Source organism: Numenius arquata, chromosome 1, assembly GCF_964106895.1.
Source record: "Numenius arquata chromosome 1, bNumArq3.hap1.1, whole genome shotgun sequence".
In the NCBI taxonomy this organism is placed as follows: domain Eukaryota; kingdom Metazoa; phylum Chordata; class Aves; order Charadriiformes; family Scolopacidae; genus Numenius; species Numenius arquata.
In genome coordinates, this window is record NC_133576.1 from 6,852,430 (window position 1) to 6,924,038 (window position 71,609).

Consider the following 71,609-nt stretch of genomic DNA (forward strand, 5'->3'; position numbering starts at 1 on the left):
AATCAACTAAGGATTCTTCAGCCTAGAAAAGGGGAAGGTTAAACAGTGATGTGTCAGAGGTCTAAAAAGCTGTAAAGAATACAGGGAACAGCTGTTCACCTTTTTAAAAATATTTTCATAAAAAGATTAACATGCACCAAAGGAAGCTTGAAGATGCCAAGGTTCAAAAACAAAGAAACAATGGAGTCTGCAACAATATATCCTGGATGCTAAATTTATGTGGATTCAAAACGTTTAGGACTTTTCTATCACAGCTACTGCATATAATAACAACCGCCTATAGCTCTAGAAGTCCCTGAGACAGTTTGCTAAAAACCAATATTCCTCCATCAAAGAGAGGACGATGACTTAGTTAGATACTTATTCTGTCGCATTTCTTAGTCCCTCTTTAGGGAAAGGAATGGAAGAAGGGTAACCATATAAAGAATTTCAAACTCTTTTGCTCACACCAGGTGCTATCATTTGAAATACTTAACTGTGCACTTTGCACTAGGTCACAAATAGACTGAAAAAATACATTTACATATATAATAAGGTAGTTCACATCCCAATGAAACACAAAAAGATTTATACCAAACCAATCCAAAGAACTACAAACATATCCAATACCACTGATTGCCAAAAAGAATCTTTTACGCTAACTAAGAACTTCCTTGGGTCAGACCTTCGCTCCAGATTTAAGATGGAAAAACTCCTCACAGCAGGGAGCAAGGTCACTTAACATACACTGATGGCTTCTACAACAGCCAGAGTAATTTTGGATTTTCTTTCCCTGAATGTAATCACCATTGTCCTGCTCAACATCATCATGGACTTTTTTCTAAGGTGCATGTAAATTCTATCAATACCACTTTCACTCTTCACCCCTTTCCCTACTGGTTTATGTTCATCTGTAGATCCAATCTTCTTTTTTGCTACATGAATCTTGCTTACAGCAAAACTAAAAGTAAATACAATTATATGAGTGAAATTTTATTATCAGGTATAGACAGTGACCTGCTTATGAAGGTTAGTATTTGCCTTTTCACTTTAGAAATAATACCACTGATGTTTAATACATGATGTTTAATATGCAATGTTATAGAACTATAAACTTTGAAAATTAAAAGCAAATATATATTATTAAAATGACATCCCAGATGTAACTCAGGAAGTACACAGCAACATTAGATTAAAGCAGATGACAGAATGAATAGACCAGGCAGGGAATAATTAATCATTAGCCTTGGGAGTACCAGATAGGCAAATTTTGCTGTCATTAACATCCATGGATTTAATAGTATTAGAAACTGTATTTTTTTAATGTCTCTATAAAATGATCAATCTCATGCTAGCCTCTCTTCAGAGGAGGAAATAAAAGTTCAGCTATTACTTAATATACAGTATTTCAAGAAATGTAGCTTAACATGAAAAAGCCTCTAACATGAAATTACTTACTCTTTAGTAGTCTTAGGAATAAGTGAAAAGCTTTTGTGCATACACTGTATGAAATCATTAAAAATACGAGTGCAAAAAATCCCAAGAAAAAGAATACTGGACTCAGTTCAACTATTGTAACTTCTTTTTTAAACTGTAAATACATACCTTTTCCCAGATTATTAATCCAAGATAAGTGTCAGGGCAGAAAACTATGATACAAGCAAAATTTAAAACACAAATTTAAACATGATAGGTACCAGTCATTGTTTTCCTTCCTGAAATCAGATCCTACCACATACATTTTACCCAATTACTTCAACGATGCTCCAGTGAAGACCATTTAACATGTCGACAATTTTGTAGTAGCTGCATCTAATTAATTAGGCTAATTGTAAAGACAGTAATAGGAACTGATCAGTTAGGAATTTTTTATTCAGTACTCACAGTTTTTCAAAAAGTTTTTCTTAAGAAGTGGAAAAGAAACATTTTTTTAAATACAGAAATAGTTGCTAGCCCTCTACTTCCAACAGTTGTGATTTGTACTTATTCCAATTAGCTGTCCATACCCTCATATGGAAAATACCATCTCTTTCACTGCCGTAATTATTAGAATTATCTACAAATATCACAAAGAAAAGATGACCTCAGTAATGGAAACGAACAAACATTTTCAAACAGCACCTACAATTAGTTAATGCTCTTTTAATAGAACTTGCCTACTTATTTCAATATTGAGCAGGAAAAGTTAAGAGAGTGACATTTCAAAAGCTGAAGATACCAGCCCACATCTTGTAGTAGAGCCATACAGGTTTAAGAAGTTCCTGCATCTCAACCCTTTATTATCACCTACTCAACTGAGATATGCCTACTGAAAACATGGCTTGTTTCAGTGCAAAATAAAATAAGTTGGTATAAAATATCAATGACAATTAATCAGACCTTTTTCACATGACATTAAGAATGTTCCCTACAATGTGGTTGTTCTGCTTTTTTAACATCTAAATTTCAGGTTTTGTATTCTGAAACAACAGGTAGAATATAACACAGCCATTTTTGCAACTGTGATTGATGATGCTGAAAGTTTTCCAGGGAATTTAGTGATGCCTGATCCTAGCCAATTATTGAATTGTCAGAGTCTTCTTATTTGAATTTTTTAATTTGTAGTATAACTGAGAAACTTATCCTTTTTGTAACTTCATACAAAAAGTTTTTTTTATATATACCTACTCACTTGCTTGAAAACTTTAATCACACAGTCCTTCCTGACTAGGTCCAGCATATTTTAGTTAAACTGTACAACTGCCATAAAGTCTGTAGACACCTACTCACACGAGTTGGACAAATGAAGACAACTTCATGAACTTTTCAACACTTTCTTTATTCTTTTTTTCAGTCGGGTAACTAAAACTTTAGGTTAAAGAAAAAAAAAAAAGTCTCAGAGCCTGAGATATTCAACACAGATCAAATGCAATTTTAGTTAAATGAAAACTACTATAGATAGACTATTGTTTTATCCTCCCACCCCATTTGACAGCCCTTCTATTCTAAGACGAGTACCTACACTTCTGAGACTGTCAATTTAGTACAGTATTTGGTAATACTACAGAGACATCCAGCCACGTGTGAATCCCAGCCTGACAGATAAATGGATCTCCAAATACTATCTCATTAGACTCTCTTAAATACCATCCCTTCTTACTTCTTTGTAGTCCAGCTCATCATTAACGGTACAAGCAAGTTTCCCTCTCAGCTCTGTTTTCCAACTTTTCTGAATAGCACAGTTTTCAGTTCCTGTATTCCAGCCACACTTCTTTACTCCCTAGTTTCTATCTATACTGCAATTAGTTCCAGTTGTATTAATATGCTAAAATAGGGACATATCTTTTTGTTCAGGGTTATCCTATCCCAAGACACTTGTTTACCTATTTTTATATTCTCCTTACTTGATTTTCTTCCTCCTCTCCATCCAGAGGGATTAACACGATGGTCTGTTCCAAACTCCTGTTGTTATTACCTGGTTCAAAATTTTAATTAGTCATATCGGCCTGATTCCCCAGGGCCACTATTTCAGCTGAGCAAACAGACCTATTTGAAAAGAGTCCCCTTTCAAGGAATGCAAACAGATCTGTTTGAACAGTCCCCCTTTCAAGGAATGCTTCCTTCAAACATCTCAAAATCCTCCTAATAGCATCTATCTCGAGTACCATGCATTTTTCATTATTTTCACAAAGATGAGAATAACTCAGTAGAGTTTACCTCATCCTCAGTTTCTTTAAACATCTTTCCTACTTAGCTTGGTGTAGTCATCTTCAACTTGTTTCACCAGAATTCAAAGTTGTCGCTAACCCTGCTACAAAGAACAATCAGCAGACTCCATGCCAATATAATGAGGATGCTTTTACCCCACATTCAGATTCTGGCAAGCTACACATACTTACTTCAAGATCTATTCCCATAAATGGCCTCTCTATTTTTTTAAGGGCTCACTATATTAAAGGTCTTGGATGTTTAGCTGAATCTCTCATTCTTTCTTCTGTTTTAGATCATGAAGACTTCTAACCCTTTTTCCTGTCCTCTGTATGTCATCTCTTTCCCTTCTGGATTATCTCCATCATCCATTTCTCTTGTGCATTTAGTTTCTAACATTGCTTCTTCATATTTTCTTCCCATGTGTTTCACTTGCCCATTTTTCAAATATCATTGACTGGCTAACCATAAAGACAGGAAGCAAACTGTTTCCCTGAATTACCCTGCACAAGCTGACATTTTTCTCCTTGATTTTGTTCGGTGCATGCCTGCTTTTTCCCCCCCCTCTTCCATAACATCTGTAAACTCTCCCTATACTCTTCTTTAGAGGCACACTACCCTTAAATCTTCTGTTATTTCTAATGAGTGACGGTTTATGTATGAATATTTTCCCCACTTACAATAACACACATTCCATTTCTGTCATGAATGGATGCTAAAATCATCTCGGTATATATTGAAATCTTCTCTTCTCATTCTTACTATTCAGGAAATAAAGGCAGTATTTCTGACCAACTTGTCCATTTCTTCCCCTTTGCTTCCTTTTGTGTCTGGCTGCATTTTTGCTTTAAAAAAAACAACCAAACAAAACAAACCACGAAAACCAAACAAAAACAAACACAAACAAACAAAACCAAAACTTTCTACCCAGGTCATCTTTATTCCCTCCCATAGAATCTGCCAAGTTTGCATCACTTGTGATCTATGTCAGGCAGCATTCCCCTCTGACCAAGTTGCATAAAGTACCATTATATTTTAAATTGTGATTCCTTCCCAGAAATTGATTTCTAAAGCCATGGATAATGTAAATATTACGACTAAGCCTGAGACACAACAGTCAAACAACTACTACTGAATCTACTAGTACCTTTTAGAAAAACAATCAAGTTTAAAAATTATTACAATGTTTTTCTCTTCTTAGAGCAGGTATGGCCTAGAAGACCGTCCTTTACTTTGAGTGCACTGTTTGAACAGGGTAGGGAACAGATAAAAATAATAAAACATGGGATTACTCAATTAAAAATTTTAATATGTCTACATACTTCTGTATATTTCAGGCTGATTATCCAGAATGTCACCGGCTGGTTGTATTAAACTGTGCGTAATACTGGCTTGTTGGAACATTTGAATATTCTTCTTCTTTGAGATAAATGTTCCTAGCAATAAATTTAAAAAATGCAGTTAGTAAATGTTTTCTCATTATAATATAGAAGTAACCTGGGAACCCTGAAGATGTAATGCATAAACATTCATAAATGCTCATAAAATTCAGAATTATTAGAAATGGAATTTCATTTCCCTAGATATCTTTTTCTCCAAAGTGTCTCAATATAGCAAACGTTTTTTTCATTCTAAAATAACCTTTCAAAAATCTCATAGTGAAAAACTAAATTAACACAATTCTGAATTTTTGCTTTCATAATAGGAAAGCATCATGTACTGGAAATTCTTTTGCAAAATGTATGTATGCATGCATGGTGAAAAAAAAAAAGGAAAAAAAAAAAAAAAAAAGACTGGAAGAATAGAACACCAAATCATTTAGTTTGAATTTTTTTCCCCTTCACATGTTATCTTTGTCCTTTCCCATGAGAGCAGACATAAGACCTGTCCACCAAGACATGTCCAGTGGTTAGTTAAAGAATCATCTTGTTTTGTCATGCATAATGGAAAAGCTCCACTTGTGCCATTAGCTTAACCCTGAGCTATAAGAAACTGGCAGTTCTACTGATACCCATCCTTTTTGTTTCAGAAAACTAAGGTATATTAAAGAAACATGTACTGTTGTACACCTGATAGCAAAATAGACAGCAAATTATATTATCTATATAAACTATCTGCTGTCAGCGGAAAACTTTTAAGAATTTCGGCTACTAATTCATACACGTGAGTCAGTAACAATCATAACTTACTCTTTGAAGATTGTTTAAACAGTACTGAAAAAACACATTTAAGCTGAATTGTTGATTTTTTAAAAAGTATAAAATTGTAACAAGTGTATTAAAAAAAATAATAAACAATACAAGTAAAAAAGCTCTTTGAAAGCCAACCTATTGTGTTAAAGATTTTTATTTGAGAAGAAGAAAACTCTTTTGGCACTTACTTTGATTTCTGCTCCAGAGATAGCTCTGTGTTTACACTATCTAAAGCTTGGCGGCGTTCCCGATTTTGTCGTTGTTGATGCCGCTCTAAAACCAACTGTGCTCTTGCAGCCTGTATTCTTTGCCTGTCCCATTCAGCATCTCTTTGGCGTTCTTCCTCTTTTAGTCTCTACAGGAGCAAAAAACCACTTCATTTTCTCTTTGTTCAAAGATGAAACAGTCTATATAAAGTCTGATTGGTAAATTCATCCAAACAAACTTGATTGCCTTTACTGAACACTAGGGGTAGCATTTGAAATAGGCAGAAAAAGTAAGCACTTCCAAAGTAGGCAGGAGCCTATGTGTTAGGCAGAAGTAAGATACTGCAGATGAGAAAGCTATCCTCTTCCAGGTAGCAAAAGAGACTCCTAACTCTGCACAAGGTAAAAAATTAGTATCTGCTGCCTGGCAGAAATTAATCAGTAGCTTACTATTTCTCTCTGACATATTAGCTCTCTAAAAAGCCAGAGGGGCAAAACAGATTTTTTTTTTTTTTTTTTTTAGAGTTCTTGTTAGCAGTTGTAACCTCTTGAGGTCGGAAGTTAGTAGTCATCATTATGACTTAAAACATGGCTAACTGAGTGTAATAACTGAGCCACCAACACCTGATGAGTAAACCCAAACTGTTTTTTCCTCTGCCCTGTTATATTATCCCTTCCTCACTTCTTGTCTGACATCACATTTAACTGATTCAAGAAACCAGGTCTGAAAAAACCTCACTTTTCTTGGTGGGGCTCATTTTCTGCCAACTTAACTACTCGATGTGTTTGCTTCAGGGTCATAGGAGAGACAGGAAAATGACAATTCTATCTTCAGCTTTAATAACAGCAGTAGGTAAGAGATAGTGTAGCATAAGGTATTGTAGGGATTAAAAAATAAAATTGAACAGCTATTCATTGGTGTCTATGAATCCAGTCTCTGCATTGAATGAGGTAAGTAGCTTCCTACTTCAGAATACCTGGGCCTGTATACTCGTGACTGCATAGGAAGGGTAGATTTCTTCATTTTGACTGCCTGCTTCCATCCACCCTTAGAGCAGCAATTATTATCAACATTTAGGTTTTCTACTGTAATTTCATCCCAGAGCATGGCTCATAGCTGTGTGGTATGGTAGAAAGGAAATTCTGTTGTATTCATGAACAATTTAATTTAAGACTATGAAATATGCATGAGCAGAATCACCAGACCTGCTCTATTTGTCTTGCTTGAGTACCCTTGAACATAAGAACACTACTCCTGCCTGCCCCGCTCTCACCCTCAGCTCCTGGCTTTTCTTCCCCTGTGGAGCAGCCCACTCCTGCTCATCCTTTGCAGGGACAGCTCATGCAGTCTTAAGTCCTGAACTGCACCATGAAGCCGGGCTCTCAGGCAGTGCAGGACCTTGCTCCTCAGCTGGGCCATCCCCTTGGCTCCACAGCAAATCTTCCTCTCAGCCTAGCTCCAGGGCTCTGGCCCACTCCTGCTGCTCCACAACATTTCCCAGCTGCTTCAGAGACACTGTGTTCAGTTTGATTAATTCAAGTTTGGGTAAAATTCAGGTCAATAGAAAACAGTCTCATAATGGGACATGCAAGGCAAACAATATTTTCTTCTACAAACTTGGTCTATAATATTATTAAAACCAGGAATACAGAATATGCACATAAGCTGAAATACCAGTTTCTCCAGAACTTGTTGCTGTTGAGAGTAACGGATTGCCATCAGCTGATCCTGATTCATTCCCTTCCATCGATCTGTGATTACACGATGGCTACCAAAGGAACTGACAGCTTGTTCAGGGTTTTCGGAAAGGAAGTCTCCTTGAAGAAGGCTGGAAATTTCAGCCATGTCATCCTTCATTTTTTGATACTTTTCCGACTTCTTTCTCTCAACTACTTCAGCAGCCTAAATTCAGTGAAAGGAAAGAACCGATAGTTTTTCCAAGAGAAAATATTAACTAAGGGATGCAATAAAGTTAGCATATCATAATAGATTTCTTTCCAACTTGCATACAATTGTCAACAGCATGACATATGAATACTATGATCATGGTCATATTGGCTAAGATTAAAGAAATGCATACTATTAGATTTTCAATGTTGTCATATCACATACAGCAAGTAGTTTGGAGAAAAAAAAAATTTGTTTTATAAGAAAAGCCAGAATTAAATAAAAAATAATTTTACATTTATCCACAAGCAAATACCAGTTGATATTTGGAGGCCAGACACAACAGAGAAGAAATTTATGATACAAATTTACAATCTTGAATCACTAGCCTTGGTATATATTACATATTAAATCTATGTGGAGAGCATTGTTAGCACTCTAAACAAACAGACAGGAGATGCCTATGTTAAGCCTGAAGATGCAGCCTTGAATTTGTTCCCTTTGCCTATACAAAATGCAAACTTGAATTGTATTATATGAATATATCTGTAGTATTAGAAATGATAATTTGCATTTGCTATGGAATCACTGTTCCTAATGTCTACTATAAGGTCATAGTCTCCTATTTAGAGAAAATTTTCTTCTTACAAAACTCCCGAAAGCAAATATTATGATTTTATTTTAAAAGTAATTACCTTCCAAAGAAGAATTAGACTACATAAACTAATTTGGAGTAAAACAATAATGCTATGTATGATCCAGTTCTAATCCTGTCTCATTCTTCTGTAATGCGTAAACTGAACCATCTGGAACAATGCACAGTGCCAGCTTCCATCTGGACAGAAGCCAGGTAATCTCCTTCTTGCTAGGGCACAAAGAGCACGGGTTGCCAGACCTGCTCCTTGCATATGTAGCTTTACGCATATACCTTTACCGCAACAGATCAGTGGATACCCATCCCTCCAGTTCGTCCAAGATTGTCTCATGCTCTGTTCAAAAATCACTGGCTCGAGAATACTCACTTTGCAAGTTAAGTAGAACAGCTCTGTACTTTTCTTGCCGATTTTCTTAAATCTAACAAGTCTATAAATATGAGGGCAGTAAATAAGAGATCCTCTATAATCATATGCTCTTGTTTACTTAGCGTTATTTACAAAGTGTCTTGGGAAGGATTCAAGTCCTGTGCTATATAAAATAAGAAGAAACTTAACTTTCTGATTTCAAGAACACAATCAGTATACCTACCACCGTACTACTAAACTGGGCATTCCCAAGTGTTACTATCCTTACTGAGGAACCTCTTTCTGCAACAGTAATATTCTGCTATGGAATCACAATCACATCAAAAGAAGCAAAAAATATATATTCTGGTCAGTCTTCATTTCTGTTACCTCGCTGCCAAATTAAAATGTTTGCTACTTATGTGCGAATGATTTCAGAAGGTATAAATGACAGTTTAAGCTAGTAGTAAAAGTCTTCTCATACCAAAGACAAAAGCAATGTTGGTAACACATACTTAGGTGAGAGAAAATCTGAATGTTTATTTTTAAAAGCATTAGTTTTCTAGACACTACACACACTTAAAATGCTTAGAGTAAAGGATCCTTCACCACTGGAAAATACGGTACCATATAATCAATTCATTGTCCTGCTAATTAATTGCAGAAGAACAAAAAAACCCCATTAGCAATAAGCTTGTCAGCAATAAAGTCATTGGTAAGTGGAGGAAGTTGAATCACTGTCACAGGGAGAGGCAACATCAAATCCTGTAATGAGGGCAGGCTGTGATGAACTGAGATATCCTACTCTCAGTCATCTGCTGGGATTCTTTACCAATTGACTAGCAGATTGACCAAAAAAAAAAAAAAAAAAAAAAAAAAAAAAAAAAAAAAAAAAAAATCTTTCTCCAGGAGTACATGACTTACCGGTTTTTGTGTTTGCAGTTTCTTGTTTGGATTGTTTTTTTAAAAAAAAATAATTTTTTTTACCCTAATTATTTTTTTCCCTAAAGATACTGGCAACTTTAAGGACTACAGATGATAGCCATGGAGATAATTATTGATCTGAAGCCAAATTCTAGGAAAAGTCTTCCTCTCTGAAGATGTATTCCCATGTTATACTTTATCCAAACTATAATAACTGCGGGTTGCCTTAGGAAGGGTGGGGTTGCTTTCTCCCTTCGTTTACTGCCACCTCAGACTCTGCATTCACTCCTCTCTGAGTCAGATCTAGCAGTCACTCATTCTAGACCAGGGTTCATTTTCTTTTGGATTTGAGAAACTATCTAACATACTGAAGCTTCATGATCATTAGATCCACTGCAAGAGACACAGCAGGAAAAAAAATGAATGAAACTTAGGGAACAAGAAAAAGGAGTTCTTTTGGCAGTCACTGACAGGTGGATGTGGGTAGAGAAAAACACAGTGTCAGACTGCACCCTCAAGCGGTTAAGGTCTTCAAACTGGCTAGCTTCAGAATGCTGAAACTGCTAGAGACTTCTCTTTGATGCATCTGAGGTCAGATACAGAGATTTCTTCTGTGAAGTTCATTCTTAGGCTGAATGCCCTAGTTTTCTCTCTTAGGAAAAAGACGTATAGAAAATCCCTCTGTAACATAGCTTCCTCTTATAGACAACATCACTGAAAGGCCTGGCAACCTGAAACCTCTGGCTGCCATGTTTAATGAAGAAAAGCAGCAACTGTGCTAGCACATCATTTCAGGGTTAAAAAAAAAGAGCTTTTCTCAACCATCAGCAAATTAAGGAAATGCTGAAAACAGGATTGTGGTCTTAATTAACTACCTTAGAAAGAAAGGAAAAGAGCTGCAAGCCGTAACTCCAATCTATACAACATAGCAAGGGACAGTAAGACCTAAGAAAAGACTGTTGTCCCAACCTCATTATCATGGCCTTATGTTAGAACAAAGAGCATATTTAATATGCACACAAGGCAAGTAGAATGCATATGCCCAAACATTAAAAACCACACCAAACACAAACCTCCCACCCCACCCCATCCCATCCCATCCCATCCCCAAACCCTGTCACAAAATCAGGATTTTTTACATGGCATCAATTGGTATGACAACAATTATTTGGGATACTACTGCTACTCCAAGTGTACCAGCCACTTAGGGTACTTTTGTGGCTATTTGCATAAAATGCTGTTCAGTAGCCATGACTTCAAGCAGTAAAAGCCTTTTCAATTACTTTGGGCTATGTATAAACAAAATTACATGCCAAATGTGTAAGTGTTGCTTGAGCCTTTCAGGGCACAAAGACTTACATGCTTATAGACTTAAAGCAAAAGATACCATACTTACTTAATGTAGGTAATTTAAATGTGGCTTATTTTTATAGGACTAAGTAATTATAAGCTAATTCAAAGCAAACGTAGTTTAATCAAACTAACAGCGTCCATGTAGCCATTTGAGCTCAAAGTACAAGCTGGATGGGAAAAAAAATCTGTGCAGTAAGATAAAGAACTGGAGCATGACAGATGATGGTACTAAGACAGATAAAGATTCATGTTGTGTTTCAATAGGTTCCAAAGCATGCTTGGTAAACAACCAAGAGACACGTGCAAAAATACCAATGAAGTAGCCAAAGTGCCAAAACCAGTGGTTCTGGGCAATTAACGTAAGCAATAAAGACAAAAAAGCTACTGGTAGTAATGTTTCCACACAAGCAAAAAGAAAGGCAGGCAGACACAATTAAGATTATCCAGTGGCCGACATGAAAACAGAGGGAAGCGTGGCAGGCTTTTGCTGTACCCCAGCTGACAGACTAAAAGTCCCTGAGAGACTGGGGAGTTGTTGCTGCCCTCTGGTCAGCAAGCTGAGAACCAGGAGGGAGAATTTTGACAGAGGGTAACTAGATAGAGGATAGCTATATCCTTGCAGAGGACAAAGTGAATAAATTCTATCTTCCAGTAACTGAAACAACCTTGGAAGTTACCTGCTAAGAAAACTCTGTGAAAACATCATTACTCATTGTACTTTTGCTCATCTTATTTTCCTTCTGTATCTCCACTTTTTAAAAAACAACATTAATTTACCTGTGTTCTATTGAAATCTTTAGTAGCTGCACAAACAGCACGCTTGTTTTCTTCTTCTTTTCGTTGCTGCTCCATAGCCTTTTGGTCAAGTGCAATCCTATTCTTATCATAAAGATCATCTAAAATAGATTAAAATGAAATTTAGTCAATATTCATGGACATGATGTGCCATTTGAGTAAGCCACTGTAAGAAAGAGAGAGAGAGAATAGCTACAGATAGAGTAGACTGAATTACACAATTATTTCCAAATCCTACCACCAAAGCTTCCGATCTAGGAATATCAGGTGACTCATGAAATCAGTTTATTACGTAACCAACCTTATCTTAACAGTTACAGTTAAAATGAAAGAGTATGTTAAAGTCTGTTATGCAGAAAAAGTGTTTCAAGACAAGTTAGAGAAGAAAATTCAGTATTATTTTGTCTGCTACCGAATAGTAAAGATTGGACAATTTGGTCTGATGAATCATAGAATGGTTAGAGTTGGAAGGGACCTTAAAGATCATCGAGTTCCAACCCCCCTGCCATGGGCAGGGACACCTCCCACTAGAGCAGGTTGCTCAAAGCCCCATCCAGCCTGGCCTTGAACACTTCCAGGGATGGGGCATCCACAACTTCCCTGGGGAACCTGTTCCAGTGCCTCTCCACCCTCACAGTAAAGAACTTCTTTCTGGTAGCCAATCTAAATCTCCCCTCTTTCAGTTTAAAACTGTTACCCCTTGTCCTGTCACTACATCTCCTGACAAAGAGTCCCTCTCCGGCTCTCCTGTAGGCTCCCTTCAGATATTGGAAGGCTGCTATGAGGTCTCCCTGGAGCCTTCTCTTCTCCAGGCTGAACAACCCCAACTGCCTCAGCCTGTCTTCAAAGGAGAGGTGCTACATCCCTCTGATCATCTTCATGGCCCTCCACTGGAAGTAAACATACCATCTAGCATGCAAAACAGATGGTTTTTCAGAATGCTCTGATACTTCGAGGTGTAAAACAGAAATTAAATCATCACGTTATTAAATATAGATTTCTTAAGTGAGAAATTGAATAGATCAGAGCTTGTAAAGTAAGAACTGCTTCAGTATTTCCAAAAGCTGAATATTGAATATATTAAAATACCACTATGTCAGACTCTGACACAATAGGCTATACCATAGTTTTGTCAGATACACCAGAATTTCAGAAAAAGCAGATTAAAACCTAATTATCTTTTCTCGTTACCTGCAAATTTTTGATCAGCTAATGCATTCTTCCAGTCCCTCTGTTGCTGAAGAGACCACTCTCTTAACTGCTCCTTTTGAAATTTCATTCTCTGATCATAGTTTAAGTCTTCACCCATAAACTTCTGCAAGCCAGATACAGTACATCGAGGATCATCATCTGAAAGTCGAGCAGGTTTATCCTTCTTTAGGGCTTGTGGATCAGACAGGTCAAATTCACGTCTTGTTTCTGGCTTCTGAAAGTTCTTCTGAAATTCAGTGATAGCCTTATTTATGTTTCTGATATCATTTTTCTGTCGTTCTTCTAACATACACATTATCTTGTCATTTTGCTTCATTTCATTAGCTAGAGAAAAATGAACACAATGAAAATACAGTTCTTAGAAGTGCATGTGTATTGTGGAAGTGCATATGTAAGATAGAAAATAAAATTTTGAAGAGGAATAAATAGAATATAAGTCTTCAAACTTCTATACCCTAGGAAAGAGTATTTTATCTATGAGTACCAGCCCAGCAAACACTCTAATGTTAGTAATATTTACTTCTAAAATACTTTCAGTTTTTTTAGGAATCAATTCTCTTATTAATGTTACAATGAAATATATGGATGTGAAACAAAGACAATAATAAAAATTTGTAGAATTATGAGGTTTCATTTAATTAAAACTTGCAGTAACACATGAAACGTACCGTATACTAATTCTTCCCATTTACTTTTAGTTTACAGTTATAACTGAAATACATTAAGTTGCTTATGTAGAAAAAAAAATTTGGTCTCCCAATGAAAGGAATATAGTTTTTTCATAGTTCCAATAATTTTTCTAACCATACCACTGAAAGAATTGACTGTGACTAACAGTTTGTTTAGAGCTTAATAGTTCTTGTCCATTTAATCAAAATGCTCCAATTGATTTAGTTTTAAAGAGAAATAAACAATCAACAACAAAAAAACCCAAAAACCAAACACCCAGAACTAGCCATTCTAGCCATTTAAATATAATTCTCAAGAAAAGATAAATTCCTCTGCTGCCAGACTACACATTGCTTCTGGCAGTTTCCTAGGAGTCAAAGTCTGACAGGTATTCTGCCAGGAAAATCACAAGCAGCCATAGAAGCACAGCATGGAAGTTGGCAGCTCCATTCTAGCTCTTCTTGAAACCCACAGAGAGCTCAGTCTGTGGGACCTTTTCACATGATACCACAGGAAAACATTCCAAACACAGAGGGCCACAAAGGGTTTTGAGGTCAGGGGACATGGCTGAAATATTTGTGTGGCTACGTGTTCTGACTCAGCAATGGCTCTTACTTACTGCCCTGTTGTAGAGGACTCATGCTTCGAGCAATAATAATCCATAAAGGATTCTAAAGAATCTATATACTCTGTTGAAGAATCACTGGACAGAATATGGGTTTACTCTACAAGAAAGCAATCAAACAAATTTGCAACTACTATTCTGAAAAGAACAGCATTAAGTAATTAAGTTTTTGTAAACACTCCCTTATCTTCAGGTCTCTAAACAATGCTATTTGTCAACATTTAGTAAAAGAAAACACTGACAATTCTGGCCTATTAGGAAATGTATACCAGTTTAGTCATGTCAATATGAATCTTCAGATACTGAGGAAAACAGATACTGTACCAATGCAAATGTACGAACATAAATAGGACTACACATTATAGTATTCAGTTTGTATGAATCTAGAGAATAAGCCTATAACGGTGCTTATATATATATATATCTTGATTGATAGATTTATATAGCTAGAGATACATAGCAAGATTCAAGGAGATAGGCTCCATTTGGAAATAAATATGGCAGTTTGAAATACGTGAAGGGAAAAAGCAGGAAACAGATGGCAAATTACATTTAACTCTTCACAGTAATATCAGAGTATCTATGAATATACCAAGTTCTTCATGTCGTGCTTTTTCAGCTGCTTCTTGAATTTTCCTCTCCTTGACCTGGGCATCCAGTGCATCTTTATCAACCTATTTAAATGGAGAAAAAAAAAAAAAGCAGCTCTTTAAAAGATACTATGTTTGAATGATTAAAAACAGGCATTGTCCAGCTACATTGATTCACAGTTGTACAAGACAGATATAAAACCACTACCAATAGAATAAATATACATCTCTATTTAATGTAGGCAATATAAAACAAAAATCCAGAAACAGCAAAATTCTTGTTTCCTTTGTTTTACTAATTATAGGTATATTCTTCCACTGAATCAGAACCAAGACATTTACATGATATATAGAGCTATAAATACAAACATTTTACACAGAACATGTGTTCCCCATCCTAGATGGCATTTTTACTTAGTTTTTCTTATTTTTCTGCTTTCATTTACATAGTGGGTAAGTATTTTGACAGTCAAGATGGCAGGAAGTTGTAATAGTTCAGATTTGAAAAAAATATAGACTATTCACTGAAAGTACCTTGAAGAAATAACAGGGAACAGAAAGAAATTTTCCAGTCTGATCTGACAGAGAATAAGATTCACATGGTTGCCAAAACACAATATTCAATGTAATTTGAGACACGTGAAGACATCTACAATGAGCGGACTGAAACGATACATAATAGTCACATCCCTGGAGAGTGGTAGCTGAGCAAGGCGTAATAGCAGCCACCTACATTTTAGGCAAGAATTGAATCCTGCATTTTTCGAGAGAAGGTGGCAAAATAATAGGCAGAACCCTGGATTTAATATCTTCTTTTTTCTTTTACTGGTCAAGTCACTTAATGTCTTTAAAAGATTTATCAAAAAACAATGACAATTCTTCAAGAATCTGCTAAACTATTTTGATAGTCTTTGCCTAAAAAATATTCAGATCAAGATAGAAAGACCTAAACAGATTATGGCTGAAAACACACATTGTTAATGCTGTAAAGGTCTACTGACTATACCAATCAAGCAAAGAGGTACATCTGTAAGCGAGAGTAAAACCATAAAAAATTCTACAGGGTATCATTGTCCAAAAACAATGGTGTCACGGGCATATATATCAACTCATTTAGAGGGCTCATTTGGGAAACCAACCTTTCAGTGTAACTATATGAAACATTGTTAAGAGAAATTCAATATGACTCCATTAGTAACTTGCGGCAGTAATACAGGCGAGGCAATGTGAGACTTGTGTGTGTAAATTCAGTTACGCTAACAGCTCTCCCCCTTTTGAACAGCTTTCACTTGACAAGAATAGAACCCTAAAACAACAATTCCTAGTCCCATAAAGCTACATGTTTAACTTCTGAGCATTAAAATAACAAATTCCTTACCATAAACAGTTTGACGCAGCTAATTTCTAATCTACTTGTATTTATGTATAATAGTTCACATATACACGGGAAGTAATTTTTCATTTGGACTACTCATCTTGGGAAATTACTGATTTACTGTGGATAAACTCTTAAATCTATAAGTGAAGAGAGCAGTATCTTACTTTTCCATTACTCAGATGAGGAAACAGATACAGAAGTCTAATAATAGAACTAGTAATAATCAAGGAGAAAAATTAAAATCTCAGTTGCCATTCTGCTTTCCAGTCAGTATATTATCTCCATGCTTTTAAACTACTCAATCCCTGCTTAAGGATTTGTGGTCTAAGTCAAATATCGCCTTGATTTTTTTTTTAATTTTGTTACAGACAACTGCTCAGCTAAACTGGTGAGAGAGAGACAAAAAGCAAAGAATCTAAAACCACATCAGAAATACTGATATAGTATATCTCTGTATAAATTTGTTGACTCTTCTTGCTTTGGACTTGGCCTAATTTCAAAGCTCAAGAGTAGCTCCTTCTGTCAGCAGTCATTGTTCAGCCAAGGAATAAGATACATTGAATGACGTTAATCAAAATATTTAAAAAATTCTTCCAATAAACTCTCCTTCATTTTTTTGTCTCATGTAAATGGATCTATCAAAACCCGTCTGATAGTTCTGCTAAAGTGTTTGAGAAAGACCTTCAGATGGTGTAGTACAGTATTGCTCAATAAAGTACATAGAGATCTATCAATTTTCATTGAGAATTTCTATTTTACATTGTCAGGAAAAATCAGACACATCAATTAATTCCACATACATAAATATGGTCTGATGGATCTGTCATATTTTGCCTGATGCAAACTAGGAACCAACTACAGGATCCCTTTCAGCAATAAATCTCTCACAGCACCGATTCTAGCTTCTAGTGAGAATCAAACAGATGAGGGAAGTATCAGCACAGCAGAAAGGTAAAAAACACTTATTTGTTTACACCCTACCGCGTGATCTGACTCTGCAAGGCTTCTGGCTTACCCCAAAGCAAAGCACTGAATCATAGAATGGTTTTGGCTGGAAGAGACCTTTAAGATCAAGTACAACCGTTAACCTAACACTGCCTAGTCCACCACTAAACCACGTCCCTCAGCACCCCATATACACGTCTTTTACATAGCTCCAGGGATGGTAACTCAACCACTTCCCTGGGCAGCCTGTTCCAATGCTAGATAACCCCTTAAGTGGAGAAATTTTTCCTTGTATCAAACCTAAGCCTCCCTTGGCACAACTTGAGGCCATTTCCTCTTGTCCTATCGCCTGTTACTTGGGAGAAGAGACTGACCCCCATCTTGTTACACCCTCCTTTCAGGTAGTTGTAGAGAGCGATAAGGTCTCCCCTGAGCCTCCTTTTCTCCAGACTAAACAACCCCAGTTCCTTCAGGCACTCCTCATAAGACTTGTTCTCTAGACCCCTCACCAGCTTCATTGTCCTTGTTTGGACCCGCTCCAGCACCTCAAAGTCCCTCCTGCAGTGAGGGGCCCAAAACTAGACACAATATTCCAGGCGTGGCCCCACCAGTGCCGAGTACGGGGAGGTGATCACTTCCCTAGTCCTGCTGGCCACACTACATACATGCTATATTAAGTTAGCTCCTACACAGATATCGAAAAATGGGACTTGATCTTTCTTTCCTATTAAGGAAAAATGTAATCTTGCCCTTGAACCCTACAGCAGTGAGGCACAAGTCCCCCTCACGCTCACTCGCGCGCGCTCTCTCTCTCACACACCCCCACACACTCTCTCCAGCGATAGGTGCCAAAAATAACTGTTGACGATACCTGGAGAATCTCAACTCGCTTTTGCCAGCACAACTTTTTGAAAGCGCCTCAGCCCTCTAAAAGACCCACCAGGGCGTTTTCTCCCCGTTTCCCGCCCTTACCTGGGACCGCGCGTGCTCGCGGGCACTTGTGAGGCGCTGAGGGGGCGCGCGCTCCCCGCAGCCGTTGAGGCGGCTGCCTCCCGCCCTCCCTCCCACCGGCCTGCCACAGGTGTGCCCCCCCCCCTTCTTTAGACCAGTCTCCTCAGGAAAACACATAGGAGCGGGAGACGGGGAAGGAAGACGACAGCGCCATCCCTCTCCCCCTCTGGGCCGGGGGCTCGGGCCGCGCCCTCACCCCGATGGTCCGCAGTCGCGCGTTGAAGATGCGGCTCTGCCGCTGCAGCTCCCGCTGCCGCCGTCGCTCCAGGGCGGCCGCCTCCTCCCGCAGCTCCCGCTGCAGCCTCAGCCGGCTCATGGCGCCGAAAAGGGTGACCAGGCGCCGAAAAGGGTGACCAGGCGCCGGCCGGGAGCGCAGAGTGACCGAGCCCAGTTGCCCGCCGGCAGAGCAAACACAGGGGGTCGCTATGGCAACGGGAGCCCCGCCCCTTCTCCGCTTGCCCCGCCCCCTCCGCGCGCCCAACGTGGCGGGGCGGTGTGGCTGGGAGCGCGAGGCGGGTAGCCATTGCAGGCCTGGCGTCGGGAGCGTCGCCGCCTGCTGAGGGGGGGAGGCTGCCTTGGGGATTTGGGGGCCGAGGGAGAGCGGAGGCGGTTTTCCCTCTCCCGGATTATAAACTTGTAAAAGACACTTGTTGATTATTTAAATCTTGGGGGGGGGAGCGAGCTCATGGGCTGACGGCCTCGGTGCCTCCTCGCCCACTGCTGCAAGGATGGGTTACCTGAAGCTGCTGGTGATGAAGGACTTCAAGTCGTGGCGGGGGCAGCAGGTTATCGGCCCCTTCATGAGGTTCAGCTGCATCATCGGGCCCAATGGATCAGGTAGCAGGCTGGAGGGAGGGATCATCAGGCAGCTGTTGGTCCTGCGTCCTCAGTCAGGATTGAGGTTTCCATTTTGGGAAGCCTTTGCTAGGCCTTTCTGTGAACACCCCGGGGCCTGACAGGGAGGGGGTAGTAGCTGAACCAGTGCAGGCCCAAGAATAGGATCAGCATGGCCACACTGCACTGGTGAGGGTGGTGATAGCTTGCCCACTGTGGTGCAGAGTTACCGGGCTTTGGAGGCTCCTAATCTGCCATTGCTACTTTAACTGAAAGTAAAAGAGTTTTCCAGCATGGAAGGCCAGAGGCAGGGTGGTTGAAGGAATTTCCATTTCTGGTTGTCTTCTCTGTTCTTTCCAGCCATTGTAGAACAAGCAGTTTGCAAACAGCATGCCTTGCCTCTGCCACTCCAGTTCGTGGTTCAGCTTACTAAGGTCACATGAAGATGATTTTGCTTTAATACTGTGTGTTGTAAACTGTAGTAATGGAAAGCTACTTCTTGATTTGAGTCTGTGGTATCTGCCACGTGAGTAAATACCTCTGGGAAAGAGTAGCTTTCTGGGATGGTCACTGTGTTGTAATTTAGTCCACAAGAGCCTTCATTCGTAGATGTGACTCCACATTGTTATGCTGTAGGTGCTGGAGCTTTTTAAATTTATTCGCTTCTTCTGAAAGTTCCATTCAACAAATGGGATTTTATCTTTTATTTGCCAGAGAACAATATGATAGGAGGTGAGGACTGTCCTAACAAAGAGCCACAAGGATGGGCTTAGCATTTGGTGTTAATTTTCCCAGTCTGTTAATGATTTAGTTCACGATTTAGATTTCTAGATTCTGTTGTTTCTTTGCTTATCTAATTGAAGGGGGAATGTAAGTAAATTACTTAGCATTATTCTCATATTCTTTATCATCCTGTCCCCACTTTTCCGTATTGGAAAGACTCAAAATTATGGATACTTTTTTCAGGTACTTTTCCAATTAAATCTGAATACATTTTATAGATGGATTCAGGGGAAAAAAATATGAATATGTGTAAAGTCTGAATTGAGTTTTTTAGTTATCTCTTTTCCCTCCTAGTGTTCATCTGTTTCCCCCCGGTATTCTTCTTTTTCTGAAACTTTGGAGAGTAAGTCAAATTTTTGCCAAAGTAGCGAGGTTGAAGGCAGAAGATAATTGAGCTGTCAACAGAAATGCTCAATACTAAAGGGGAAAAGCAAAAAGAGGATTCAACGAAGAGAATTTTTGTTGAGGGAGTATGATCAGAGAACTTTGTTGCTGTGGTGAATGGGTCTGGGAAAACGCTTGTATTCTTTACAACACTGGATTTCTAGTTATATGGTAGGGTGCTTAGGCAGCAAACCTCACTGACTGCATTATATAAAGGAAACTATCAAGTAAGGATTGTGATGTTGCTCACTCAGTTTAAGTAATGACCTCTAGATATGCCTGTGTTTAAAAAAAAAAAAAAAAAATAAAATCTGTTCAACAAGACAAACAAATAACAAATCAGTTTTGTGATGATTTTTATTACAGACAGATTTATTATCTGCTGCCAGTGTATTACATTGTAGAAATTTATTTCTTTATTATGTGCAATATTTTTTCCTCAATGGAGTATAGAATTAGAAATAGAATTAATAAAGACTTCTGCATTTATGTATATGTTTTTTATTTAATTGTTAATCAAATGCCTATGTTCGTTCCTGCCATGTCAAAGCAATTTTTTTTAATTTTTATTTTTTTAAGGAAAATCTAACATAATGGATGCTGTTAGTTTTGTGATGTGTGAAAAGATATCTAATTTGCGAGTTAAAAGTGTCAGAGAACTTATTCATGGAGCACATGTTGGAAAGCCAGTTTCTTCTACAGCTAGTGTGAAGATAGTGTATTGTGAAGAAAATGCTGAAGAAAAAACATTTGCAAGAGTTATCCGTGGTAGGTACTAGATTCTGTTGCGCATACTTCCTGTTGTCTGATGTATAAAAAATGGAGACCAAGAATATTCAACTTTGAATTTCAGGTGCCTAATATTCTTTCTTATTTGGGTGGATTAAGCCAATGAGTATTGCAATACCTCTTATACTCCTTCAGTAGCATTTTGACAGCCAAGTGTAATAATTGAAAAAACATTCTGGGGCAAAGTTAAAAATTAAAGAAGTGATTAATATACGTTCTTTGATCTGTAGATTTCCACTTGGAATATGTAGCTGGTGTAGGCTCTAGAAAACAGGATCTAACACCTTGCTGCAAGCACAAGCACTTTAGCGTCTGTCAATGCGTTTTGGAAGTATGCAACTGGAATTTTCATACAGAAAAATGAAATTAATGAAATTACTAAGGGAATAATTGAAATTTATTTTCTTCTTTGAGGAAATTGCCCAGTTAAATTGTTCTACTAGTTTTGTTCTTTTCATATGGATTTTGGGGCTTAGCCATTTTATAGTAATTTTTTTTTCTTTCCTGCTTCAGGTACTTGTACTGAATTTTTTTTCAACAATAAATCCGTCAGCCGATCTACTTACATATCTGAGCTTGAAAAAATAGGCATCCTTGTCAAAGCTAGGAATTGTCTTATTTTTCAGGTAAGCATTTAAGGTACTTATAAGGAAACAAAAAAACCAAGCCTCTGAGATTATTTCATAGGAGTACACAGTTACCTATTTGACAGAAAAGAGGGCACCCTTAGCTAATTTCAAGCCAATATGTTTTTTTCCTGGCCTCAGCCAAGAATTACAGGACTGCAAAATGGAAATAATGCATTTTGTGTGTACATGAGTGTGCTAGTAAGAAAGAAGCTAATCTGGAAGAAATTGAGTACTTGTGCTATTCAGAGTATATAAGACAATGTGAGTCTTTATTTATAAATGTTTAGTGTATTAAATTTTAGGAATGTGATAGATTGGAAAAGATAATTTCATTCAGTTCCTTTAAGGGGGCTAACGAGATTTAATTTTGTCATTTTGATACTGCTCACTGATTTGTGCAGGTTGATTTAGTTTGAAGGTGTTCTTCGTAGACCTTATCTGACATTCTAAAAGTTTTAGTGATGTCATTTAATTAGATGAGGTGGCTAAGTGATAATTTTTTTGGTAGTAAACTCTTTCTTGGGTTTGAATCTAACAGTATTTCCATCCAATTCTGTTAACCATATATATCAGGAAATAAATCTGTAGTATATGATCTTAGAGAAGAAATTCATCTGAGACAATATAATGATCTACAGTACTGTATTTTTTTTTTTTTTTGCAATTTTGGTTTAGGGCACGGTAGAATCAATTGCAATGAAGAAGCCGAAGGAGAGAACTCAACTTTTTGAACAGATCAGTAATTCATGGGAATATGCTGAAGACTATGCACGAAAAAAGAAAAAAATGCAGCAAGCAGAAGAAGATGCACAGTTTAATTATAACAAGAAAAAAAGTGTTGCAGCAGAACGCAAACAAGCAAAGACGGAGAAAGAGGAGGTAACTCTAAGCTCCTTTTTTCCATGTTAATATTTCAGATTTTGCATATTTTATAAACTTAAATTCAGGTTTTCTTAAAAAAAAATGAATAAAAACAACCAGCTTCTGTTGTTTTTCATCTAGTGTGTTTTTCAGTACGGTATAATATATAATAATTTAGTATCATGTAAAAGGGTAGTGGAATACATGTAATAAAATCTAAATAAATGGAAGTGTAGATTTGCCAGTATAATTAATTAAAGTGTTAACTTAACATGTTTAAGTTTTATGATTAGTCTACATTACTGGAATTATAGCTACTGGTACATCATCTTAGATAATTTTAGACTTGAAATTAGACTGCTAGTGATTAAAAATCCTTTTTATAAACCATAAGTAAAATTTTAATGTTGGTAGGCAGAACATTACCAGATGCTTATCAAGGACCTGGATGAAGAAAGGATACAGCTGAAGCTTTTCCGGCTTTATCACAATGAGAAAAATATTGACTTTCTGAAAAAAAGTTTGGATGAAAAGAATATGGAGGCTAGTATCAAGAAAGAGTCTCTTTCTGCAGCAGAAGATGCATTTAGAGCCAAGAAAAAAGTGCTTGGTGTACTGAACAGAGACCAACAGCACATGGAAAGAGAAATGAGGTAGGTTTTCCAATCAGGTTCTCCAAAGGTTGAGTTAAAGCATTCTCTGCATTGGGAATTACTTGGCAGGCATGCATTTCCTCATAAAGCAGCTGGGTGATATCCCAATGCTATGGAAATCAGTTTGCAGCAGTTTACTAAAGTAATATCTAGACATCCATTTCACTTCCACCACCACACCTAAGTTGTCAGTAATTTCATTATATAAATACTTGTTTTCTATCAAATGCTTTTAAAGGCTGTGCTTCACTTCTTCAACTCGTATTTTCAGTGGATAGTTTAAAAAAAAAAAAAATCACCTGTGGGTATGTAACCTTGTGGTCGACAATTGATTATTTGCATGCGTGTGTGGTTGGGAGGGGGTGTTCTTTTTCTTTTGTTGTGGTTTTGTTGTTTTGGATGTGCTTTGTGATTGGTTGTTGATTGGGGGTCTGGTTTGTTTTGGGGTGGGTTGGTTGGTTGTTGGTTTTTTGGCTTTTGTGCCTTTTTTTGTGTGTGTGGTTGGGTTTTTTTATTTGTTTTTTTTTTTTTTTTTTTTTTTTAGGACTCTGGAAGCATCACTGATTCAGCAGAGACCCCTCTATATAAAAGCAAAGGAAAACACTTCCTACCAAATCAAGAAAGTAGAAATGTCTAAAAAATCTCTAAGGGACAAGGAGAAATCCTGTGAAAAGGAAAAGCAGAACATAAAAGAACTAGAGACAGAATTGAATGATATTGAGAAGGCGTGGAAAGCATTTGAGAAGAAAACTGAAGAGGAGATATTGCAGAGAGCAGCACGTATTGAGTTGGAAGAAAGTCAGGTGAATTGGGAAGCCAAAAAGTACTGTTTACTAGTGAAGTCCAAAAATCCCCACTGATGACAGAGAAACCATTGTTTCGCCAATAACCTGTAATTTCTATTGATCTTTTTGCTGTTGTCAGCTGAGGTACAGAAATACTGTCTTCAATTAGGAAAAAAACCAAGAAGATAACAAAAATGCAAACAGGACTTGGTAGTATACATCTACTATGGATCAGAATCTAAACCAGGTAGCTCACTTGTGAGCTATTTTAAGTTGTTTTAGAAAGAAAGGACTGCATCACTCTGCAGTAAATTCATATTTGAAGAGGCTATCATTGCAACCATATGGCCAGAAACACTTTTAAAACTAAGTGCTAGCTTCTTTTCTCCTCTCTCCTCCTTAAAATAGTTTCTGATCAATTCATGGAGAACCTGCACGGTCGTTCTTTTAGTTTGTGGATCTTCCTGCTCTGCACTTTAGAAGTATTTGGTCACTTAGTCATAACGTTGCAGGATTGTTTAGAATTCTGTTTTATAAGTTCACCTAAAAAAAGACCACATAAGAATGCTGTAATTTTAAATACCAAAACTTGCACTAATTTTGGGTTGTGCAAAAACTTGGTGTTAACCTTAAGATTAACTGTGAAGTACTGTAAACTTTATAAACTTTCCTGAAAAATAAGTAATTAGAAGTCTGAAACAAGAACGTAGACAAGAACTGTTAAGTGTAGGCTTTGAGTTGAATCTTTCTCTAGTAAGATATAACTTCTGATAATGGAATTAGTAGCTGGAAAGGTCTTCTGGAGAATTCAGTGGTTTGCATAGCTGTAATTATGATAAAGTAGCGATTACTAATTGAGGCTGTAACAACATGAGTCTTCCCACATGCAGTGGAGTAAATTAATTTATATTTTTTTGTTATTTGTCCAGCTGGAACGCTATAAAGAGCTAAAGGAAATAGCAAGAAAGAAAGTAGCTACACTAACCCAGCAGCTAGAAAAGCTTCGTTGGGAAGAAAAAGGGGATCAAGAAAGGCTGAAACTTAACTGGAGGAAGAAAAAAGAAGTTGAGGTATTTGTGTCAAGCTAGAGTTGTGTTTTAAGGAGAAAAATGTTTCTCCACCCCTCCCTCTGGTATAAATGTCTATATAAATGTGTTCAATGCTTTGACATAAACAAATCCTCAGCAAAGGAGATAACGTTGCAAGTGTTAGTTCAGTTTCATATTGCAACACATTTAGCAAAGGGCTTCTAAATTTGTTCAGAGAATGGTTGTGTGGGCCCACACTGAAGATTTGGTTTTGAAATCTTTGGCTCTAATATTTTACAGTTACTCAGAACATATGCTTAACTGTAATCAGTTCCTCTTTTTATAAGTGCAGCGTGCGTTTCTGAGATGTCCTACTGCTGTTGTCTCTCTCTGTGACACTCACACCCTTTCAAGGTTCATTTTGATCACAGAAACCTTTTTGCCAAGATGTTTTAAGGTCAGTTGTGTGTACTAGTGTGTTGTAGTTGGAAAAATCTCCTTGGTGTCCACTCTTCTATTGCACTTCATAGGTAGGGTGTTTGGCATGAATACAGGTTGTTGCTGTCATTTTGTTTCTGATTTCTTTTATCATTGTGGATCCAAACTTGTAATAATAAAAATACCTATACTTTTCACTATGACTTGGTCGCTCAGCTGACAATCTGTCTTCTTCTAGAAACCTGGCCCTGTTAGGTGTTTGGGGGTTTTTACCTTTTTTTTTTTTTTTTTTTTTCTCCACCCAAACTATGCTAACCTTGACATTTTGTCACTTACTAAGAAGTTAGAGAGGCAATATGCATTTCTTCACCATTTAGTTCTGGAGTCAAAGTTTGGAGGAAATGTTTTATGTTCAGAAAACTGAAAAATCCATCAGATGAAACATTACCAGTTCCTAACACCTCATTCTTGTACATATAAACTTGCTTGTATGGAAAAGCCTCTATTTTACTGTGTATGAGGATGTAGAGTTATCCTTGCCATGATATCTAAGTTAATCTTTGCACATCCCTTTGCCCTTGCTACAATACTGCTTTTCCTTTTTGAAGTCCAAGTTACCAGGAAAACCTACTTAGTATCTAGAAGTGAAATAAATTCTATTGCTTGTGCTTCTAAAACTCTGCAAGTCCCATTGTACTGTTGAGAAGGAATATAGGGATAATTGAGAATTCATAAATGCACATCTGACCATTCAGAGTTGGCATTACTTACCTGTGCTACTGACATTTGGTGATCACTCCTCACAATTGAGCATGTTAGTGACCATATCTAACATGCTCTGTCCAGTTCTGGGCTGATAAACATAAAAAAAGATACTGGCGTATAGGAGTGAGTCCAGCAGAGAGCCACCAAGCTGGCTGGGACTGGAGCAACTGGCTTAAGAGGAAAGGCTGAGCGAACTGGATCTGTTCAGCCTGGAGAAGGAGAGGTGAAGGGGAGATCTTATTGCTGTCTGCAGTTACCGAACCAGCCTGGAGAAGGAGAGGTGAAGGGGAGATCTTATTGCTGTCTGCAGTTACCGAATGGGAGGGAATGAATAAAATAGAGCCACACTCTTTCTAGAAGTACACAGTGATAGGATGGGAGACAACAGGCACAACTTAGAAGGCAGGAAATTCCAAATAGCTTTTAGGTAAGCTATTTCATCTTAAAGCTTGTCAAACATGGAAGTGGGTGCACAAAGAGGTTGTGGACTATCCGTCCCTAGAGCTAGTCAAAAGGTCACAAGGATTTCAGATGTTAAATTAAGGCTTAATAAAACGTGTAGATAACAATAATATTTTTTCTTTCATTTGCTTTAGTTAATGTATTTTTATTCAGTTCGAGTAATTGAAAATACTTGTTTCACTGTTTGTTTGGTTTTTTAGTACAATGCTTTTGTGTCAGGTTGGAACCTTAGTTCTAACTAGAACTAGAAGGTAGTCAACTTCTTCATCTGTCCTTAGGAAAACATTTCTGTTACTCTTGGCCCAAGAAAAGCGTTTTTTTTGTTTTAATACGTATAATTTACTAACACTGTGTAAAGTTGTTTTATTTGATGGTGTCATGATTCTTTGCGCTGAAGATGCTTTCTCTGAACTGCAGTTACACATGAAAAATCCGGTAATGGCCTTAGTAAAATTGTTTTCCTTTATCATTCATAGTACAATTCAGTATCTACTCTTGAAAAAGAGGTGCTATTAATTCAACATGAAATACCAGCAAGGCAGATAAGATGTCTCAGTACTTGTTCTGAACTAAGAGCTTTGTATCTTGCTATAAAACTGTTATTTTCCTCTGGTTTGCTTTTAACACATTCTGTTTGGTTTTGCATAGGAAAACATAAAACACACTGTGGAACGGATAGAGGAGCATAAAAAACGAATAGAGAAGTTGGAAGAATATGCCAAGATATGCACGTATGTTAAAAAAAATTAAAACCTAATTGGATTTCTTGCGTATTACATATTTTCAAATTAACATAGCAGGTTTCTGATTCTTTTCTATTTCAAATTTTAGTAAGAATTAGAGTTCTTCCTAATTCTAATTAATATTTCTGTTACTTTAGCTGTCAAAATAAAATAGGAAGCATGATGACTCATTTGTATTTTGTTTGAAACCAGTTTTATAATTGCTTCTAATTTCTTGTAGGCGTGCAAATTACATCGCTACAGGTAGGGTATGGGTCTATTAGTGTACAAATTCTGGGTGACAGCAGGGTAGTTCTGTAGTTGTGCTCCTCTAGGAAGCAGTTAATATTCACATTGAGTATTAAGAGCACAGTTCAGTTCGTGCTTCCTGGATCTTGTCTTCTACCTGATTTTTACTCTTTGTGAAATAAGGCGTATAATCCCTCCATTGAGCAACCTGAAATAACACTGACGTTTGCCTGTATTTTGTGCAGGCACTCTGACTAGAGCTGGTGATTTCCAGAGATTTTTTTTCCCGACCTATCTTTTCCTAAGCATCTAATGTGTTTCCCAACCTGTCTTTTCCTATGCATGTAATGTGTGCTTTGGCTTAATGCTGTCTGTGTACTGAAAGAAGTTTGGCTATTGACAGGGAGCAGCAGACCCATTTTAATTAAGTAGTTGTACTAGAGTGTGGTAGAGCGTTAGTGACTTTGGTAAGTGCATAAAGTAAGTCATAATTTTGCATAAGAATCTCAGACCTTCTTAGTTTTACAATATCAGACCTTTTCTTGCTGGAGGATAAAACAGTATGGTTGTGTGTTACACAGCTAAAAATTCTTACTTGAACTCAATTCTGAAACCTTAAAAATAGCTTAGACTATAGAAAGCAACTGGTGTAAGAAGTAGCTTCTTATAGATACATAAAATTATTTCATAGTCTGTGAGCACAGAATGACTAATTTTATAAGCTAAAGGCTTGCATAAATGAAATAGTAAATTGCTGTCCTATTTTGGCCTCCATTCAAAGTGAGTCGTTAGCAGAGAAAAAACAGCAAGAGGAAGTGCTAACTAAGGAAATTGAAAATTCAACAATACGAATAGCTGAAGTGAATGAAGAATTGAACAAAATAGTTGGTGAACTGCAGAATGCCAAAATTGATTACCATGAAGGAAGTCGTCAGCAAATGAAAGCAGAGATACTGGAAAGTCTCAAAAGACTGTATCCGGATTCTGTGGTAATTGAATGGCCTCATTTAAATGCCTTATCTTAGAATTAAGAGTTTTGCCTGAGACTGAGTATGCAACTAGAATAAATTGGACTGTCTTGAATATTATTTTGAATTTCATGCTTGCTTGAGTGTACTTGGTAAATAGCATTGCTGAAAGAATGGTAGCATATACTGGTATTATTCTTCACAGTTTTCATACATAGATTACTGCTTACATCAAAGAATAATTTTGATCTGCTTTGTGATTTTGTGGTGTACTTATTTACTTACTTTTTCTTTTTGGCTTTGTTTTCTTCCATCCTCAAACATATTTTTGACTTACTTATTCTGAACAAATGAATGGGAAATTCAGCTGTGAGACCACTTATTCCAGAAAGAACACTTCTTCCAAAGGACAGTTTTTCTTAGCTGCATGAGATTTTTTTTATGTTACCAAATGGTCTGTCTTTCCTTATCAGTTACCGTATTTTACTTAATGGCATTACTGAAGAGTATCATGGAATTGTCAGAGTTGGAAGGGACCTCTAGAGATCATCTAGTCCAACTCCCCTGCCGAAGCAGGATTGCCCAGAGCACATCACTCAGGACTGCATCCAGGCGGGTCTTGAAAATCTCCAGAGAAGGGGACTCCACGACCTCCCTGGGCAGCCTGTTCCAGGGCTCTGGCACCCTCACCCTAAAGAAGTTTCTTCTCATATTTGAATGGAACCTCCTATGTTCCAGCTTGTGCCTGTTGCCCCTCGTCCTATCGCTGGGAACTACTGAAAAGAGTCTGGCTCCATCCTCCTTCAACCCACCCTTTAGGTACTTGCAGACACAGATAAGGTCTCCCCTCAGCCTTCTCTTCTCCAGGCTCAAGAGCCCCAGCTCTTTGAGCCTTTCCTCATAAAGGAGATGCTCCAATCCCTTAATCATCTTTGTTGCCCTTCGTTGGACTCTCTCCAGTAGTTCCCTGTCTCTCTTGAACTGGGGAGCCCAGAACTGGATGCAGTATTCCAGTTGTGGCCTCACCAGTGCGGAGCAGAGGGGGAGAATGACCTCCCTCGACCTACTGGCCACACTCTTCCCTACGCAGCCCAGGATCCCATTGGCCCTCTTGGCAACAAGGGCACATTGCTGCCTCATGGAAAGTTTGCTGTCCACCAGGACTCCCAGATCCTTCTCCTCAGTAGTGCTTTCCAGAAGATCCACCCATAACCCATATTGGTGCCTGGAGTTCTTCCTCCCCAGGTGCAGGACCCTACACTTGCCCTTGTTGAACCTCATTAGGTTCTTCTCTGTCCAGCTCTCCAGCCTGTCCAGGTCATGCTGGATGGCAGCACAGCCCTCTGGAGTGTCAGCCACCCCTCCCAGTTTGGTACCATCAGCAAACTTGCTGAGGATACACTCTGTCCCCTCGTCCAGGTCATTGATGAATATGTTGAACAGGACTGGGCTGAGTATTGACCCCTGGGGGACACCGCTGGTTACAGGGTACAGTACTTTAAGTGTTCTATGTATTGATTCTGAATTGTCAGCAGACATTGATTGGTTTATGAGGTTTATTGATATAGATGTTTATATATCTTTTTGCTCACTCTTTGCATTATATCCCTATTTGAAAAGAACTGGATCAGACTGGCAATACCTTGCTGGCTTAGGAATGAGCCAATGTTCAAGATGTTCTCTGTCATTTTCCTTCAGGAGCTGCAAATTTAAGAGTACTTACAAATGTGACAGCTTCTAACAAACGAAAACTAGATAGGTCGAATTGGTTTCATAAATTATCCTATTATGGAAAGTCTTAATGATATGTGCTTGAACACCAGCATATGAGGCAACAGAGTTGCGTCTCAGCTGCTCCTTACACTCCGGTGTACTAATTCCAGATTACTGAACACCACAATCCAAGTTAAAGTCTCAGGATAGGGGGGTCATGACAGATTCCATCTTCTGGTAATCTGCTAAGTACTCAGGCAGAACTGAAGGAAGTCTTGCTGCCGATCCTCTTGATTTCATAGGCAAAAAATGGCATACTGTTTCCAAATGTTTAGTTCTTACATCCATTTTAAAGCTTTTCTTCTGTTAAAACATTCTGGTAATGATTGGTGAACATTCCAATTACTGGAATAGCCATGCAGCAATGCGATCTCACTGTATGGGTGATGTGTGCATTTTCGTGGATTTGTCTGATCAACAAAGTGAATTTTGCAGCTGATTACAGTTTTTACAGTTTAATATTCAAAATGGCATTCCTGCACTGGTAGTTTAATTGGCAAGATTGCTATTGTTACAGATTCGGTTGGGCTGTCAATATTTGTTTTCACAGAAGTCTGGCATTCCACCTGGACTTAAATGCCTGTGCCTGAACTGAAAGATCCTCTGTATAGTTTTGCATGTCTGAAACATTACCTGTCTGAGCTGCAGGTAGAAACACCAAGTAGATGACACCAATAAAACCAGGAAACTAAATAAAGACCTCTGTGGTGTTGGGTGTTACCCTTCTGCTGATTTTCAGAAAAGGGAGAACATTTGTCAAGAGAAGGGTAGGAAAGTAGATCATAGTAGGCTGTGATTTGATCTACTGGAAATTTTCTCAATTACATAATTCATGAGATAATACTGTGAATGACCTGTCACATACAACTCTTACCAATTGTCTTCCTGTTCTCATTTGTTTAAATTTGATAAGGCTAAAACTGTAGATATGCAAGAGGAGACCAGTAACTGTATGTCAACAAGCAGAAAAATTGTTCTTACATAAATGTACAGGCTATAATGTTCAGAATGTGCATTACTTGCTTTAATCATTCAGGGAAAGGTCAACTGTACCTGCAATTACAGAAATGGAACAAAAGGTCTTTAGGGAGCGTATACAGCAAAGAACTAATTAGTTATGTCTTTGGAGGTGTTATTTCAATACATGGTAAAACAGGCTTGATTATTTGGACTATGCAGTACAAGAAAGGCAGTTTTTCTTCTTTTCTTTCTATTGAAGTAAGCTAAAGATACTTCTTTTTTGGGTTGAAACTGGAATACTGTCTCTCTTGCTACAGTTTTCCAGTTAACAGTTCTGTTTATTTAAGACGTTATTGCAATTCAGAGATCTTATTGTGGGTTAGATACTTCCTTTCTCTCCAAAAAAGATGCTTAGCTAACACTGCTATCGTCATAGAACTGTATGCTAAAGATTCTGAGTAAAACATTGAGATATGTAACTGTAACCTCAGGAAAAAAAATTCTTTCAGATTTTAGAGCCACACTTTGCTGTTTGGATTGACTGCTTCAATTTTTATTTTTTTCTGATGTACAGCCCTTGTAAGACAGTGTAGCTGGTAGATAGGTGACACATTTTCCTCTTAATGCTTCAGTATCTTGTATGCAGAAATACTATTTGATATCTAAATAGCATATTACTATTTCTCTATGTTTTTATCTTCAGTTTGGAAGACTGCTCGACCTGTGTCATCCTATTCATAAAAAATACCAGCTTGCTGTTACCAAGGTATTCAGCAAATACATGACTGCTATTGTTGTTGCCACTGAAAAAACAGCAAGAGATTGCATTCGGTTCCTAAAACAAGAACGAGCTGAACCTGAAACATTTCTTGCTTTGGATTACCTTGATGTAAGTATGTTTTTCTTTTTCTTCTCATCAGCAAGTTAATACACTTGTAAATCTTGGCTCATTTAGGCTTGACTAAAATAGGCTTAAGTGTTAAGGCAAAGTAATTATGAGGTTCCCGTCAGCCCATTTCTCCAGTCTGCTAAGGTCCCTCTGGATGGCAGCTTGACCATCTGGCATATTAGCCGTTCCTTCCCGTTTGGTGTCATCAGCAGACTTGCTGAGGGTACACTCTGCCCCATCATCCAGACAATTAAGGAAGATGTTAAACAGGATTGGTCCCAGTGTTGAAATGGCTAGTTACTGGCCTCCAACTGGACTTTGTGCCACTAGTCACTAGTCACTGCTCTTCCCTCGTCGACCAGGCCAGTATTTCATTGTAGACGGCTGTCAGGTTGGTCAAACATGACCAACTTGGTGAATCAATGCTGACTACTCTTCCAAGACTTTCCTGTCATTCATGTGCCTGGAAATGGTTTCAAGGATTATTTGCTCCATCATTTTTCCAGACATCAGGGTGAGGCTGACTGTCCTGTAGTTCCCTGGGTACGCTTTGTTGCCCCGTCTTGAACACAGGAGTGACACTTGTTTTTCTCCAGTCCTTAGGCACCTCTTTTGGTTGCCGTGATCATTCAAAGATTATTGAGAGTGGCTTTGCAATGACATTGGCCAGCTCCTTCAGCAGTCATGGTTGCATCACATCGGGGCCCATGCATTTGTGTGTGTATGTCCAGTTTGCTTAAGCATTCCCTGACCTGATCCCCTTCCATCAAGGGTACATCTTCCTTGTTCCAAACTTTCCCCCTGGTCTCTGGAACCTGGGATTCCCGAAAGCCAGTCTTGCTAGTAAAGATGGAGGTGAAGAAGGAATTTGGTACCTCAGTCACTTCCATGTCCTGTGTCACCAGGTCCCCTGTCTCATTCAGCCCAGGCCCACATTTTCCTTAGCCTTCCTTTTATCACCTATATAGTTACAGAAGCCATTTCTTTTACAGTCCTTGCCAGATTCAATTCCAGTTGGGTTTTGGCTTTCCTAACCCTATGTCTGTGTGCTTGGACAGTGCCTCTGTGTTCCTCCCAGGTTACCTGTCCCTACTTCCACCATCTGTATACTTCCTTTTTGTGTTTGAGTTTTGCCAGGAGCTCCTTGTTTATCCATGCAGGCCTCCTGGCTTTTTTGCCTGACTTTCTGCTCACTAGGGTGATAGCTGTTAAGGTTGGAGGATGTGGTCCTTGAATATTAACCAGCATTCTTGGGCCCTTCTTTGTTCTGGGGCTTTATCCCATAGGACTACCGAGCAGATGTTTGAAGAGGCCATAGTCTGTTCTCCTGAAGTCCAGGGTTGTGAGCTTGCCTTTTGCCCTGCTCCCTCCTCTCAGGATCCTGAACTCTCCTATCTCATGCTCACTGCAGCCAGGGCTGCCTTTGGCCTTACCATCCCCAGCAAGCCTCTCCTCGTTGGTGAGTATGAGGTCTAGCAGAGCACCTCTCCTATTGGCTTCTCTACCACTTGGGTGAGGAAGTTGTCATTGATGCTTTCCACGAACCGCCTGGATTGCTTATGCCCTTCTATGTTCCCCCTGTATGGATATCGGGGTTGTTCAGGTCCCCCATGAGGACCCAGGCCTGTGAATGTGATGCTGCTTGTAGCTGTCTGTAGAAGGCCTTATCCACTTGTTCTTCCTGGTCAGGCGGCCTATAGTGGACACCCAATACAATGTTACCTTTACCTGGTCTTTCTTCAGTTCTTACCCATGAGCTCTCAATTGGCTCATCATCCTTCTCCAGGCAGAGCTTCGTGCTTTCCAGCTGTTCTCTCACATACAGGGCAACTCCACCTCCTCGTCTTCCCAGCCTGTCCTTCTTGAAGAGCCTCTATCCCTCCGTAGCAGCACTCCAGTTGCGGGAGCGATCCCGCCATGTCTCCATGATCCCAAGAAGATTGTAGTCCTGCAACTGCACACAGATCTTTAACTCATCTTATTTATTCCCCGTGCTACATGTGTTACTGTATCTGTATTTCATGCACAGTGAAATAGGTTATACAGATTTAAGGACTATAGTATACACAGACTATGAAAACCAGATCTGCTCCTAGTCTTGTAGCCACTGAGACCCCCGTTCTGTTGAGTTGTACGTCCTGTCCCCAGACCACTCGGATTTGGACCTGCTTTGCTATTACAGTATGGATTCTAAACACCGCTTATTTATTTGCTTTACAGGTTAGACCAATCAACGAAAAGTTAAGAGAGATAAAAGGAGCTAAAATGATGGTGGATGTTGTACAAACTCCATTTGCTCCACTGAAAAAAGTGATTCAGTTTGTGAGTGGGAATGGCTTGATCTGTGAAACAGTTAAAGAAGCAAAACAAATAGCGTTTGATGGACCAGTGAGGTTGAAAGTAAGGAGCTGAATTTTGTTGCATGTGTTTTTCATTGCAGTTATGTGTTTGATGCCATTTAAATCATTCTTCTATGAACATCCCATGAAGTATTGCAGATAAACACAGAATAATACTATGTTGTCTAGTCTGTTCCCACACGAATAAACCCCCAGATATTTTGCATTGTTGCTTTTTCTTCTGTTTGGTAGTATGTTTAAGTGATTTCCTGGAAAAAGGAGGTAAATTGGAGGGTAGTCAGTGTCCAAATATGTGTCTTGGTATGGCCCTGTTGATGAAGAGGAAGAGGAAGGAGGGATAATGCTGTTCTTGAAACTGTCTGATTTAAAAATACAAACTCTATCTTGCTAGCTTTTCTATGAAGAAATTCGTTCAAAAAATCTTTTACATATTTGAGAAAATCTCTTAGTTGTAGATGCAGACTGTGTTGAGGACTGGAAGCTGCTCTGTCTCTTCCTGAAGTTCATTCTTCTTATCCATATCTCTGCTGTCACAGTCTGTAGCACCCTTTTTACACACGTACTAAACCCTTTAAAATCTTGATTAAAACAGCTTTAAGTTGAAGGTGAGTGTGAAATCATGTTCACTTGGAATCCAGTTAAGTCACAAAAACACCCACATTCTTTACTAGAATTTACTCTTTCTATTTACAAAAGAGCTGTTTTCTTTCACTCCTTATCACAATGCTTGGTTTGTTCTGTTGCCAGGTGTAACCTGCCAAGCCAGTGTGTACACAAATATCTCATAGTAATTTTCTAAATACGAGGAAATTATACAATTTCACTTCCTTTTCTGATCAGTTGCAATAATACCAAAATATGACTAGTGCCAAGAAACAACAGACTTCTTTTTTCACTTTGTGTATCTCATTTTAGCAGGTTTGGAATAGGGAAAAAAAATTGGAGTCCAACTAAAATGTCGTTGTCACTTGTTTAACTACCGTATCTTGATGCAATAGTTTGTAGGATATATTGGCTGCTTTGTATTCAGATTTATTTATTGGCTTTAATTATTTTTTATTCTTCCAGACAGTGGCTCTTGATGGAACTTTATTTTTGAAATCTGGAGTGATTTCTGGAGGATCAAGTGATTTAAGATTTAAAGCTAGATCTTGGGATGAAAAAGAAATGAATAAAATGAAGGAAAGAAGAGATAGCTTGATTAATGAGTTGAAGGTAGGTCTCTTAAAAAGCACTTAACTGCAAAAGACATAAAGGACTAAAAGTTATATCTAATTTAAATCAACTATGAGGAGATCATTTTCTAAAAGGGTGCTTTTCAAAACTTCTAGAAGATGCAGGTAGGACACAATAACAGTTTGTCCTCTTCTAGTTAATAATAATCAACTGTGAGTCTCTGTCCTTAGCTGGTGGGTTGGTTCACATATCACAGAGGTGGAGAACTAGGAGAATACTATTGATACAAGTTTCTTCAAGGAAAAAGTACCTGAAGACTTGTAATGAAAAAATGATACGTTCTGTCAACATGAAAATACTTGTATGGACCAAAACCTGTCAGTGTAAAGTGCTTTGTCATACCTCTAGTTATTTTGGAGGAGGGATAGAGTAAGAATTGAGAAATTTTCAAGCATGTGCTTTCTTTTGAGAAATAAATCTGTTAAAAAATGACTACTGATTATGACCAATACTATCAGCATTTACCTTAAATGAGGCCTGTGTTGTTGAAGCTAGCTTTATGTAGTGCATGAATCTGAAAAATTAGTAATTTCCAAATAAGCCACCTCTTTTTAAAAAATGCTTTTCCTCCTATTGTAATATTTTTCTAGATCTTAATGAAGATCAAACGTAAGGAGACTGACTTGAAGCAGTTGCATGCTCAGTTGCATGGAACTCAGATGCGACTTAAATATTCACAGAGTGAATTAGATCTTATTAAAAAGAAACATCTCGCTAATCTCTACACGGTATAGTACAAAGCCTTTATAGTTTTCATGTTTATTAATTGTATTTTTTTTTTACCTGAGTTGTAATTACCAGTGGAGTAAATAGTATTTCGTCATGTAGTTGTGGTTGGGTTTTTTTAGTTCAGTGTAAGTTTTACATACAGCAGTTATGACTGAGGAATTGATAAAATATATATGAGTTGATTTACATGAGACTTTTTCTGTTTTGGGGTTTTAAATTTGAATTTCTGGTAAGCTTGCTTTATCATTTAGTACTATAAGTCAAAATGCACTTTAAATGATACTTATAATGTAATTTGCCTTTCTACTTATTAAAACGGTAATCACTGCATGCAAATCAGTAATAATAGTGGATAAGTGGCATTTGAGAAAAAAGTATTTAATGTTTTTAATTGGAAAAATACAGTTAATCTGGAACAGAACTGTCTCTTAATTTGTAGAAAGTTGACCATTCTAGTAAGAAAAATTGCCATCTTTTTCCTTTCTACCTAGGAAAAATCAAAACTGGAAAGTGAACTGGTAAATATTGAGTCTCAGCATGATATGTTGAATGAAGGACTAGCAAAAAGAAAAGAAAAAATAGAAGAATTTCAGAAAAAAATTAATGAGGTAATGCCTTCTGTCATAGATATATAACAGCTTATGCAATTATACTACAGAAATTTCTTTCTGTTCCTGCTAAGTTTTAGAACTTGGACAACTTTTAACTTCGTAAACTACTTTGTTGACAAGTGTTACATGTTACTCCAGCACTCTTCCCACATTCTCTACCTTTCTTACCAAGGTAACTAGGAACAGAAATGCACTTGGATGTTAGTATATATGTATCATAGTTTTGCAAATCAATTTCCTTAAAATCAAAATTCTCTGATTTCTATGTGCCAAACACCCACTCAACCAACCAAATCCATCTATTTCTTGAATATTAGATGAATCTTTGCTTAATATATACACTCCGATTTCATTTGACATAGAAGAAAATTTTTGAGTTTGAAGAAGATGGGGTGGCTTTCCCCCACTTTTTCCTGCTCTGCTAATAAATATGATTTACTCTTTGTAGTATTGAGCAGGGACAATCCATTGAAGGTGGAGAGAGTCCAGCAGAGGGCTACGAAGATGATCAAGGGAATGGAGCACCTCTCTTATGAGGAAAGGCTGAGAGACCTGGGTCTGTTTAGCCTGGAGAAGAGAAGACTGAGAGGGGATCTCATCGATGCTTATAAATATCTGAAGAGTGGGTGTCAAGAAGATAGGGCCAGACTCTTCTCAGTGGTTCCTGGTGACTGGACGGACAAAACTCCATGTGAACATGAGGAAAAACTTCTTTACTTTGAGGGTGACAGAGCACTGGAACAGGCTGCTTGGAAAGCTTGTGGAACCTCCTTCTCTGGGGACATTCAAAACCCACCTGGATGCGTTCCTGTCCAGCCTGCTCCAGGTGAACCTGCCTTGGCAGCGGGGGTTGGACTAGATGATCTCCAAAGGTCCCTTCCAACCCCTGCGACTCTGTGATTCTGTGAAGTTCACAGCTTTAAAGCTCTCAGTGCAAACTTTCACTGTAGATCAAATCCTAGAAAAATAATCTTTAGGTCTTTCATGGCATGAGAGTAAAATTTGATAAGTTTCAGCTTATTCTTTCTCGGGCTCTAATGTCCAAGTTCTTTGTAAGAAACTGGAAACTGTAGTTACAGGATCTTACCTTATTGTGGAGAGGTAATCATGCCGTGTGACTGTATGACAAGACTGTAACTTTCATTTGGCATGAAGTCTTCCTGGCTGATGTGGATCTGTGACAGCATGTATGTACACTAAACTCTATATGCATCCACCAGATTTGCAGATCTCTCAGTAATCTATGTACCCACTAGGTAGACAGTCTCTGCACAGGTGATATCCTTCTGAAAATCATTCTTACTGCAGTCGTAGCAAGACCCATGGAAGTCCTCTATCAATATCTCTTCATGTAGAGAAGATCCACCATGGGCAGAATAGGTCAGGCATGCCATTAGGAAGAGAGCTCTGTATCAGTTTACTAGAGCTGAGAACAGTTCTCAGCACTGTTGGAGTGCTTTTATCTGAACTCGACAGGTGCCGTGTCTAGGTGATGACCTGTTACACCAGTATACGCTAGAAAAGTAGATAAAGAGCAGCTTGGTGTGAAGATTTCTTTCTCCTCCTGGGAAGTAGCCAATATCTGTGCTTTATTTTCTGTGCACTGCGATTACCCTGGGAGAATGATTGAGGTGTGTATGATGATTGTCAGAGAACTGCTCATTCCACTAGTTTTGGGGTTTTTGTTTGTTTGGATGTGTTTTTTTGGAGGGGAAGGAGTGTTTTGGGTTTGAGGGTTGGTTTTTTTTAAATGTTGTGGTTTGGGGATTTGTTTTGGTGGTTTGTTTAGTTTTCTTTGAAGACTGTTTTATGCCTACATTCGTTTGGAGTCCAGTTCATGAAAGGTGGAGCTACCCTGTGGTATAACTGAGTCTTCTTTGCTCTTCTTTTTTTGAGAGGTAGCTGATGCAGAGCTTAGGAACCTTGTGCTATCCCTGTCTATCCAAATTCATTATCTGGTGTGGTACTAAGCAGTTTTTGTCATTAGAACCTGCTCCTTTCTGCTTTTTATCAGTTACAGGAAAAATTCTCTGTGATACGGGATCCAGCAGTTAGGTTCCCCAGCTGTTTTTTCTGTAGACTGTTCTGCTATCTCATGCCTCATTTTCCTAACATTCTCTAATCTTGAGATGTTCCCCAGAAGAGTTTGTACAGACAGGTGACAAATTCAAAAGCATGGTTATTGGGCGAAGACTGAAGGCATTCAGTGAAGTGAACAGTAGTAAAGCCTAATCTGGTACCAAGAAGGGCTTCATACTGTGTTCTACTGGAATAGACAGTAACTCTGGTCTGAGAAAAAAGCACGTCATCTCTGCTTCTCTTTGGAAGCTGCCTTGTTCCTACTGTTGCCAAACAAAGGAATCTGGTACAAACTATGGAAATGTGGTGCTGCAGTTTTAGCTGGAAAATTCACATTCCTGCACCCAGATGCTTTATTAAACGTAGATTCTTAGAAAAGAGAGATTCCTCACCACTGTCTGGAATTACTTGAGGTATATACTACATATGTAACTTAGCTCCTAGCCTCTGACCCATTCTCATCAGTCTTCCTTGGATCGATCTTGCGACTGGAGTTGTGCATCTAAAAAGAACACAGAACTGCTGCATGTTCTCTGTCTTGCTTGTCGTATAGTCATGAGGGAGTGCAGACGTCTGTCATAGTCACTTATGTCTAGGCCATAAGAATTCCAGATCCCAGGAACTTTTCTTTTACTTGTTCTGCAAAAAAAAAAAGCAAATGGAGCTGGTTGTCGTTTTCTGAAGAATAGTGTTACTTGAATAGTATAACTTGATTTAATGTAGTATTTGATACCTGGTTAAACAAGCCTGTGTATCAAAACGATTTAGATGATACTGGGTTTTGACCTATAAAGTTCTCTTAAAATTCTGTTCAGTCCATTGAATTTTCTTTTGAATGCTTTAGGCTGTTGCTATTTCTCTGTTCAGTCCTGCCGTATACACTATACCTGCTGTTTGCCTGGTTAAGTGTTTCATTAAAATTTTAGGACTGGTTTTGGCTGCAGCTTTCGTTAGTATATACTGCATACTTAAGAAATGAGAAATTCTGTGCTGTGGCTTTGCTATAAATGAAGCAATAATTAATTCATATTTATGGATCACCAGAAAGGATTAAAATGAAGAATGGAACTACACCAAGAAACCTGATGTATCTGAATAGTAAGCCGTATACCATTCAGCTTTCTCTTCTTCATTTGACTGGGAACCACTGGCAAAACCAGGGAAGTTGGTTACGCTGTCATGACTTCAGTTGTCTTTGGAATGACCAGGTGCTGTCAAGAAGAGCTTAGATCAGAGTTATCTTTTGCAGATCGTGTGCCTTGGATTTGGCATTTGTACTGAAAATGTTATTTGGAAACGTCAAGTACAGATTACTTCTCAATAGTTCAGTTGGCTGTTTCTTAAAGTACCTTGAAAATCAAGACTGTAGCATGAAGTGATTGTCTAAATGTTTTACTTCATGAATGCCAGAATAGTATGAACATTTTTTCCTCCACTTCTCTTTATTCAAAGGTTGAAGATGCTGTTTTCCGGGAATTCTGTGAAGAAATTGGTATAGAAAATATTCGCGTGTATGAACAAGAACATCTGAGACAACAAGAGGAAATTGATAAGAGAAGGTGGTATTTGTACTTGAAATGTAAAAAAGTGGTTTGTGTTAGATTGGGCACACTGGTAAATGAGTAACTCCATCACAGGCAATACCACAAAAACCTAGAAGACTGTAAAAGATTGTATTATCTCCGCAAAGATTAGTTAGTAGTTTGGGTTTATTGGACAATTACAGTCAGTGACATCTTGCTACAAACTTGAAAGGTAATATTTACTACTTTGGGAGCACTAGTGTAGAAAAACAAAGAATAGTTTTCTAAAATCCACATTAGATAATGGTTCTATCACAAATTAAGGATGACACATGGAGGTTCACTCATGTATCAAAAATCTTAAAACTGTGTGTAAGGTGCAGCGATTTGGTGTAGGAACATACTGTTATGGAAGACATTATCTTAATTTTCTCATGGGCAGCCTCAACCAGTATTCCCCTCAAACAGGCACACGTCACAGGAACACAAATTTATATCATAAACAATGAGAATGTCTCGTTGTACTATAGGCATTTTCAGGCAGATGATAATTTGTGCATTTTCTGACATAATTTATAGAAAAGACACCTTTTCTACGTGACTAGTGTAATGGCCTGTGGGGTTTTTTTCACCTGTTTCTTTAGCTGGTAAGAGACTGACCAGTTTTCTGAAACTGGTCCAAATGTATGTTTTTGGTAGGGCTGCAGGGAGGTAGTAGTGTGGTGCATTCAGTTGCAGTTGAAGCACCTGCTGGCTGACGTGATTTGGTGATTTATTTATGTTTGCAAGAACTGAAGTGTAAGAAGTTAGTAACGGAACGATGAAAAGAGGAGCTTTTTGCCTGGCCTTATGCTACACCGCGCGTACAGCGTCGGCCTTGCTTGTGCCTTAACTCGCCATCGTTGGCCCCGTGAACCTGTGCTATGGTGCTACCTTGCCCAGGTCTAAAGAGCTTGGAGCTGGCCTTGTGGCAGCCCTTTTGCCTGAAGAACAGATGCAGCACTAGTAGTAAATCATTTGGGAAGCTCAAGGCTCAGGGGCAGACGGTAACAGCTGAGAGGAGACCTTTCTGTAAACAGCCGCTTAGTTCTACTTCCGTCCCTTCTCACAGCAACCTGTGAAGAGGTTTCTGCCCTTCTATAAACAAATACACGTCTCTCAATTAAGAGATGATAAGCAAGGCTGAAATATGGCTTAAAAAGCTCTGGTCTCAAGCTTCTTAGTTGCCGTGTCCCAATGGAGATAGGTTCGTTATAATACTTAGGTAAACATACATGCCTGCTGACTAGGAGGCTTACGGAGGCTGAGCAGGGAGCGCTGGCAGTGCATCAATACACAGCATCAGTGTAGCTTTTGCCCAGCTCATACCTGCTTCATTGACAGATACATCATTCCTACTGAGATACTTGAACTTCTAGTGTTCCTTTCCATATTGAGTTTGGCCATACTGTATTTTTATATTGTATTTTTTGAACTATTATCACTGTATTTTTGTAACTTCCAGTATATCCGCAGGATGTGGTGTAGTGGTATCCATGATCCAAACGTATGCAAATTCTTGTGTTTGAGTAGAAGATAAAAAAAATGCTATCTAAATAGTCAAAGTGAAATGCATCTTTTAAGAGCTTAAAACTAGAGTTACTGCCCTGCTTTGTAAGTGTTATTTTGAAATACTGCACTTTGACTAGACTGGAGTTTGAAAATCAGAAGACACGATTAAACATTCAGCTGGAATATAGTCGTGATCATCTACAAAAATTAACAAACGCTGTCAGCAAGTTGAGGGAGACGATTCATAAAGAAGAAGCTGAGATTACTGGGCTACAGAAGGTAACTGTAATACATACATACATACATACATACATACATCTATCTATCTTTAGGGCTGAGAGGAAAGAATGCACCAAATTACAATTTTGAACAAACTTAGTTGATTCTGTTGAGTAATTCTTGTGGAGCTTAATCAGTGTTGACTTTGTAAATTTTAAAAAATGCAGTTGCATATTTTCATTTCAACCTTGGAATAATATTAGGGTACTTATTAAAATAAGCTTACTAAAAATTACATTTGGGATTACTGTATATACACTGCTATATTGTGTTTGGTTTACTTATCTGAAAACGTGGCATATCACTGCAGATAAAACATCTGTGGCTGAGATGCTTTAGAAGATTTTACGAGTAACAGTAAACAATGCTGGTGCTTTGCATCTTTAAGGTGCTTCACAGCCAATAATAGGCTTAAAATAATTGTATGAAAACTAATTTAGATTTTTAGTTGAAGTAATACGGATTCTTCCTTCATAGTGTTCTTTATTCGTAAGTGATTTTTGCTGTGTTAATGTTGCATGTTAAATAAACTGTGCTCGTGGTGCACTGGAAAGTGAAGGAGAAAAGATGTATAATACTGCTTTGAATAAAAAACAAAAGTGAAATGTAAAACTGCCTCACAGTGGGCAAAAAATCCCACATGCATCATTTGAAATCTGTATTTTTAACATTAGAATTCTGACAGGTATTTCTGATACTGAGGAAAAACAATACACCCGTAACTCAGTCATGCACAAAAAAAAGTCTGACTTCATGCCTGTGTGCATAGTTCTTCTGAAATACGATTTTAAGCAAGTTCAGGTATTTTTGTCCTGGAGAAGGATCATGTGTATTAAATTCTGAGGGTACTTTGTCCTGATACTGCAACACTTATAAGTCTTGATTAAGCTGCCATAATGTTAGTCTCTTAAGGACCGTGTCTTCATGGATGTAGCATTAGGTTTACTATATTCTAGCACCTCATTTCTAGCAATTTTACAGTAGTATGGGTTATATAGGGGAAGACTTTTCTAGAGTACCTCCACAGATTCTTTGTTCTCTGTGGAGTACTTCACAATTTATCTTTAATGAACAATACTTTTTAAAGGATTTCGAGTTACCTTAGGTGTTGCTAAATATGTTGTAGGTGTACAGCAGATGGGATCCTTCTTGCAGGGCTAAGGGACTAATTGAGGAAAAGGGAGTAGCCTACAGACCATAGGCATCCTAGGATCCCTGCCTTGCTTGATGGTTTTATAGTTTAATCTGGTAGAGTCACAAATCTGGCCCTGGCTGTGCCTATGTATACAAAACAACTGGATCTTCCTATGTATAAGACAGTTTGTTTTCCCAGTGCCTTTCAGATTTGGTGCTGTAAACACATCTGAATGTCATGTAACAGCTTTAAACTTCAGCTCACTCTTCCTGTGTAATAAAGGTTCCATATCAAGATTTTTGGTGAACAGTTAAAAATTAAGTGTTTCTATGCAGGATGAGGAAAAGCTTCTGAAAAAAGTGAATGAAATGGTGGAGGAGCAGCAACATCTTAAGGATAGATTAAGTGCTCATAAATCTGAGGTTATAAAAGCCCAAAACGAAGTTGAAGAGTTGAGAAAGAAGTTGTTAACTCTTAATAGGTAATTACTAATTGTACTCCTGGGAAAATGATTAATGTGATAATATTGAGAAGAGTTTTATTGATCAGATGTTTGAATTTCTCTTGTTCTGTTTTCTTGTGAAAGATTCATTAGAGACATGGTAATTTACATTTACAGTATGCATTAGTTCAGAAGTGTTTCTAATTCGGTATGTGGTTCCCAAAAGTAATGTCAATGAGATTATTTCATGAGAGCCATCCCATAAACCATATAGAGTAACATTATCTTATTATCTGCCTAGTGTTAGGTCTTGTGGTGATTCCTGATGAATTATAGTGACTTCTCATAAGTGGGTCCTCGTTTACAACTTGATTGAGGGAGGAATATTAAGTGTGCTGGTAGTTTCATGTTTGTGTTTGACTTGTACATTTGGTTCAGTTAACAAGAAAATTTCTTTTCCAATTTCAGTGTTCACATTTTCTCCAGGCCTTTCAAGTGTTGGATATCTTAAAGTAATATGAATTTTAGGTCACTATTTTGTCTTTACTGTTCTTTTAAATCAGCTGCTTTGGGGACAGTTTATACTTCGGTTTTCTTGTGCTTGCTTATTATTGATGTGTTTAATGTCCCTGAATCAGGAGTCGTCTTTGTGTTTAAAAAACCCAACATGTTGGCACGGTCTGTCTGGGTAAACTGGTGGAATTTTATATAAACTTACAGATTGTATGACTGATAATTCATTTTATAGTGTGTAATTTTAATAATATAAGACTCCTGTCTTACGTGAGAGACTTACGTCTCTGCCCTATTTAGCAACTTGATGCTATCAGAGGAATTTGTTGCAAAGAATCAAGGTGTATTTCAAGTAGAGTAATGATAAAAGATACTTGATTAAATTTTAAAAGGCTCAAATCTCCGTATATGTTCAGCAGAGCTGAGCAGAACTAGTTGTAGTTAGGAAAGGTGGCTGTTTGAACGTGCTACAGTGTGAAGTTGGTAATACACTGAAACTGTGGCCGTGCTACTGGCATTTACTCTGCAATAGAGTTTAGAGTTACTACAGAACAGCGGAGTGTTAGCTTGTGTGCTAGAATAGTATCTGGTTCCCAGCTCCCTCTTGAGTAATTCGGGAGAATGAAGGGGATGGAAGAAGTTAAGTACCATTTTCCTTGATGTTGGCAACTATAGAGGAAAAAGCCCTCTTTGTGCTTCATAATTGCTTTTCGTGCCATATGGCCGTGGATGTTATTGGCATTGATGCTTCTACTCTTTAATTGTTTTGTGCCTTTTGTGTATATAGGGAAGCTACAAAATTACAAAAGGAAGCTACAGCTGTAGAAACCTCTCTGGAAGAGAAAAGATTAAGACGACATAATCTGCTTCTTGAATGCAAGGTGCAGGACTTGAAAATAAAGCTCCTGTCTGGATCCCTGGATGACATCAGTGAAGTAGAGGTACTTCAAATGTTTACAGAAGACAGATAGCACAGAGGAGCAATTACTCAGTCTTGAATTTAAAGATACTTATTTTTTCCTTACAGGACTCTTTGTCTTGGATAGTAATGTTAAAATAAATACACTGTTTTCATGTGATCAGGCCTCATCCATTCAAGAAGAGGATTTTTGTAGACAAAAATACTGTTTGCAAATGTTTTTGCTTGTGCTTGAGATGTATTCTTGTGAAATATGTAAAATCACTGTGGTACAAGAAAATTGGTATGATGGAGTATTCTAGATACATATATCTAAGAGAACACACAGGAGTCAATTCAGAAATGTAAATAAATAAGTCATGTATGTGGATCGAGATAATATTTAGTTAATCATCCATAATACAAAAGCTGTCTAAAATCATCCTTTTGTCTTAGTAGATGTAGATATTCACGGAAATCATAGGCTAAAGTAGAAATACTCCTGCTATCAGAGGATTGACCCTCCTTATTTTTCTCTATCTTCCCTCTTTTTTCCGGCATAACTTCTCCTCACAAAAATATAAGCTTTCTCCACTGCTACAAAAGAAAAGAGCTGTGGGTTTTGAAGGACTTGTTACAAGTCCATGAATTTGGAATGATTCTTGCTGAACCTGTTCCTGAGAAAAGTACTTTTGGTGGAGGATAGGTATGAATGAGTGGGTCATAAGACAAAGTGAAGGCAACGAGGCAGGCAATCTTTGAAGGGAAGTGGCATGAACTGCTAATCGTCAGAGTATGTAGGAAGCTCAGCTGTTGCTGTTTATGAATAAGGAAGAGATGAAACCAAGGAGGTGGGCAGTAGGAATAACAACTTAGATTCCTAATTAATGTCACTGAGAAGACCAGTAAGATTTGGTTCTGAGGAAGAATCTTGGTGGGAAAGGGACTGATAACGACAAGCAGCGCATGTTTCATTCAAGGGAAAGTAGCTGTTTGAATTCCAAGCTTACAGTGTCCAGAAGATACTCTGTCTGTGCCATATAGAGTTGAAGCTACTCATTTCATCTGAGGCCAACTGAGTAAAAGAAATGCCTCAACTTGCACGTCAGAGGCTCTCCTTAAAAGCAGATTGAATTATGGGAATGTAAATCTTTCCGATCAGATTTACAGTATGCATGTTGTTCTAAATATATAAACCACTGCTGCTTTTATCTTAGCTTCAAAATGAAATTAGCAGATGTTTCCATCTTCATTTAAAAGGTGAATTTTTTAATTAGACTCATGAGATCTTAACTAACTGTTAATTCCGTTTTGGCTAGGGGAGGAGCTATGGAATAAGTTTACCTCATACCGTGTTATCACTGTCTCCTCATTTTATATCCTTTTAGTGCATAGTTTTAACAGTGTAAAAGTTAACTAATATTTTTGAACTGAAATGTCCTTCATATTTATAGCTGGGAACTGAAACAGAAGACACTCAGACTACATCAAGTATCTATGAAAGGGAAGAGGCAATTCAGATCGACTACAGTAGCCTAGCAGAAGACCTGAAGGTAATCTTTTTTGTTTGAAATTATTAGAGATCAATTGTTTTTATTTTTATTTAGAATACTTTATTTGATGAAATTATTTATTCCTCAGCCTGGTCTTTGAATGAAACTTAGTAAAACCACTATTAAGCTTAAGTGCACCTGTGTGTGTGTTTTGGTTTTGCAATCGTACATAGCACGAGTGCATGGGATTCCTGGATAGGTCCATTTTTCATATAACTAAATTTAATTTAAAACTTGCCTAAACTAGAAAAATAGAATGGAGAAATAGTAAATATAACTCCGATTTTTCCTTCCTCCTTTACTTTCTGCCTTTAAGTTATAAAGGTTATGACTTGAAACTCTACAAACCAATGATGGGCTGATAGTGGTGGTGTTCCGCTTTCTCTCTGTAGTGTTCTCAGGGACTGAGACTTACTATATTTCCCTCTGTAACAGTCCGTTAGGTCATGTTTTCTCAGCAGTTTTTGTAAGTATTTTTTTCCTTTTTAATCGTAAGGAAAATAATTAAATGTCAGAGGCTAAGTACAGAGCAAGGGGCGAGTCTGTTGTCACTGGAAATTGTCTTGAAGAATTCATCGAGACCCTGTCTTCAAAGGTTTTCTTTACAAATCAAGTAGTGAAGCAAGCTAATCATCCTCCTGTGTTGTATTTTAACCCTGACTTCTAGACTGAAGGGAATTTGTTGTCTGTTTTTAAAGATCTTGTGGAACAATGTTTAGGGCTTAGTAAATCTATTCTGAGAACTAAGACTCTGTAGTTTTTTGTTTTGTTGTGTTTCCAGTTAAAGCTATTAGATGAGTGGGGTATTTCTTCCAGAAACCATGAGTGCTTGCCATATATGTTGAAATGCCTTGGCCTAAAAGCAAATTTTATTGCTCTAGTATTTTTTTTTTCTTTAGGACCTAGAGTCTGATAAAGATATAGAGGATCAACTGAACCAGATGCAGCAGGAAATAAAATCTAAAGAACATACGTTAATGAAGACAGCAGCTCCAAATCTGAGAGCCGTGGAGAAATTACAGATAGCTCTGGGCAAATTCCAAGAATCAATAGATGGTAACACTGAGTCTTTAATATTAATCTCTTTAGTGATTGGGAGAGTTTTCACCCTAATTGAAATTCCTCTTTCTGGGGTTAGTCCTGTTGGCTTTGCTTCTTTCAGATATTAAGGTGTATTTTGTGCTCAAGTGTTTATCCTCAGTTGTCTTTTTTAATTGTATGTAAACAAGTTATTAACGTATACTTTACTCTGCAGTAGTTTACTGCAATACAGTTTGAATAATTAGAAAGCTACTTTGTTGGTCAAATGACATTATAAAGCATTTTAAATTTTTTTCTAAAAGTTACTAACTTTAATCATAAAATGCTTTAATTTTTTCTTAAGTAATTGAAGGAACATACATTTGTTGTCCGGAACTCCGGCATGAGCATTACTGCAAAATTATTGGTATCCTCAAAGACCATTGCAGACACTAACATATAGAGAAAACCAAGGAGTTCTGAAGCTGTAACAGGTAAATGCTGGTGCTGTTTAAGGCTACCCAGCTTACAGAAGGAATTAGGAGAATAATTTTGTTCATTGCTCTAGAAGAATGTGGCATAGACTGCATTGAATACATCCCAGCTTTTCAGGTTTGGGGGCCTCCATTTGAAATCTGGAAGAAAACTCGTAATATTGATATGCTCCTGTTACGTGCATTAGAACTTTATTCTGCAATAAATATTTTCCTTGATGCTTTTTATTTTGCATAATATATAATTGTTCTGTGTATATGCTTAGCAGTTTATTATGGAGTAATTTCAGTAATTTTTTTCATAGCTTTTGAGACCAGCAGAAAGGAGGCCAGAATATGCAAGCAAGAATTTGAACAAGTGAAAAAAAAGAGATACGAGCTTTTTAACCGGTGCTTTGAGCATGCCTCCGTAGCTATCGATCAGATCTACAAGAGACTTTGCAGGAACAGTAGTGCTCAGGTGTGTCACGCTCTTAGGTCTTGGCTTGAAAGGCCTACTCGATGCTTTGTTATTCAGAATAAGAGAACTCGGTAACGCTTTTAGTTTCCAAAGACAGTTTCAGTCCTGAAGAAGGAAATGACACAAATAGTAAAAGACTTCAAAACGTTAGGGTCGGCGGAGGAATAGGTAATATGCCAAAGCATGCTTGATATTAGACAGGGAAATGCGATCTGAAGTTTTAACAAAATTGGGAACTACTCAGTTTGGGTTAGTTTTACTCTTTGTATTTAGCAGACTTGTAAATTATCATGACGCAAATGGGAAATGTATTTGAGTACTTCATTTAAAAATCACATTGGTTTACAGATCTAGTGATACCGACACTTAATCATTAGTATAGATCTAATTAAAAATCATAAATCACTATTTCGGTGCTAGTGTTTTGTATGAGGTTTTGAAGCTCTTTATACCCCACTTAATGTTTTTTAAAAATAGACTTAAAATGTTCTCAACTTTTAAGAAACCTGTAGAAAAATTGTGTCATGATTGTATTAATCTTTGCTAATCTTCCAGTATTAATGCCGAAAATAAAGAGGAAACTCCCAAATGCTTTGGTTACATCAAATTCTGTAGGTGGTAGAATGTTTAAAGGGTTCAGGCCTGAACTCTTGTCCGTCTTAAACTTCAGATTTTGCGTTTTCCCTCAGAGTCAGATATTCAGTGAACACCATAAATATCTTTAAATATATCCTTTCTCCTTCTAGGTTGGACAGGATAATAAAGCATTTCTTTCTTTGTGATTACTGGGCACATACCTTCTCCCCCAGACTTAACATCAGGCGGGTCTTGACTTTGCGTCGCTCTGAAACAACCAGTTATTTTCCAGATGCGCTGCCAAAAATAACGAGTTGGGTGTTTGCTTTCTGAGGTCTGTGAGTGCTGTACCTTGATTTGAGCCATAGTGGAAACCTGGTCAAGAGATTATCCTGTGTTTAGCTGGGAAGTTAAACTGCCGACTAGATATTATCGTAGCAGCTGAAGGAAGCTGGTCTAATTGCATCGGAAGAGAAAGGATGGCTCTATGATGTGTGGCGATTGCTGTGGTTAGCTAAGGAAAGGGTTAGCTCTGAGTTTTGCCATCAGAGGAGGTAGCCTGGGTTGCAACTTGAACAGATACTTTTTAAGCAACCTGAACAATTTTTAAGGTGACCTTTTCTTGATGTTGAAATTGTATCTATGATCCAAGAGGAGCCATTTGAAATGAGTGTCAATTATGGAAATTTTTCTTTTATCTGTATCCACTTGTGCAGAGAGGAAGAGGTTGTATTATTTTGTCGCTTCTATTTATTGGCAAAAATAAACCATGTAGCAATTAGCTTATCCATCATACTTTTTACTGGTTTGGTAAAATGGCCATTCCTTCAAAATACTACTTTTATTTTTGGGACCTGGGGATCAGGATACAAAGCATAGAAAAAGCCTGTATTACCTGTATTAAAACCTCTCTTCAGCTCAAAGCTAGATTCTGTAAAACTAACCTTTCACAAGAAAGTGTAGTTTTGGAAGTGTATTTACTTCCCAACAAAAAAGAAAACTGCTTTTGAAGTCTTAAGATTTCAGTGATTTAAAAAAAAAAAATAAAAGCAATTACATAAAAGCTGAAAAAAATCAGGTTTACTTAGTGGTTGAAAGTTTGTAAATAACAAATATGTGGAGCCATTTCCAAAACGGTTTTGTTAACGAACCATGAGCTAGGAGGCTAATTAACGAAGGCATATTCACTGGGAAATTTTATAGTACAGATGAACAGATGTTTCCAATAAATGAAGCTGATTTACCAGTTTCAACACTAGCTCAGTCAGTATTTAAACTTAAAAAGTATCCATTTTAATAATTTTATAAGTGTTGCTATTACTAATGAAATGTGTGCATTTCCAGGCATTCCTTAGTCCTGAAAATCCTGAGGAACCTTACCTGGAAGGCATCGAATTTAACTGCGTGGCTCCGGGAAAACGCTTTATGCCAATGGACAGTTTGTCAGGAGGTGAAAAATCTGTGGCAGCTCTGGCTCTTGTGTTTGCCGTACACAGGTAAAAGAAATAATATTGCGGGATTATCCCAGTATGTGGCTGAGTAAGTGGCAGGAAGATAAAGTTTTGCACTTAAAAGCATGTTTACAAAAATCTAATCGTGTTCAAACATTACTAAAGTCCTTACTTTCTACCTGCCATTACTACTTCTCAAAATTTTATCATAGAGTCAATGAATCTCTAAAGTAATTAGAATGCTTATTAACATTTTTGCATCTAAATGCAAATACTGTCTTGTTTTCTACAGTTTTCGGCCAGCACCTTTTTTCATTTTAGATGAGATAGATGCTGCCTTGGATAACACAAATATTGATAAAGTAAGTTGGTCCCTTTCACCTTATCCTTTTATCAACAATATAATCATAACTTTTGTAGAGGGGTGGCTGCGTTTCATTACAGGTTGTTGGGATAAAGAGATTGGTTACACTGTCTTAACCCGTTTTAAAATATATTGGGCTTAGGACTGAAATAATGGTTGTATGAGGTGTTCGAGTAGGGCTAGGTTTAAATTCGTATTTTTCATTGGTACTGGCCTTCTTATATAAACATTATTCATTGGAGTGAATGATTATTTTCTTATGCATTTTCTAAAAGCAGCAAATCTTGAGGGCTTCTCTTAAGAACATGCAAAGTATCTAAAGACCATTTTATTTCTCCTTTTATCCTGCTTATTAACTGAATTCTGCAGCTGACGTAGTTCAGTTCTTTCCTCATCATTCCCTAATTACAGCATGGTGTAAGTCTGCCAGAACTAACTTACTGAAATATTTGGCATCTTTCCCGAGGTATCAAGTTTCATTAGAGAACAGGCACATGAGAAGATTCAAATGATAGTTATTTCTCTAAAGGAAGAGTTTTATTCCAAAGCCGACGCATTGATTGGAGTGTGTCCAGAGGTAACAGCTAATTATTACCAAATCTTGTTAAATAATACACACTGGTTTTTGTTGAGGTACTGATTTACACCCTAAGCGTACGAAAGTGAATCATGTACATAATTGTGTTGCTGCATTTGAACTATTTTGTGTTCAGAAATAAGTTCAGTTACTGGCTCGATGAAAAGATCGTTTTGGGAACTCAAGCTCATTATTGTATCTCATAGTCATTGATGAAATGCTTATTTCAAGTAAGAGAAATGTTTTAAATTGTACTCTCCTTCCTCTTCTCAGTATGACGACTTCATGTTCAGTCGAGTGCTGACTTTGGATCTTACCGAGTATCCGGACATGGATGACCAGGAAAGCGCAGAGAAGCACAAACGCAGTTCTGTTTCAGAATAAAGCAGGGATGATGACAGCAAGAACTGGGTATACAGCCGAGTGTTACAAATCCGAGTTTGAACGCGGCTATTAGAGGTTGATAGAGAAATGTTTTCCTTTCAAACAAAGCAGTTTTCTAAAATATTGAAGGAAGTAACTGTTAGTCATTGATACAGTTTTGTTAACAAGTAAGAGATAACCAGAGGTGGTTACTGAAGTGTGTACATCCTGGTATGCAAAGCTTTCTCTTCAAGTGTTTTGGGTTTTTTTTGCCTTAAGATAAAGGATTCCAAGTTGACGTGAGCACACTATTACAAAGAATAAGCCTCTTTCTTTTCTTATGAAAAGTAATGTGTTTAGCTGTATCTCCAGTGCACTGATGAGTGCTGCCAGTGGTCAAGACCTCTGCAATCCCTCTCTTTTGTGTTGCAGCTGCATCTGTTTGCCTTCAGACAAGATTATTTCCTGGGTTTTAAAACAAAAGATTAAAATCTGCCCATTATCTTACGTAACTTCTGTGATGCCCAGTAAGACTTCAGTCTTCCATGGCAACCTCGTGAAAATATTAGTTAGCTTTACAAAAGCTCATGATTTACCTCTATAGGTGTGATGTAACCTGGAAAAAATTCACCTTTGAGGTGTTCTACCCCACAGCAAAGTGGTAAGAATATAACAGGTGGGAGTGTGTGTGTTTGCAGTTGAGATTCTTACGTACCTGTCCCAGGAAAGTCGTTTACTTTAATGGCCGTGCTTCATCTAAGCAGCAAAGTTAACAAAGTTGGTTACAGAGCGCTGGGGGAGTTTGCATCGCTTCAGCTGGCTTATGTGTCACCTCGGTGTATGCTGAAGAGCTTTATTTGGTTTATGGTTGTTCATAATAATGATAACTTCTTTCCTTTCATCCACCATGCTGCTTACACACCTCTGCCTAAATGCCAATACTGTGCTTGTTGCACACAACTGATGATGTCTGGACATGCTGGGTTACTGTACAAGGAAGGCATGATGTACAAGCATTTCAACAACAGATAATTGTGTCCACTTATACTGTAGACAGATGGTTATCAAATACTTACGTTGCTGCCCCACTTTATTAAATAAAATTATTTACTCTGATTGTAAGTCATGACTTAGCATCAGTCCATTAATTCATAACCTGTTGAGAGATGTGGAAATAGAGTAGTGTGAAGGGTGAACAGAAGAGCAGCCTCTAGTGATGTTCAAAGATCTTTTGTATTTGCAATAGGTCAGAAGTTTTGGGTTGGTTTGTGTTTTATTAACCATTGGCTAGGAAGAGTTGGTTGAAATAGAAAAATACAGTAAAGAATTTAATAGTCTGAAGAATGGTGAAAGCTGTGCTTTTTTAGCTACTATGCAAGAATGGCCTACTTGGCTTTAAATATTTTATTAGAAGAGTGTATGCCATCATCAGAGATGTCCTATCAATCAACTTCATTACACAGCTTGAGCAAAACAGGATAATATATGGTCAACAAGTTTGTTTTCAGTAAATATCTTATTCCCATTTAAAAAAAAAGGATTAAGTAGAAAAAGAGCCATCTACAGTAGAATCAACAAACATCATTTAACATGTCAATGTGTATGGTTAATTCTTTGACAGTACTCAGGTAACAATCTGAACAGGGCCTTAAACAAGTTACTCTTTAACTTAACAGATAAATGGAACAGACAAGTTTCAGGTTCCGTCCTTTACGACTGTATTTTAAACCCTGAGGTAGCTGCAAGACAGTCCCATCCCATCCCTAAAATGGCTAAAATATATTCTTTGATTGGAGCCAGGGGGAGGGAGACACGACACGCAAAACCGAAACAAGGCATTTATACCTTCTTATTGTGTATATAAGGAATTAAAATAACCCCTTACTTAACTCATCTGCTTTTCAGGATACAGATAAATGGCACTTGAGTCAGGGGAGGCTGTTGTACGAGTTGCAGTTCAGCAGCATCTACAGAACAACAGAATCACCAGTGCTCGGTGTAAGCTGACCCTTACCAAAGGGAGGGGATGCCATTTCCTAATGGAGATCGTGACTTCAGGCACGAGATAAGGAGTTAACGTGATTTTAGGGTTGGCTTAAATAATTGCAGTAATCAGGGTGATAAATAGCTCAGCTCATCTGATTAATTTTGCTGCAGCTCGAAGCAACGATTTTAAGAGTTCTAAGCGGATTCATTAGCATCCAAAATAGCATGACTGATCACTTTTTCAAAACAGCCAACTCACGCTCACTAGAGAAGCAAGTCTTAGAGGTTAGAGTCTTGCAGATAATGCTATATGTGATGCTGAAAGACTTAATTTTCAAAAGTGATCTATGCATAAATACAGTCTCTGGAAGGGAGAGGACAGGTATAGTCTGTATTCAGACTGGTTTTGCTTTTGATTTTTATCTTTTAAAAAACACAGCTGAAACCTTGGGAACTGATACTTGAGGTCCTTAGCAATTAACATCGCATACTAAAACCGTCAGTCATTAAAGACGACTGGGTATTTTCTTCTAGGGTAGGAGAGACAAGCGTCAGTGTGCATACGTGGTTTCAGATTGCTTTTCTAGGCAAAATATCTTCAGATCTTTACCTACTTCAGAACTGGGACAAAGACTTCCACACCACAAAAACCTGACCCATCACGGTAGTTACTAGTCTGGAAAGATTTTGTGACACGAGAGTAAAGAGTTGATGTACCACAACTCAAACAGAACGGTCAGCTGACAGACCCATCACTTCCACTCCCTGTAAAACCTCATTATAGTGTGATATGATCTCAGAAGGCGTAACAAAGTAAATGATAAGCAGAGAAACCTGACTGAAGCAACCCTCCAGGACTGCCAGATACAAATGTGCCAGTATCGGAACGAAGAATGGCCCTGGACCTGCTTTCCTGCAGACATTGAGGTGAGAGGCAGCTAACTAGAAAATCTCAGAAGACTACCAGTGTTATCATAGACTCATAGATTGGTCCAGGCCGGAAGGGACCTCCAAAGGTCATCTAGTCTGACCTCCCCGCAGTCAGCAGGAACACCCCCAACTAGACCAGGTTGCCCAGGGCCTCGTCGAGCTTCATTGAATATCTCAAGGGAAGGGGCCTCAACCACCTCCCTGGGCAACCTGTTCCAGTGTTCCACCACCCTCATGGTAAAGAACTTTTTCCTAATATCCAATCTAAATCTCCCCTTCTCCAACTTAAAACCATTGCCCCTCCTCCTGTCACTGCAGGCCTTTGTAAACAGACCCCCCCCAGCCTTCCTGTAGGCCCCCCTCAGGTACTGGAAGGCCGCTATGAGGTCTCCCCGGAGCCTCCTCTTCTCCAGGCTGAACAACCCCAGCTCCCTCAGCCTGTCCTCACAGCAGAGGTGCTCCAACCCCCTGATCATTTTCGTGGCCCTCCTCTGGACCCGCTCCATCAGGTCCATGTCCTTCTTATATTGAGGGCTCCAGACCTGCACACAGTACTCCAGGTGAGGTCTCACCAGAGCAAAGTGGCAGAATCACCTCTCTGGATCTGCTGGCAACACTTCTCTTGATGCAGCCCAGGATGCGATTGGCCTTCTGGGCTGCGAGAGCACATTGCCTGCTCATGTCCAGCTTCTCGTCCATCAGCACCCCCAAGCCCCTTTCCTCAGGGCTGCTTTCTAATACCCCATCCCCCAGTCTGTATTTATACTGAGGATTGTTTCGGCCCAGGTGCAGGACCCTGCACTTGCTTTTGTTGAACCTCATGAGGTTCATCTGGGCCCACCTCTCCAGCCTGGCCAGGTCCCTCTGAATGACATCCCGTTCCTCCCTCAACTGGACTGGTAACTATGTCCAGTTAAGTTGAGACAATTCAGTGGTCAGTGAGGTAACAGCACCTTAGAAAAAACCCCAGTTAATGCAGTGGCTAACCTCAGTCACTGGAGTAGTTCAACTGAAGTCAGACATTGTCTACGCATACATAATTGGATACTACGTGGTTTTAATTCTGCTGCATTAAGAGTATCCATTATCTGCTCTCTAAGATAACGGGTAGCATACTCTGTGATTTAAACAACAATATTTAAAATATTTCCATAAACTGCCAGTAAGTCAGTAAGCGCCCCCATGTACATATGGCATACCCTTGCTGATACATTACTATTACATCCTTTTCTCCCCCTGTGATCTCATGCCTTAGACTGACAAATGAAAACAAATCCTCACGCTAAAAGTATAAAATAAATAGGTTTTTGTCATGCAGGTTCTATAGATGTGAATCATAGAATCATCCAGGTTGGAAGAGACCCTTGGGATCATCGAGTCCAACCATCTACTCTACACTACAAAGTTCTCCCCTATACCATATCCCCCAACACCACACCTAAACAGCTCTTAAACACATCCAGGGATGGTGACTCAACCCCCTCCCTGGGCAGCCTATTCCAATGCCCGACCACTCTTTCTGTGAAAAATTCTTTCCTAATGTTCAGTCTAAACCTACCCTGCTGGAGCTTGAAGCCATTCCCTCTTGTTCTGTCATTAGTTACCTGTGACAAGAGACCAGCACCAGCCTCTCTACAGTGTCCTTTCAAGTAGTTGAAGAGAGTGATGAGGTCTCCCCTCAGCCTCCTCTTCCTCATACTAAACAGTCCCAGCTCCTTCAACCGCTCTTCATATGATTTGTTTTCCAGGCCCTTCACCAGCTTCGTTGCACTCCTCTGCACCCGCTCCAGCACCTCGATATCTCTCTTGGATTGAGGTGCCCAAAACTGGACACAACACTCCAGGTGTGGCCTCACCAGTGCTGAGTACAGGGGCACAATCACCTCCCTACTTCTGCTGGTCACGCTATTTCTAATACAAGCCAGGATGCCGTTGGCTTTCTTGGCCACCTGGGCACACTGCCGGCTCATATTCAGCCGCTTGTCAATTAGAACCCCAAAACAATGAACCCCAAAACAATGTTGTGAAACAACAATTCCTGTTCCTAACAGCTTAGGGATCTGAATCTCGCAAGCAGCCTCGTGCCGACGGCCCCCAGCAGCCTAACTGCAGCTCAGCTGATGAGGAAATCATAGAAACCCCTTCATTACAAAGGCAACTAAGAGATAGTCGCAGGGGTGCCGGGAGTCACTTCCGACAGACTCAAACCTTCCCTCTGCTGTGGCTTCACCTCGCTGAGAGCTTGGTCCGGGTGGCTGGATGCGCTGGATGCAGGAAAGCTGCACCTGCTTCTAACGGCCGCTGCAGACAGTCGTAGTAGCGTGGAAGCGCTTGGAGAGGGACTAGTACAACTCTCGAGCTTTAGGGACATTACACATTTACAGCTCCAGAAGAGAAAAGCCTAAGATGCACAATTTTTATTCCACTTTAAAACCACGGAAACGCTCAGCTCAAAACCTTCCATGCAGCAGATGTAAAAACACCTACTGTTCAAAAGCTTCTGGGTTGGTTTATTTGTTGTTGTTGGGTTTTGTTGATTAAATAGTGGCCGTGCCATTGTCTGACTGCTTGATTCTCTTGGGAGAGTCAGTGCCATTTTCTAACTTCCTTTTAGCACAGTCCACACATGAAGTTCCTGTGGAGGAAGAGGCGGGGGGGGGGGGGGAGGGAAATAAAAAAGAAGTATTTTAATGTTGCTACATACATGTACTTTGTATACTTTTTATTACATGCACCAAATATTAAGATAAACGCAATACTGGTCCACTGAGGCTCTTGTATTTGGATTCTGAATTGTTACGCTAACCCTACCGAAAGTCTGCACCAGTGCAGTGATCTGGAGCTGCTTCCTAACACCGAGCTCTGGGACTAACATATAAAATAGGAAGTACTGATTATCCAGCTGCCTTTTGAAGAAAATAATTCTTGATTTTGTGTGGTAATGCCTGTGGACTTCCCAGGTGAGAAGCTTCTTTAAGAAGTCTGGATCCCTTATTATTAAGAGGAAAAAAAAATTCTTGGCGTGAGCTACCGTTGAAAGTATAAACAGCATAAACATAGCTGGGCGGGAGAAACGAATGGAAGGGAAATGCCTTCAAAATCAAGACATCCATCACTTCAGCCAGTATTATACACATCTGTGTTAAGGAATAATTCTCTTCTTTTTCTTTACTTGCTATGTATTCCAAAGTACAAGTAAATGGGTGCTAAAATTCCTTGCAAGGAGGGTGCTAATAAGTTAGTAAAGGAGCTTTACGTTAAGTGCGACTGGAATGAATTGTGCTCAAATTTTTAGTTGCTTCTCCACTGATGCCTAATTTTACTTTACCGAACAAAGGGATTTATGAACTGATCCGAAAGACAGGTAAGCTTAAAACCTAGCTGGAATTACAAAAGTAATCTCTGCCTTTACACCTACCCGCAAGCATCTTGGACCTTGTGTACTTTTTGATTGTGGAAAAGTGGGTTTTTTTAGTCCCCTGCAACGCCCAAGACACTTATATGCAATAAAGAAATGATACCTTCATACAGTTCTGATTTATTTGCAGCAGCAGCACAAACATCTTAGAAGTGTAATCTTTTTAAATTGAAGTGGCGTTTCAAAAGGAAGGTTTGCTATTTTATACCATAAATTGGAATGTATTATTGCTCTGCTTATTCACGGAAGTATCACAAAGATACCTGAACAACACTTAGCCAAAAATTCACCTTCAGTACTATATGCTTAAGCTTGAGATTCAGTCTTCTATACCTTCTTAAGGAAGGCATTCAGAATAGCCAAACGTATTTTTGCAAACGTAAGCCAAAACCTCATAGATGTTAATATTATCTTAGAATACTCTGATCGACATTAACAATTTTTTATGTACATTTGTGGAGCTTTTCCATTCTATCATTTGTCCTTTTATTGACAGCTGAGAGCCACCAGTTATCTGCCAATATACAGAAAGAAAATAAGAAGGGAAAAAGAGAATCTGTTCAGCAGACATTCAGATCTAAATGAGAGCGCTGCACAGTAATAATTCAATCACTTGGTGTCCCGGTTTGAAGTAAAACTGAACCAATTTTCTGTTCTGTAACTTTACATCCTAGCTAGGCCTCCTCTAACTCTCTGAAATTAACGGCATATTGTGGAGAAACCTGCTCGTTCTCAGAGTGATCAGACCAATGTTTGTGCTCCATGCCAAGGGATGGTGTGCAGGGAGGCCCTTGCTTATCCTTATTGCTGTAACAACCAAGGGCAGCCAATTTCGTTATTTGCCCCCTTAGAGGGTCGGAAACGGAAAAAACGTAGAGGGGTCACATCGGTGGGGAGGAGCGGACAGGACAGGTGACCCAAACCTGACCAACTGGGGTATTCCATCCCATCTGCCCCATGCTCAGTATAAAAGCTGAGGGATCAAAGGGTCAGCCCCTTCCTGCGATGGCCGACGTCCAGAGAGGACTCTGTCTGTTCATCTGCCTTTGATCCCGATCCGTGTGTTCCTGACTCCAGAGCTGGAATCCAGTTCCCATCCGTCGCTGAGTCCAGTCTGGGACTTCCCCAGTGCCTGCCGGTGACGTGACTGTCATCCTGGGAGCTCGATAGGGTTTTGTATATATTGTATCTATTTCTTTATTTTCTTCTTTATTTTTATTTTAATATTAATTCTTTGTTAAAGTAGTTTAGTTCATTCTAAACTTCTGAATCTCCTTATCTCTTTCTCCTCCTCCCTCCTCTTTTGGGGAGGGGGGGGAGAAAGGGGGGGGAAGGGCCATCTGTCGGTCCGGTTTTGGTAAATTCAGCCGAAACCACGACACTTGGTAAATAGGAGACTTTATTTTTATCCCTCTGACAGATTCTGGAACCTTCTGTGAAAATAAGAACATCACTTACCCAACAGTGTTGTGCTGTCCACTCGATCAGCATCTAGAGAAGCATAAGAGACAGCAACAGCACAAATTAGCACCCAAAAAGTTTTTATACTTTTAATGCAACATCCCAAAACAGAAAGGTTGTATCTGGAATCATAGAATGGTTTGGGCTGGAAGGGACCTTAAAGATCATTGAGTTCCAGCCCCCCTGCCATGGGCAGGGACACCTCCCACTAGACCAGGTTGCTCAAAGCCCCATCCAACCTGGTCTTGAACACTTCCAGGGATGGGGCATCCACAACTTCCCTGGGCAACCTGTTCCAGCGCCTCACCACCCTCACAGTAAAGAATTTCTTCCTAATATCTAATCTAAATCTCCCCTCTTCCAGTTTAAAACCATTACCCCTTGTCCTGTCACTACACCCCCTGATAAAGAGTCCCTCCCCATCCCTCCTGCAGGCCCCCTTCAGGTACTGGAAGGCTGCTCTGAGGTCTCCCTGGATGGAGCCTTCCCTTCTCCAGGCTGAACAACCCCAGCTCTCTCAGCCTGTCCTCATAGGAGAGGCGCTCCAGCCCTCTCATCATCTTCACGGCCCTCCTCCGGACCTGCTCCACCAGGTCCACGTTGTTCCTGTGCTGAGGACTCCAGAGCTGGATGCAGTACTCCAGGTGGGGCCTTATGAGAGCAGAGTAGAGGGACAGATTCACCTCCCTCGAACCCGCTGGCCACACTTCTTTGGATCCAGCCCAGGATACAGCTGGCTTTCTGGGCTGGTAGTGCACATCGCTGGCTCATGTTCAGTGTTTCATTCACCAGTACCCCCATCAGTCACTCTTCCCTTATCCACCAGTGCTCTAACCCTGCTGCAGAAGGCCACCAAATTTGTCAGGCATGATTTGGCCTTCACGAAGTCGTGTTGGCTGCCACCAATCACACCTCTGTTTTCCATGTGGCTTAGCAGAGTTTCCAGGAGGATGCGCTCCATGATCTTGCTGGGCACAGAAGTGAGACTGACCAGCCTGTAGTTCCCCAGGAATTCCTTTTTTCCCTTTTTAAAAATGGAGGCTATGTTTCCCCTTCTCCAGTCGCTGGGATCTTCAACAATCTGCCGTGAGTTTTTAAATACAATAGTGGCTCAGCAGCTTCATCTGTAGATTGAGAATCCTACCAGGGCGTGATTGCTGCAGCCCAGGCTACCTCCAATCTTGAACCTCTCTGATAGTGAGCAACATGTCCAGCAGTGCCTCTCCTCTGGTCAGGCTCTCTGTCACCTGCACTAGGAAGTTGTCCTCAACTCACTCCAGTAGTTTCCTGGACTGCTTGCAGCTCACTGTGCTGCTTTTCCAGCAGATGTCCGGGTGGCTGAAGTCCCCTATCAACATCAGGGCCCGCATTTCTCATTTCTTTCATATAACCCTTTTAACAAACTCCCGCTGGTTTTTTTTTTTTTAGAGAGAGTTTGTAAATAAGCAGGAAAAAAATGAAACCTCACAGTTTGATACCGTAAAGAGCAGTTACGCACATTTGAAAACAGTTTTGTTTGGGATCTTGACTTGTAAATGAGATCAAGATTTTGAAGCCAGAGCAAGGACCCTCTTCTTGCAAGCGTTATGCCCATCAGTAATTCCACTGAACGAAAATGGGAGCATTTTGCAAACATTTCTGTTTAGAGCTTACGTAAAGGTATCTCCCACCCTGTTTTGATATTGATGGCTCCTTCGCAGTGAGCTGGATGCTCCAAGCTCTAGAACACTGCTCAGACTATGAGAAGCGTGTCCATCGCATCCACCGACAGCAGCACGTCGAAGAACAAACGAGCAGCCTAAGGCTCCTTCGGTGTCTGAAACTGCAGCCCAGCTTATTTTAGGTGCCCGCGCTGCAGACAAACTCCCTGAAACCTACCTACTGTGCTAAATATTTTTTCTAGCCTTCAAGGAAAGGAAAATCTAACCCAGTCTAAATGTAATATTAAACGGTTACAAAAACCATTACATAATTGGGGCACACACTTGCAATTTTCTTTTAAGGAGGGAAAGGGGAAGGTTTTCCTGCTATGCACTGCTTGGGAATAATTTTAGACAAAACAGTTTCACCGACACGATAAATAAAAGAACTGTGAGACAGTATTCTTCCCGAGGTCATTTACTCTAGTTATTTTCCCCAATTCTCTGGATAAGCCACAGTAGAACTGTCCTTGTTTGGAAAATATTAAAGAAATCTCTTTTCCTTCAACATAGAGTTGTTGTTTTTCCCTGGTTTTGTATTAAAGGCTCTTCATTGTTACAGCTAAGGAATTTTATGAGTTGAGAGACAACAGGCTGGAAGAGAGCAGGGAGGGAAAGCGGGTGGTGAATGCCCCTAGTTAGTAAAATTGAGCTCCCTGTGGATGCAGAACTGTTACTGCCAAAGGGATGGAGTTATTTCCAATTTTAGCATTAACCACCCTCTACAGAAATGCCACTCACTCCCACAAATGGAGTATTATTCCACAACCTCTTCTATTTTATTGTCACAAAACACCATCCTCGCACTCGGGTTTTCTCCCCGTTAGCCCTAACTGTGTTAAGCCAAACACTACTGGCTGTACTGGTTTAATTGCCCATTCTGCGCTTAATCAGATACTGTGGCTCAACCAGCTTATCCCACCAATTAATTCCTTCAATTCTTTTAGTTTCTTTTCCTGACGTGTCATATTTCATATAACGTAATACTCAATATACCGGAGTAGTTCACGCCAAAAAATACACCGAGTAAACACCTTAACCAAATGCTACCAAAAAGACAAATTCAGAATTAAAAGATTAAATTTTCAAGAATCCACAGACCTCGCAGAAAAAGAAATTTGGTTACGATTTAGTCACGTGTGCCAACCCCGCGCGCCATTTTGCCAGCAAAGACGCTGCTCGCGCCAAGCGCGAGCTCCGCACGAGGTCAACACCTCGGACCCGCCGCGGGTTGCTCCGACGCTCGGGATTGCTCCGACGCTCGGGATTGCTCCTGCCGCGCACCCGCTCAACATTCTCTTACTGAAGAGGACACGCTACCTGGACTTCTCTGCTTGCAGATTTGAGCGGTCAGATCTTGGACGTACTCCGGGAATTGTTTAAAGCAGTCCCCGTAGGAGACTACTTTTATTCCGTGAAGCAGCATATCTGCCTGGAGCTTAAAAAAGTGGTCTTCGTTTTCTTTAAGCACCAACATATAATGTTCTAAATCCACTTTGTTCTTTACGGTATAAAGAAAAAGAGCTTGGAATATCTGATCACGCAGAGTCTCTCCGCATCCCAAAAACAAAAAAGACTTGGTTCGATACAAATTTTGAAGAACTTCCTGTTAAGAAATATAAACACACAAGAGCTACGTTCACTTGAGTAGTCAAAAGGCCCAGGGTAAGAACTTTTCAAACATGTCAGACTTAAAAGGAGAAGCAGACAGACATCACTGCTGAACTGAATTAAGCGTATCTTTTAGGATCAGGACAAAGTGACATTTCAGAAGCACTGTTTCTACAAAAAAAATTTATATTCAAAAATCAAAGTTACCACGCAAAATTAAATACACATGTAAATATTGCCAGTAAGGGAATTTTAAATTGAAAGATTTATGATGACAGAATATTAGGGTCCTGTTAGATCAATCTGGAAATAAGGAAAATTAATACTCATGACTAAATATTTGACTTCTTAAAATACCTGAGATATGACATTAAGTCCAGGATCCGGAGCTAGTAATAGCTTAAGCCGCTAAAAGATGAATCCAAGCAATCAGATGGTGATGAACCCTTGTTCTGGTGTCTAGTATTTTGGGGCCAATGTTCTTTCATGAGAAAAATACAAAGGTGTCTAAAACCATGACATACAGCTGAGGATGTGATTTTGATTTGTGATTTAGAGAGAAGCAATATACAAGAGCATACACTGCCCCAGCAACACTGGCTTTCTGATTAATACTGCCATTTTTCTCGGGCCCCGATTATTTAATCTGTACAATCTGACAAAACCCGAGCCTTAGGTAACGTGTATGCAGTGATTACAAGAAAATACTTTGGCAAAATATAGTAAAAATTTTAAAGATCGCACAAACCATGACTTCAGGATCTTGAGTAACATCTTTATATCCCGAGGGATCTAGCACCATTCCACAGGGATCCGTATATAAGCCGTGAATATGAAGAACTCCATATTTTATATGACCTCTTGCCCACTGAAGAACCTAAAGCAAATCACGCAAGTTACATTCTTTTGTTATACTATAATATACTAGAATAACTGAAATTCTGCAAAAATAAAATACACAGCTGTCCTAACTTATAAAACCACTTAAAGCAGAAATAACCTTTTTTGCACTTTTCTGCAGCAAGAGATAATTTTAATTACTAATTACACAGCTTACTTCAAATTACAACACAGAGGTGAATGCTGATACTGAACATATCACTGGCTTTTTGGTCTAAAAAAGCATTCAGCCAGGTAGCAAGATCCAGCAACAGTGACAGGAAAGACATGAACAGCAGATTAACAGCCAGCTAGCTGCAATCACATTTCCAATTCTAACAATTACTTCACGAGAAGTTAAATAAGTTTGTGGGTTTTTTTCCAGAGAGCGAGGAGGGGGTAGGGGGGGGGAACCGGTTAATAAACGTGTCACTGAAATTCTGTTTGGTAACTGTTACCAGATTATTCAGAATAAAAAGACACGTAAAATAAACGTCTGCGCATCTGCTGTTAGCTTATAGACATGCTTTTCCAATTAAGAAGTTTTAGCCTTGACATTGTTTAAACAGGAAAACATCTTTAAATGAAGCTTACAAGCTGCCTTCTCTTATTTTAAAATCTAAAATTTTTACTGCTCTCATCATACCTTATCCTTATCTTTCAAGTCTAAAGATTCCATAGGTTTACCCTGTTGCTGACCAAATATTTCAAGTAGATTATCATAGTTTGTAGTCAGAACCATCGTGCCTCTCTCCATGAGTCTCAGGATTGACTGCAGGACAACGGGATTCTGAATGTGCTGTTCTAAATTATCAAACACCTCCATTAAGCAATCCTGGAAGAAGTTTGGCTTTGTATCCCCAGTACGCTGAAGAAAGAAAAAGATGAACGTTTCGTAAGGACCACGTGCACCGTTATAACTGCCTCCAACAGAAACCCCGCATCATTTGTCTACTTAATGCTGAAGCATTTAAGAGAGGGCTTACGTAGCATACAAAGCATTAAATGCACAAAACCATCAAAAAACAACCTCAAATTATTCAGGTGCTCTTGCCTCCCCTTAACATAGCTCAAAATACTAGTCTGGCTTTCTCAAGGAAGCCTGTAATACAGGTACAACAAAACAAAACTATTTTGCTACAGTTAAATCCTCACTGGTCACTTCTAACCAGACCGAAGGTACGCTTTCCTAAAAGCACAGGCTGCATTTGCCCAGTGCATCTGCTGAGACTGACAGGAACAAGTAACAATTCTATAAAACATACAGGCTTCCCATTCAATAAATTGTTATCATGTAGAGAACAAACGTCTTTTTATCAACCCAATCTAGTTACTGGCCTGACTACATGGAAACCTCACCTTTTCTGAGCATGCTTTCACTGCTTTGAAAATCAGTTAGCGTACTAAAATTATCATTCCCTGGATTCAATATACTATGAAAGGTGGGGGGTTTTTTGGGGGGGAGTGTTTGTTTTGTTTTGTTTTTTCTTCCTGGTTGAGAAAAACGTATTAAACATTAGATCTGCTACAAAGCCTAACCATACGCGCAGACTCCTCTTAAAAGAGAGAGGTTGCTATTACACTTCGCCTGTAGAGAAGCTCACCGCGCGTTGCGAAACACTCAACACATCCTACACCTTAACAGTACGTACGTCACCCTAATTATTTCAACTTGGCAAACCTATTAGCACAATCTGAATATCTCTGGAACCCAAGATGACCGACGGGCTGAGAAAGCGGGCACGTATGGACTGTCATCTCCAGTGAAGTGTGAGCTGCAGCGGTGATTAAGCCTGGGTGATCTGAGGCTATCAGTAGGGTCAAGGTCTACCTGTATTTTCAGGGTATCTCTAGCTTTAACCGGCAGAGCTGTAAATTCCTCTTTCAGTTCCAAGAAACATCAAGGAGTGTATTTAATAGTCAGGACTCTTGCTTGCATTAATTACAATGAACACTTACTTACACTAAAATCCAAGTATTCTTTAGCCACTCCAAAATGTACAGCGTATGATACGATTACCATCAAAATTTCAACTTTTACCAGAAAAAAATCAAGTTTTAGAAACCTGAAAAGAGTTTTTGTTGATAACAAAATGAAAGTATACAATAACTTTAGAAATCAGTATTTTTTTTTAATGAGAGTTAGGTTGATGGTTGGACTAGATGATCTTAAAGGTCCCTTCCAACCTAGACAATTCTATGACTCTATGATTCTATAAGTTATAAACATACTCACCGGTGACATTTTTCTGATGAGATCGTGTGCAACCACAAGCAGGTCTCTATCTTTGATGACTTTTTTGCGGAATTCAGCAACATCTCCCGGATGAAGCACCTCCAGCTGTTCAGCTGCTTCAATTACAGCCTCAATGCAGCTTCTCCAGGAGCACAGCGCTGGGATTCCTGGTGCTACTGCAGCACTTACCCCAGTGCCGATCACAAGAAGAAGGTCCCGAGGCTGCTTTCTTATTAGACTTTTTAAGAATTTTCTTTAAAACAGAAAACAAAAATCTTCATTTTTTTTACGCTGCATTTTCTGACTTCTCTGAAGATCTCATGAGTGACTCAAGAAGTCCGCATGAACTATTAACGCTTGCGCAAAATACCAGCCAACCAAAAGGAACCGAGTTCTCCGTTTCTGTGCAGAAGAATGGACTGGCAGCAGTTCACAGCCTTCCCCAAAACGACAATGTACTTTAAGGTTTTGGGGGTTTTTTTGTCGTTTTAGACAAGTACAATTCATGCATAATTAATTTAAGCCCAAAACATGGCAACAACTTCAAATCACTAGTGTCTTTGAGATCCAAATTGACAATTACCAATTTTCAGTCCATTGGGCTAGCCAAACACCGTTTCATTTGAAATTTTCAAAAAAAAGTAGTCAAAGGACCGTGCAGTGATTTCCTTAGTACGTGTCTGACAGAAAGCAAGTAGGACTATTTCAAAGGGACAAGTCACGATATTTCAAAGAAACACATTTTTGGGTTTTTTTTTCTGGGAAAAAGTAGTCTCTTTTATTCTTACTTTAGGACACATGAACATAAGAACAGTCATGCTCCTTCAGATCAAGGGTTCATCTAGTTCACCACTCAGATGGTACGAACCGCAGACTACTCTCAAAGGTGTATTTGGTTCTATGTCAGTATCCACCGCACAAGGAACTGCAGAGAAAGTCTGGCTTTCGCGATTACTTTGCAAAAAAGTGAAAATGCATTTAAAGTATACAGTTAAATCACTGCATACAAACAAGGATTTCAGTAATACAGAACCTTAGAATTCCCTTGACTTTCAAAACTACCTCTACAGATTTTGAATTCCTGTTAATCACAGAATGATATGGGGTTGGAAGGGACCTCTGGAGATCATCTAGTCCAACCCCCCTGCCAGAGCAGGTCCACCTAGAGCAGGTTGCACAGGAACATATCCAGGCGAGTTTTGAATGTCTCCAGAGAAGGAGACTCCACCACCTCTCCGGGCAGCCTGTTCCAGTGCTCTGCCACCCTCGAAGTGAAGAAGTTCCTCCTCAGGTTTAGGTGGAACTTCTTATGTTCAAGTTTTTGACCATTACCTCTTGTCCTGTCCCAGGGCACCACTGAAAAAAGTCTGGCCTCATCCTCCTGACACCCACCCTTTAAGTATTTCACAGAATCACAGAATCACATGAGGTTGGAAGGGACCTCTGGAGATCATCTAGTCCAACCCCCCTGCCAAAGCAGGTCCATACATTTATACATGTTGATCACATCCCCCCTCAGCCTTCTCTTCTCCAGACTAAAAACACCCAAGTCCCTCAGCCTTTCCTCATAAGAGCGATGCTCCAGGCCCCTAATCATCTTTGTGGTCCTCTGCTGTACCCTCTCCAGCAGTTCCCTGTCCTGCTTGAACTGGGGAGCCCAGAACTGGACACAATACTCCAGATGGGGCCTCACCAGGGGTAATGTGGCAATACAGATATTTAACACCTCTTATTTCACAATCGTCTGAAACTACCTAACTAAAACTGTAATGTTTAACTTCAAACGGCCTCAGACAAAACGATTAAGACACATGTAGATAAGGTCGCTAGCTAATGCATACACAGGATATGTTGCTGATAATCCCCATGCCTTCCTGCTACACTTAGGACAAACTGTTATTCCTCACAAACAGCTTAACTGAGTTTGAAGCACTCAAGTCAGCGGAGAGACTGGTTTCTGGGATCATTTCAAGTTTTCCAGCACGATGTTGTTCTCGTATCCCATTTTCAGTAATGGATTTCCACTGTGTTTTCAGATTTTCATTAAGAGACAGTTTTGTATAACCTTTGCAACACAAGTTACCTGGATTTCTGCTCACTTCTAATTGTTGATCGTTCTGATGAATCCATCTCGGAGCCCTAAGCAAAATAAAAAGTCAAATAATTCTTAATGCTTCTACCTTGAAAAAAAGGCCAAAATTAAAACCAGATGTATTACCATTAGCGTTTTCTATTTATTCTTATCAAGTATTTTAAAATCCAGACTCTGTATGTCACATCCCAGTTCAGCAGCGCACTGAGAGAAATGAAGCTGACGAAGTACGAGTGTGTAAACCCACCACAGCTCCACTTAAGCCGAGTCGATTGACATTTTGAAGCAAACAGAGATCCGGCTACTCACGCAGCTGAAAAATACTTGTGTCGAATTCAAGAAAAAAAATCTATCACACCCACTAAAATGGGAATTCATTTCAAGTAAATGAATGCATTTCTTGAATTATTTTTTTTTCCCTAACAATCAGTTGATTCAACCAAGTTTGTGGAAACTGGACTTCTGCAAGATATAATGATCACGAGAAGCCCTCTGGTACCCGCCTGGCTACTTTACCAGACCGTACAACACAAAAGTTATTTTTTTTTTTTTTCTCGGCAAGTATTTTAAATAAAAACTTATTTCTGCATCATCTGTATTGTCTCATGTCTAAGCACAGGAAGGACTGCACCTTAGCAAAAGAACTTGGCTACAATATCATATCACTAAGAAATCCCCGAGTTTCATTACATTAATTCTTGGGTTTGTTTTTATAAGGATGTATTTTTTCGTTTGGCTTTGAAACACATCTCAGCTTGTGGTCGTGGAGATTGCAGACTGCAGACCCTAATCCCTGAAATAAGCGTTCTGCCAGATCCTATGGCTCATAAGGCTACTCGCCAGCTCTCAGGTTGACATGCTGGAAGCTATTTTGGAAACAAGAGGCCTAAGTTTAGACATCATTTAACTGAAAAAAAAGAAAAAAAAAACCAAAACCAAACCAAAAAACCCAAAGAAAAAATCAAAACCAAAAAACCCCCACCCTATGATGGAGGGACATCTGCATTTCTGAGGAAAACACACAGATCTCCTCTGGAAATGGACCCAGGATGTCTTTTCAAGTGGAAAAATACTGTTGTGATATTTATTTTCCCTGTGCTCCCTTCCTTCACTGACAGCATCCTACAAAGATCACAGAAATCACGCAAATTGTCAGAGTTGGAAGGGACCTCTAGAGATCATCTAGTCCAACTCCCCTGCCGAAGCAGGATTGCCCAGAGCACATCACTCAGGACTGCATCCAGGCGGGTCTTGAAAATCTCCAGAGAAGGGGACTCCACGACCTCCCTGGGCAGCCTGTTCCAGGGCTCTGGCACCCTCACCCTAAAGAAGTTTCTCCTCATATTTGAATGGAACTTCCTATGTTCCAGCTTGTGCCTGTTGCCCCTCGGCCTATCGCTGGGAACTACTGAAAAGAGTCTGGCTCCACCCTCCTTCAACCCACCCTTTAGGTACTTGTAAACATAGATAAGGTCTCCCCTCAGCCTTCTCTTCTCCAGGCTCAAGAGCCCCAGCTCTCTCAGCCTTTCCTCATAAGGGAGGTGCTCCAATCCCTTAATCATCTTAGTTGCCCTACGTTGGACTCTCTCCAGTAGTTCCCTGTCTCTCTTGAACTGGGGAGCCCAGAACTGGATGCAGTATTCCAGTTGTGGCCTCACCAGTGCAGAGCAGAGGGGGAGAATGACCTCCCTCGACCTCCTGGCCACACTCTTCCCTATGCAGACCAGGATCCCACTGGCCCTCTTGGCAACAAGGGCACATTGCTGCCTCATGGAAAGTTTGCTGTCCACCAGGACTCCCAGATCCTTCTCCTCAGTAGTGCTTTCCAGAAGATCCACCCCTAACCTATATTGGTGCCTGGGGTTCTTCCTCCCCAGATGCAGGACCCTACACTTGCCTTTGTTGAACCTCATTAGGTTCTTCTCTGTCCAGCTCTCCAGCCTGTCCAGGTCATGCTGGATGGCAGCACAGCCCTCTGGAGTGTCAGCCACCCCTCCCAGTTTGGTACCATCAGCAAACTTGCTGATGCTACAGATGATGGTACACTATCATCTGAAGAACATTAGCACACTCAAAATTCAGAACAATAAACTATCTAGAGCAAAACACTTCAAAATTTAGAGAACAAGATTCCTGTATATATGGAAAAGTTGAGTTCACAATGCAAAAAGAGCACATGAAGGAAATCCAACTTATTTATTCTGAGAAAGATTGTATTACTTTATAACTTCATCCAGTGAAGCACTTGGGAAAGAATCCCCAAGAAAGCTTTAATAATTACATTAGCAACTTACCAAAATTAATAAAATAAGCATCTCAGCACAAGATGCTCTCACTACCAACATTTTAGACCTCATTGTTTCCTTTTATCCATTAAAGCAGAAGCTGTGCAAATGTGGCAGCAATTATCAGCAACCCGTAATAGCTAAATGACTGCAAATGATCAAGTTCAAATTTCTCTGCGCCTTTTAGTACTGAGTAGTTGTGACTAGTCTTGAATATTCTCTCATTAGATGTAATAAACACTTCTTCAATGAGCATGCTTAGAAAAACAGAGGACCTGGTCACCTGCATTCAACGCTGGTTTACATTTAAAAAGACACATTGGAATAACCACAGGCACATGCAGTTGCCTTCCAACCATCTTTCCTCACG

General features: G+C 39.2%; 3 protein-coding genes across 5 annotated transcripts in view; 1 reads left to right on the forward strand and 2 right to left on the reverse strand.

Moving 5' to 3' along the window:
* Positions 1-3,703: 3,703 nt before the first annotated feature.
* On the reverse strand, positions 3,704-18,771 carry RIBC2 (RIB43A domain with coiled-coils 2). Its single transcript, XM_074154834.1, has 7 exons — positions 18,652-18,771; positions 15,124-15,205; positions 13,217-13,561; positions 12,008-12,126; positions 7,740-7,967; positions 6,047-6,213; positions 3,704-5,102 (listed from the first exon to the last, which is right to left on the reverse strand). Exons 1-7 carry the CDS (start codon positions 18,769-18,771, stop codon positions 5,021-5,023), a joined length of 1,143 nt encoding a protein of 380 aa, XP_074010935.1. The 3' UTR covers positions 3,704-5,020.
* Positions 18,772-19,183: 412 nt separating this feature from the next.
* On the forward strand, positions 19,184-52,662 carry SMC1B (structural maintenance of chromosomes 1B). Its single transcript, XM_074146563.1, has 25 exons — positions 19,184-19,292; positions 21,036-21,224; positions 21,759-21,871; positions 22,550-22,753; positions 23,150-23,388; positions 23,933-24,191; positions 25,103-25,243; positions 27,515-27,597; positions 28,619-28,826; positions 32,242-32,427; positions 34,648-34,827; positions 35,856-36,002; positions 36,614-36,751; positions 37,244-37,360; positions 40,895-41,001; positions 42,654-42,795; positions 44,266-44,411; positions 45,673-45,826; positions 47,238-47,336; positions 48,236-48,392; positions 49,156-49,310; positions 51,231-51,382; positions 51,630-51,699; positions 52,168-52,278; positions 52,552-52,662. Exons 1-25 carry the CDS (start codon positions 19,184-19,186, stop codon positions 52,660-52,662), a joined length of 3,717 nt encoding a protein of 1,238 aa, XP_074002664.1.
* A 5,298-nt stretch (positions 52,663-57,960) lies between these two features.
* Positions 57,961-71,609, reverse strand: part of FAM118A (family with sequence similarity 118 member A) — a 24,929-nt gene continuing 11,280 nt past the window's right edge. For all 3 annotated transcript variants that reach the window (XM_074148542.1, XM_074148534.1, XM_074148526.1), the window contains exons 2-8: positions 68,946-69,001; positions 66,863-67,115; positions 65,273-65,494; positions 64,496-64,624; positions 63,457-63,742; positions 60,434-60,466; positions 57,961-58,192 (exon numbers count right to left, since the gene is read on the reverse strand). In XM_074148542.1, the coding sequence (XP_074004643.1) occupies positions 58,095-58,192; positions 60,434-60,466; positions 63,457-63,742; positions 64,496-64,624; positions 65,273-65,494; positions 66,863-67,115; positions 68,946-68,992 (1,068 nt within the window). In that variant the 5' untranslated portion in view covers positions 68,993-69,001 and the 3' untranslated portion in view covers positions 57,961-58,094. The remainder of the gene's footprint in view (positions 58,193-60,433; positions 60,467-63,456; positions 63,743-64,495; positions 64,625-65,272; positions 65,495-66,862; positions 67,116-68,945; positions 69,002-71,609) is intronic.

Excerpts from the sequence above, each read along its gene's own strand:
- RIBC2 (XM_074154834.1), bottom strand. The coding sequence starts at position 18,771 with ATGAGCCGGCTGAGGCTGCAGCGGGAGCTGCGGGAGGAGGCGGCCGCC. Across the intron at positions 13,562-15,123 it reads AGCACGACATGAAGAACTTG|CTAATGAAATGAAGCAAAAT; the intron begins GTATATTCATAG and ends ATTTTTCTCTAG. Across the intron at positions 5,103-6,046 it reads TCTCTGGAGCAGAAATCAAA|GAACATTTATCTCAAAGAAG; the intron begins GTAAGTGCCAAA and ends ATTTATTGCTAG.
- SMC1B (XM_074146563.1), top strand. The coding sequence starts at position 19,184 with ATGGGTTACCTGAAGCTGCTGGTGATGAAGGACTTCAAGTCGTGGCGG. Across the intron at positions 37,361-40,894 it reads TTCAGAAAAAAATTAATGAG|GTTGAAGATGCTGTTTTCCG; the intron begins GTAATGCCTTCT and ends CTTTATTCAAAG. Across the intron at positions 49,311-51,230 it reads GCAGGAACAGTAGTGCTCAG|GCATTCCTTAGTCCTGAAAA; the intron begins GTGTGTCACGCT and ends GTGCATTTCCAG.